Raw genomic sequence first — 72,089 nt, 5'->3', positions numbered from 1 at the left:
AAAATATTTATACTTTCTAGTAAACAGAATATCTAAGTAAAACAATACCATTTGACATACTAAACTACAAAAATTAGTAAGTAAATTGATACCCAAAGTGCTGGTAAAAATGTAGTGAATTCCCTATCCCATTTATCCCAGATGACATTATAAAGTAGTACAATTCTTTTAGGAAACAATTTGGCAAATAAATTGTTAAATTTGTTTCTAATATTTACTGTCCCAGGAATCTAGCCCAAGAAAGTCAGCCAAATAATGCAAAAAATTATATAGATGAAAAAACATTATTGTACTACTAAAACTTAGAAGCAACTCAAAATCGAATGTTTTAGGACATTATCACAGATGCACTGGATGATATGTCTGGCTGTTTTTAGAATAAAAATTCTGAAATTATTGAAGAATAAAGACAAATACTTAAGACAAATATTTTAAAGCAAATTTATATGCATTTCATTATTATTAGTATATTTTTAAGTGCTATCTAAAAAACTAAGGTGGAATACACTAATATCATTAATGTATTTTTTTTTACATTTGTCTTATTTTTCACATTTTCCCTAAGATGGGTTCTGTACATCCACAGTTTTATAAAGAGGTTATTTATCAAAATTATTACAAAAAGATATGCTCAAGAATTGGGATAAGGAATAGCAGAATCATAACAAACAATAAAAGTCAATATCAAATATTTTATATTACCTCTTATCAGCTCGATTCACATATACTTGTTGACTTTAGTAAGACATGTGTATGAAGAAATTATTTATGTTAGAAAACATAATTAAGTCTAAAATTTAAACCTCAGAAAATATTACTGTCAGGGCAAGTGACACTTAACAAAGCATAGTGATGCAATGAGTAACAGTCAAGTAATACAATGATTTATGTTACATTTGCCTATATCATACAATATCCCTTAAGGTAGTACACCCAAATACACAATAGGTACTTTTCAATCAAGAAACTATGTCCTAGTAAAGCCCAAGGTCTATGTCAATCAGGCATCCCCGATTTGACTTCCCCATGCAATGGGGACACTCCTGCTTAACAGCAGGGCTGGTGGCCTTTTAGATACTACTCATGAGGCAGCTATGAGGATTCTACTTATTAGTACTGAAACCAATCATCACCACAGGAAAGACATGACCAACACACAAGTTAGTTGCAAGAATCACAGATCCTACAGCATATCTGGGCACAGCTTAATGGGACCCTGTTGGCGTGTTCCTTTCAGTTGTCCTTGGTCAGAGCTGCGTGGAGAAGACCCATGATCTACGTTCAACATTGGAGTCTGGACAACTGACTGCAACTGGGACCCCCTCAGTTTAAGTACCCTTTCTGGCATATGCCTTCTAACAAGTGTTAATCTACAAGATTATGACATATAGCCATTTTTAGGGAGTTTCCTACAGGGAGCTCTTTTTATCTATATATAATTTCACACACATATTGACTGGGCCCTGCACAGAGGACATGGCCTTGTCTATCACATCTCTACAGACTATGTTAGCTCTTGCCCAGAGGGTGTAGCCTTATTCACTTGCCTTAATGGCTTTTAATATTATAACCTAACATTTCTATATATTTTCTATATTTTTCATATTTCTATATATTTAATTACAGTAACATTATATTACTGTAACAAACTGGGAAGTTAATTTAGCCTGACAGAGAAGAAAAAAGAAAAGATAAATATAAATAGAACAACAGACAGGTAGACAAGTAAATATCTCTTCTGTGCCTATTTTGGGTATAGTTCCACCCCTCAAGGAATTTATAACAATGCTTCTTGGCATTAAGTTGCTAAGAGCAGCTCTCATTCTACAATGAGCCTGCACATTGCCTGGGTCTCAACATGTACCCAAAATGTGGAAGTCAAACTGAATTGAACCTGTTCATATGGCTTGACAAATCTCATAAACAGAACAATGTAAAAATGACTGATCCTGGATTTTGGAATTTTTTATTTTTCTTTATGTACAAACCAAACATTTCCTGAGATTCAAATGGTTTCTTGGAAAAGTGGGCATGCTCCAGGTCAGTATAGAGTTGCTCTCACCACCCACTCACTCTGCCTGCTATTGCTGCCACCAGGAGAATACCAATAGCTAACATGTATTAAGCCATGTGCCTCCCATGCCAGGCACTTTACATCTGTTATCTCATTTATTCCCAAACACCACTTTGTGAGGCCCAGACAATGGCTCTCAAAGGGTTATACATAGCTTTTGAAACACACTAGCAACAATCCTCTGTCTATCTGCTTGTAAGACTAATTGGATCAGCTCCCAAAGATGCTTTATGAAAATAATTTTTCAGGATTTATGATCTATACAGTGATCTCACACATCCTCTTGCCAGTGATCTAAGAAAAGGTGCAAAATTATAATGAGAAGTAGATTGTTGCAGCAGAAAGAAAGAAAGCTTAAAAGTCATGACTAGCCTGACCAGGTGGTAGTGCAGTGGATAGAGCATCAGACTGGGATGCAGAGGACCCAGATTCGAGACCCTGAGGTCACCAGCTTGAGTGCAGGCTCATCTGGTTTGAGCAAAGCTCACCAGCTTGAACTCAAGGTTACTGACTTGAGCAAGGGGTTACTTGGTCTGCCGAAGGCCCACGGTCAAGGCACATATGAGAAAGCAATCAATGAACAACTAAGGTGTTGCAGCGAAAAACTAATGATTGATGTTTCTCATCTCTCTCCATTCCTGTCTGTCTGTCCCTATCTATCCCTCTCTCTGACTCTCTCTCTGTCTCTGTAAAAAAAAAAGTCATGACTACATTTGATTCCATTAGTGGAATGGAATTCTTTTGTTCACAAGTTGGGAGATCTTAGTTTAGGTCATTTTAATTCTCCAAATCTTCAAACCTCAGTAACCTCATATTCCCAACTTAGAATATCCACCTTTTTAATCAAAGCATTTTTTAATTGTAACAGAAATCATATTAGACATGCTCAGGCAAAAAAGTAAATTTACCATCATTAGGCAGGGAAAATGGTGTTAAGTGTAGCTAAATTTCCTCAGAATTTTTAACAAGAAACTACATTATTTGAATCCTGATTAACTCCTTTTGGGGCAAGGCACTCCAAAACCCACCCAAAGGTCTAAATTTAAACCTTAATTTCACCATTTAATTGTCTCATCACTTAAACTGATTTGCTAATAATGCTTAACACAGTATGTGGCCCAAAGTAGGCATTCAATAAATGAGAGCTATTTCATCATTATTTTGTCATCAGGAATAATTCAATAATAATCAGTGATATATTTTCCCTACTGAGTTATAAGAATGCATTTTGCAAATTATTAGGTATCAGAACAGTATAGAGAAATTACTGAATGTCAGGCTATGGAGTCAGTTTCCTTGAGTTACAATTGGACTCTACCACCTATAAGCTGTGTGACTTTACCAAAGTAATTATGGATTATGATCACATAAATATTTGCTTCATGATGATAATATATATTCAGCATTTAAATTAAGACCTGGTGGTTACTAAATGTTCAGTAAGTATTAGTTATAAAATTATTGTCTTAACATTTTTGTGTATTTAGGAATAAAAAAATCCCATATAAACTAAAGAAATAACAATCCTAAAGGAAATCATGAACCAGTATGACAACTAAAACAAAATGGGAAAACTCAACAAACTTCGCCCTAGTCTGTTCCTTTGTGTTTAATTTTCACATTTTTCTTTTCAAAGTAATCAGGAATAAAAAAAAATGACTTGAGTGGCATAATTTACATGGGTTACCATACATTCTAGGACAGCAACATCTTCACCCGGTAATTTGACAGAAATGCAAATCCTCAGGCACTTCCTCAGACTCAGTGGATCAGAAGCTCTTTGGTGCACACAGTGCAGGGAAGGTGTGGAAAGGGGAAATAGCATGCTGTGTTTCAATAAGCCCTCCACATAATGCACTAAAATCAGAGAACAACAAGTCAGAAAACTCTGACTGCAGGTTAGAATCACCTGTGGGACTTTTTATTTATTTATTTATTTATTTATTTATTTGTATTTTTCTGAAGCTGGAAACGGGTAGGCAGTCAGACAGACTCCCGCATGTGCCCAACCGAGATCCACCCGGCATGCCCACCAGGGGGCGATGCTCTGCCCATCTGGGACATTGCTCTGTTGCAACCAGAGCCATTCTAGCACCCGGGCCAACTTTGTTCCAATAGAACCTCGGCTGTGGGAGGAGAAGAGCGAGACAGAGAGGAAGGAGAGGGGAAGGGGTGGAGAAGCAGATGGGTGCTTCTCCTGTGTGCCCTTGCCGGGAATCAAACCCAGGACTCCTGCACACCAGGCCGACGCTCTACCACTGAGCCAATTGTCCAGGGCCGCACCTGTGGGACTTAAAAAATATCTGTATCCAATGAACAATGTGAACTGAGGAACGGAATAGAGACAGAGGTGGGATCAAAGGAACCAGAGGGAAAGTAGACAGAGGGAAAGGGGATGATAGGATGGGATAATCCTGGAGGGAAGGGGAGAAGGCATTGCAGGGAGGTGGGCAAGAGGGATGTTGAGTGCAAGGTGGGGAAGGGAGGGTGCATTCAGGGGGACACTAGAATTTATGTAAACACAATAAATTAAAATCAATAAAAAATAGAAAAAAATATCTATATTGATGCTAGGTAACTATCATAAAATAATTTAATAAAAATCACTAAGCATGGGCAAGGAAACTAATCTAGATATTTTAAATTCATAACCAAAAATGTTCGCCATTGCCAGAAAAAGAATACTGAAATTGTCCATTTCACACCATGGTGCAAGTGGATCAGCAGCCATAACCAAGGATACTTCTGAAGAGCATGGAGATGGAGGAGGAATTGGTTTGAAGCATCTCCAATCTTCACATTATATCAACTTTAAGATTCTAAGATCTCATCTCAAGGCAATACTCCTTCTTTATGTGCATTTTATCCTGTAAGGAAACCACACAATCAGATCTTTCCTTGTTACTAAAAAAAAAAATTTAATCAACAGGAAGAAAAAAAAATTAAGGGAAATTTTAAAAATTAGTCAAATGAATTTCCAGACTTTGGACAATTGTAGTATAAGAATTGGAGACAGAGAGTGAAAAACCCTTTCTAGTGGTTCACATTAGCTATCCAGCCTATATCCTCAGCTACAATGAATTATATAGGGCACTGGTCATTTATTAGATTGAGTAGCATACCTTAATAAATACTAACTCATTTTAATCCTTTTGGCAACCCCAGAATTAATTGAACTGTATTTCTGATGAGAACAACTATTCAGCAGCTGCAAAGTTGCTAATACATTCAATAGCAGTGCAAACACAACCTGTAAAGATATCTGGAGGCAGATAATATGGCCTACAATGATAAAATTACCATTACATAATGCAACAAAAATGAAGTCATTTTAATATAATTATGTCAAAGGACCCATGTCTCCTGCTTAAAAAACAAATGTGTTGGCTTCTAGTCAACATTTCCAGGGCTTAGCGGCAGGAGGTCATTACCCTTTGACAATGTTCAATTACACAGACATTATCTCCAATTAAAAAGTTTTAACTACAAGGTTTTCTCTTATTGAAAACGTTGTTGCTTTTTAAATAAATAAGTACAGAAATTATTCAGTAATATTGTTTCATTGACTAGGACTGGGATGATTATATGTATTCTTATATACACATACATACATCAGAGTCAATAGAGTACTTTTATAGTGTCTTTGAAATCTTTTTAAAGCATGATAGGCAAATATCTTTACGTAAATAATTCATGAAGGTCTGGCTGGTTGGCTCGATGGTAGAGCATCGGCCTGGCGTCCAGGAGTCCTGGGTTCGATTCCTGGCCAGGGCACACAGGAGAAGTGCCCATCTGCTTCTCCACCCCTCCCCCCTCTCCTTCCTCTCTGTCTCTCTCTTCCCCTCCTGCAGCCAAGGCTCCATTGGAGCAAAGTTGGCCCCGGTGCTGGGGATGGCTCTATGGCCTCTGCCTCAGGCGCTAGAATGGCTCTGGTTGCAGCAGAGCAACGCCCCAGATGGGCAGAGCATCGACGCCCCAGATGGATCCTGGTTGGGCACATGATGGCATCTGTCTGACTGCCTCCCCGTTTCCAACTTCAGAAAAATACAAAAAAAAAAATAAAAAAATAAAAATAAACAATTCATGAAGATATCTCTATCTTTAAAAAAAAAAACAAAAAAAAACTTCTCCATGTTGATGCCACCAAGACATTCTAACTGTTACAAATTTCCAAAATAAGTACAAATGAAATATTTATCAATTGTCATGCATTATGTTTTCTGACTCATTTTAGAAGGTATTATAAAATTCTGGATAAGGGCCAGAGGCACAAAGGAGAATTATCACCTTTCAATAGACACACTTGTAGCTTTTAAATATACAGAGTGCTGGTCTTATCAGTGCATAGCAGGAAAATAATTAAAATATTCCAAGCAAACTTAAACTTGGTTATCCTTAGGTTGAAATGAAGCATAGTTTTGGGATGAAACCTCCAATTATATAAGACAGAAAGTCACAGAAAGACATCAGATTCATACACTGTCAGTCTACACGGCAGATGGTAGTGTCTGGCAAGCCTTTTTTATAACAGAAAATATTATTATAAAAATATCCACAGAAGACATTTTTAGTTCCTTGACTTAATATGAGGAAAAACTAGAGATTTCTATAGAAATTAAATGTTTAATGCTCAATAGTATGAGACAGTAATTTTCTTTGAAATCTATGCATTATCTCTTCTGTCATCTCTTAAAGAACTTTTTATAATTAGAAGTCATCTGGTTTCTCTCTCTCTCTCTCAACCACCTATTTAAATTCAGCCTAAATCTGTGTTTGTATAAAATAGTTAAATCACTTAACTAGAGTATGTTGTGATATGCTGTAAATCACATTTTAGCCTTTTCCAATGTTACTACAAAGAATTGACTTTATTGCTAAGGAGATATTTCCTTACAGATGAAGTTTCTTGAAGGTAGAATTCTGCTGAGAGCCACATTTTTTAGTGGCACGCTCTGAAGCATATTTTATCATGTCAGTACAATTAACATGTTCCTCTGGATTGTAAAAAGTAACAATAGCTGACAGCTTGAATATGTAGGAAAATGGTCTGTAAAACTATCCAAGAACTAGGAAACCCAGTGCTTGTATGGAACAAGCACGAGTAGCACAGTTTTTATGATCCTGTTTTGAAAAATGAATGGAGGAGGTTTAGACTCCCAGTTGGTTAAACCATTCCCATCTCAAACTCAGACACCACATTCAGTGTTAAAGTTTGAAAAGCAAAGGGAGCCCCATGGGGTGGCTGAAAGAGAGGAAACAGAAATGGAAATATCCCTGCCTGATTTTGGCAAAGTACAAAAGATGTATCAGTATAGCAATGGGAATATCCCCAAAGATTTCCAGAGACTCTTACTGCCTGGAAAATGGTTTCTGTGTTCTCTCAAATTTAATGGGGCAGTATGTAGTCTCAGCTTCCAAAGAACTGAGTCTCACTCTACCTCATCAGAATGAGCCTGGAAAGATGGGTAGTCAGATACATCAAAAAATTAGGACACAGATTCAGAATATGCAATATGCACTGTTAGGTAGAAACATCAACAAAGGCAAAATAGCTACAACCAGATAACACTATTTTGGAGAATTTTATGAGACAGAGAATATCCTCTTAATTATGTACACCAGAAGGGCACTTTAAGCAGCTAAAGGAGTATTAGAGTGGCCTAGGGGCAGCATGTGGTCTACATTCTCTGGTACATACTTCTTATTTTTATATACTTGTTTAATTTCAAATTAAAGCAACAGGATCAAAAAATGCTTATGATAACTCCTCTAGTTTGTTTTTTCTTGTCCTAAACTTAATTTTTATGGATAAAGATTATTAAAAGTTTACAAATTCTCATTTACAACTGAAATTTGAGAATTAAAAACATTTATATTACACCCACGCCCAGAAATTGATGATGGTGCTCGATGCCAGAAATAGCAGAGTATCACCCAAAGGAGAATAAAAGTGAGATATAGATTAAAAAAATCTGTAGAAATAAAAATTTATCTCAAAGTTATTTCTGATAGGATGAATACATATTCCACTGAATTATTTCTAAAAATCATAAACTTCTTAGTTACCTTGGTATCACCCTTTTCCCAAAGGTATTCAAGGGAAGCACCAGAAGAACTTGGTTTTTCCAATACTTTGATTTAGTAAGGAAATCAAACCAGATGAGCCCGCGCTCACGCTGGCAACCTCATGGTTTGGATCCTTGGTCCTCTGCGTTCCAGTCTGATGCTCTATCCACGGTGCCACCACCTGGTCAGACTACCCACTATGGTTTTAACAACCATTTACTGTACAGGAACACTCTCACAGAAAGAATACTTGAACTAATTAATTTTTATGTTCTTGTGCCACAATCTGTTGCCTTTGGAGACAAATAAGCATAATATAAAACGTATCCTGATGTTCAGAACCTCAGATGGCCTTTATCTATATTGAAATCCCACTAATAGAAACACAAGAGAGTCTACAAAAGATTCTCTTTTATACTACAAAGCCTTCTAGGAAGTCTAACTTTTTAAGTCCATACATTTCAGAGAGAAAGTCATAAATAAACATTGTACAATGATAGAAGAGGTTCAAGAAATGTGTGACAGCATTATTGTCTTCCCTGAGGTAACTGGAGGTTATCCCCAGTGTCTGCCCTGGCAAATGTCAGTTATCTTTAGGATAGTTTAACTTTGAATTGATCCTACATTCCATTTCCTGATGCTATGAACCTCTCTTTCATAGTCCACTTGAACTCCCATTCATTTTCATACGTTGAGGATGGATCACTAGAATTTTCATGTTTTCTGTTCTAAGGCTTGTTTTACAAAGTATAGTACTTTAAAAAGATATTAGCTTGTAAGAACATGTAATGAATAACTTCAAAATGCAATGGGTATTTAATTTTAAAACGTGCCTTTAACATTTAAGTAAAATGTTTTTTGTACTCTTTTAATGGAAACTTGTCCGGCCACTGGATAGAGCTAACAGTAAAACTACTGGTCCGCAATGTGTTAAATTCATAACAATTACCTTACATGTTAAAAGTCAGATTTTGTGGTTGGTTCATCAAGGTAAGTGCTATTTATGCATCTTTATATACTTAGAATACAACATAATATGTTGAATCACAAGCATGACCAAAAACATGCTCATTTAAGAAATACTCATTTTGAATTACTGTTTCAGATTTCTTTGAATATATTCCCAGAAGTGGGATTGCTGGGTCATAGTCAGTTCTATTTTTAATTTCTTGAGGTAACTCCATACTGCTTTCCACAGTGACTGCACCAGTCTGCATTCCCACCAATATGAGGGTTCCCTTTCCTCCACACCCTTGCTTATAAAATATACTTGCTTGTTGATTTATTGATGATAGCCACTCTGACAGTTGATACCTCATTGTGGTTTTAATTTATATTTCTATGATGATTTAGCATCTTTGCATATGTCTATTTACCATTTGTATGTCTTCCTTGGAGAACTGTCTATTCAGGTCCTTTGCTCATTTTTTAATTGGCTTTTTTTTTTTTTTTGGTGTTGAGTTTTATATGTTTCTTGTAAATTTTGCATATTAAGCCCTTATCAGATGTATTGGTGAATATGTTCTCTCATTCAGTGGGTTGTCTTTTCATTTGCTTGATGGTTTTCTTTGGTGTGCAAAATTTTTTAGTTTGATATAGTCCAATTTATTTTTTCTCATTTCCCTTGCCTGAGGAGATTTATCTGAAAAAATATTGCTATGAGAAATGTCTAGGATTTTACTGCCTATGTTTTCTTCTAGAATTTTTATAGTTTTAAGCCTAATATTTAAATCCTTAATTGATTTTGAGTGTATTCCTGTGTATAGTGTAAGAAGGTGGTCTAGTTTTTTTTGCACATCTGTCCAATTTTTCCAACACCATGTATTGAATAGATTATCACTACCCCACTGTATGTTCTTGTCTCTTTTGTCAAATATTAATTGACTATAAAGGTATGGGTTTATTTATTTCTCCATCTTCTCTTTCATTGATCTATATATCTGTTTTTATGCCAGTACTATGTTGTTTTGATTACAATGGCCTTGTAGTAGAGTTTAATATTAGGTAGTGTAATTTTTCCAACTGTGTTTTCTTTTTCAAGATCACATTTGCTATTTGGGTTTTTTATGGTTCCATATAAATTTTTGGAATATTTGTTCTAGTTCTGTGAAATAAAACATTAGTATCTTTTTAAAAATTTTTATTTAGAAAATTTAATTTAATGGGGTGACACTGATCAATAAGAGTACATAGGTTCCAGGCATTAATTTCTTAGCATTTGAACTGTTGATTGTGTTGTGTGTTCATCATTCAAAGTCAAATCATTTTTTATCACTATATTTGTCTCTCTTTACTCCCTTCCTCATCCCCCTTCCCCCTACCCCCTCCTTCTGGTAACCACTTTACTTTTATCTATGACCATGAGTCTCAGATTTACATCCCACCTATGTGCTAAATAATAAAGTTCTTACCTTTGTACTGTTTAACTTTAGTACAGTATAATGTTTTCAAGGTCCATCTGTGTTGTCGTAAATGGCAATATGTCATCATTTCTTATGACTGAGTAGTATCACATTGTATATATGTACCACATCTTCTTTATCCAATCCTCTATCAAAGGACACTTTGATTGTTTCCCATTAGTTTCTTGATAGGAATTATAGAATTTCTTTGAGTAACATGAATATTTTAATGATGTTAATTCTTCCTATCCATGAACACAGTATATGCTTCCATATTTGTATCTTCTTCAATTTCATTCTTCAATGCCTTATAATTTATTTATTTATCTATTTATTGAGTGAGAGGAGGGAAAGTAGTGAGACAGATTTCTGCATTCATCCTGACTGGGATCCAGCTGGCAAATCCCATCTGGGACCAATGCTTGAATCAACCAAGCTATCCTCAGCACCTGAGGCCAACACACTCAGACCAACAAGCTACCCTCAGTAACTGGGGTCAATGCTAGAACCAGTCAGGCTACTGTCTGCAAGAAGAGAAGAGAAAGACAAGGGGGAGAAGGAGGGAAAGAGAAGCAGATGGTGGCTTTGTTATGTGTGCCTTGACTGGAAATTGAACCTAAGATGTTTGCACACTTGGCCAACACTCTATCCACTGGGAAAACTGGCCAGGGTCTATAATTCTTTGAGTATAGGTCTTTTACATCACTGGTTAAATTTATACCTAGATATTTTGCTCAAAGGAATATATGCACCCTATGTTTATCCCAGCATACTTAAAATAGCTATAATTTGAAAGCAGTCCAAGTACCCATCAGTAGATGAGTGGATAAAAAAGATGTGGTATATTTACACTATGAAATATTACTCAGCCATAAAAAAGAAGGAAATTTTAACCTTTTGTGACAGCATGGAAGGACCTAAAGATAATTATGCTAAGTGAAATAAGCCAGTCAGAGAAAGGAAAGTACCATGTGATTTCATTTATATCTGGAATATAATGAACAAAATAAATATAAAAACAAACCTGCCATTGCATATTCAATTTCATTTGTATGCATTTATCCTTTTTATAAGTATCAATGTTAAAGAATTTAATTGTTCATCATGCTTTAGCAATGTAATTGACAGAAAATAATAACAGATAATGTGTGTGTGTGTGTTGTGTGTAAGAAGAGACAGAGAATGAGAAACAGGGAGAGAAAGAGGTGAATATAAATTCATTATAATTTCAAATGGAAAAAGAAACGGGATATTCTTCGATGTAATATTCTCTTTCTACATTCAAACATTCAAAATGTGCCAAAATCTACCACTTTTTTTTTACATAATTTCTAAAATCCATCTGTTTCATGATGAAATATACATTTTTATCCCAGTTTTGATCATATCAACTTTTTTATTTCTTACATCATTGAATTCTTGAATGCAGATAAGTATAAAAAATGTGTTTGGAAGCCCTGGCCGGTTGGCTCAGTGGTAGAGCATCGGCCTGGCAGGCAGAACTCCCGGGTTCGATTCCCGGCCAGGGCACACAGGAGAAGCGCCCATCTGCTTCTCCACCCCTCCCCCTCTCTTTCCTCTCTGTCTCTTTCTTCCCCTCCCGCAGCCGAGGCTCCATTGGAGCAAAAGATGGCCCAGGCGCTGGGGTTGGCTCCTTGGCCTCTGTCCCAGGCGCTGGAGTGGCTCTGGTTGCGACAGAGCGATGCCCTGGATGGGCAGAGCATTGTCCCCTGGTGGGCATGCCAGATGGATCCCGGTCGGGCGCATGCAGGAGTCTATCTGACTGCTTCCCCGTTTCCAGCTTCAGAAAAATACAAAAAAAAATGTGTTTGGTAAAGATAAAATTAAAAAATGATTAAGACTGTCTTCAAATCATTAAAATTATGACATTATTAAAAAGTCCCTTCCTTTACATTTGTATGCCAGATTGTTTTGTCTCCGCTTACTCCCCTGACTGTTGATGTTTTCAGGCTTCCTATGGCTTCCTAGAAAGCCTAATTATTCCCCTTGCAGGTCTATGTCCTCTGGGTCCATGGTGATTACTGTATCTCTCTATATATCAGTGGTTTTCAACCTTTTTACACTTGAGGACTGGTGATCTATCTGGCAAAAAATGGGAACATGCAACAAATAAAGTTTTATCTCACCACTCATAGTGCAAAATGATAAAAGCTGATGCTTGATTCCCAAACTCTATACTTACAGTGCATTGAATACTATGTAAGTTTGTACAAATATTTTCTTTTATTTAGAAAATTAAATTTAACAGGGTGACATTGACCAATGAGAGTACATAGATTTCAGGTAAACATCTCCACATCATTTGAACAGTTGATTATGTTGTGTATCCATCACCCAAGGTCAAATCATCCTTCTTCACTTTATATTTGTCTCTCTTTATATGCTCCCTGCACCACTTTCCCCTCTCAAACAGTCCCCTCCCCCTGGTAATCACTGCTCTCTCATCTATGTCCATGAATCTTAATTTCCTATCCAACCTATGTGTGGAATAATACAGGTTTTAGCTTGTTCTGATTTACTTATTTCAGTTAGTATAATGTTCTCAGGGTCCATCCACGTTGTTGTAAATGGCGATATGTCATCACTTATTATGGCCAAGTAGTATTCCATTGTATATATGTACCACATCTTCTTTACTCAATTCTCTATCAAGGGGAAATTTGGTTATTTCCATGTCTTGGCCACTGTGAACAATATTGAGATAAACATGGGGCTGCATGTGTCTTTATGCACCAATGTTTTTGAGTTTTGGAGGTATATACCCAGTACAGGGATTATTAGGTCATATGGTAGTTCTATTCTCAAGTTTTGGGGAACCACCATGCTTTCTTCCATAATGGTTGTTCTAATTTACATTCCCACCAGCAGTGAATGAGGGTTCCTTTTTCTCCACAGCCTCTCCAACACTTGTTATTACCTGTCTTGTTGATAACAGCAAATCTAACAGGTGTGAGGTTGTATCTCATTGTAGTTTTGATTTGCATTTCTCAAATACTTAGTGAAGACGAACATCTTTTCATATATCTGTGGGCTATTTGTATTTATTCTTGGGAGAAGTGTCTGTTCATGTCCTCTCCTTATTTTTTAATTGGATTGTTAGCTTGTTTGTTGCTGAGCTTTGTGAGTTCTTTATATATTTTGGAAATTGATCCCTTATCAGAGCTGTTGTTTGCAAATACCATCTCCCATTAAGTTGTTTTTCTGTTTGTTTTGCTGTGCAGAAACTTTTTAGCTTGTTATAGTTCCATTCATTTATTTTTGCTTTTACTTCCTTTGCCTTTGGGGTCAAACTCATAAATTGCCCTCTAAAACCAAGGTCCATGAGTTTAGTACCCATGTTTTCTTCTATGTAAATTATTGTTTGAGGTCTTATGTTTAGGTCTTTGATCCATTTTTAATTAACTTTTGTTCGGGGCACAAACTGTAGTCAACTTCCATTCTTTTGCATTTGGCTTTCCAATTTTTCCAGCACCATTTATTGAAGAGGCTTTCTTTTCTCTATTGTGTATTTTTGGCTCCTTTGTCCATGATGATTTGTCCATATACATGTGGTTTTATTTCTGTGCTCTCTATTCTGTTCTATTGGTGTGTATGTCTGTTTTTCTGCCAATACCATGCTAGTTTAATTATCGTGGCTTTGCAGTATAATTTAAAGTCAGGTATTGTAATGCCTCTAGCTTTGTTCTTTTTTTCTTAGGATTGTTTTAGCTATACACGGTTTTTTATGGCTCCATACAAACCTGGTAAATTTTTGTTCCATTTCCTTAAACAATGACATTAGAATTTTGATGAGAATTGCATTAAGTTTGTATATTGCTTTGGGTAATATGGCTATTTTAACTATGTTGATTCTTCCAATCCAGAACATGGAATAGTTTTCCATTTCATTATGTCTTTTTCTATTTCCTTTAATAATGCTTTGTAGTTTTCAGAATATAGATTCTTTACATTCTTTGTTAAGTTTATTCTTAAGTATTTTCTTTCTTTTGTTATAACTGTAAAGGGGCATTTTTTTAGTTCATTTTAAGAATTTTCATTGTTGGTGTATATGAAAGCAATAGACTTCTGTATATTGATTTTTTTATCTTGTGACCTCACTGTATTGGTTTATTGTTTCTAATAGCCTGTCTGTGGAGTCTTTGGGGTTTTCTATGTACAGGATCATGCCATCTGCAAAAAGTGAAATGTATTATTTTTCTTTTCCAATATGAACACCTTTTATGTATTTCTCTTGTCTGATTGCGCTGGCTAAAACTTCCAATACTAAGTTGAATAGGAATGGAGAGATTAGGCACCCTAGTCTTGTTCCTGATATTAAAGGAAAGCTTTCAGTTTTTCACCATTTAGTATGATATTAGCTCATGATTTGTCATACACGGTTTTTATTATGTTGAGTTATTTTCCTTCAAAACTCATTTTATTGAGTGTTTTAAACACAAAGGGATGTATCTTATAGAATGCCTTCTCTCTGAATCTATTGACAGGATCATATAATTTTTGTTCTTTATTTTGCTGATATGTTGTATTATGTTAATCGATTTATGTGTGTAGAACCATCCTGTGCTCCCGGAATGAATCCCACTTGATTGTGATGTATTATTTTTTTCATGTATTGTTGTAGTCAATTTGCTAGTATTTTGTTTAGGAGTTTTGCATCGGCATTCATTAAAATATATTGTTTTTTAGTTTTTGTTTTTGTTTTTTTTTGTATTGTCCTTGCCAGGTTTTGGTATGAAAGTTATGTTAACCTTATAAAATATTAGAATGGGCCCTGGCCGGTTGGCTCAGAGGTAGAGCGTCGGCCTGGCGTGCGGGGGACCCTGGTTCGATTTCTGGCCAGGGCACATAAGAGAAGCACCCATTTGCTTATCCACCCCCCACCCTCTCCTTCCTCTCTGTCTCTCTCTTCCCCTCCCGCAGCCAAGGCTCCATTGGAGCAAAGATGGCCCGGGCGCTGGGGATGGCTCCTTGGCCTCTGCCCCAGGTGCTAGAGTGGCTCTGGTCATGGCAGAGCGATGCCCCAGAGGGGCAGAGCGTCGCCCCTGGTGGGCGTGCCGGGTGGATCCCGGTCGGGCGCATGCGGGAGTCTGTCTCTCCCCATTTCCAGCTTCAGAAAAATACAAAAAATATATATATATTAGAATGTACCGCTTCTTCAATTTTTTGGAAAACTTCGAGAAAGGTAACAACAAAGTCTTATATGAATGTTTGGTAGAATTTATTAGTGTAGCCACCTGGACCTGGAATATTATTTTTTGGGAGGGTTTTAATAGTTGTTTCTATTTCTTCCCTGTGTATGGGTATATTGAAACTTCCTGCTTCTTCGTGACTCAGTCTAGGGAGATTATATATTTCTAGGAATTTATCTATTTCTTCAAGATTGTTGAATTTGATGGAATATAGTTTTTCATAGTATTGTACAATGATCTTTGGTATATCTATGATATCTATGGCAATTTATCCTGTTTCATTTTGGATTTTGTTTGTATAGTCTTTTCTCTTTTTTCCTTAGAGTTTAGTCAGGGGTTTGTCCGTTTAATTGATCTTTTTGAAGAAACAGCTCTTCATTGTATTTTTTTTATAGTTTTTTCTGTTCTCTGTTTGATTTATTTCTGCTCTAATTCTTACTATTTTTTTTCTTCTTCTGGTATTGGATGGCCTTTGTTCTTCTTTTTCTAGTTTCTTAAGATGCAATGTTAGATTGTTTACTTGGGCTCTCTCTTGTTTTTTGATATAAGCCTGTAATGATCTAAAATTCCCTCTTCTTACTGCTTTTCCTGCATCCCAGAAATTATATGTTGTGTTGTCATTTTCATTTGTATATATCTTTTGATCTCTTATTTCTTCTTTGACCAAGTCATTTTTTAGAAGTATGTTGTTTAATTTCTACATTTTTGTAGGTTTCTTTACTTCTTTTCTGCAGTTGAATTCTAATTTCAAAACCTTGTGGTCAGATAATATGTTTGGTATAATTTTAATCTTCCAAAATTTGTTGATGTTAGTTTTGGGCCCAACATATTGTCTAGTCTTAAGAATGTTACATTTACAATGGAGAAAAACTGTATAGTCTGAAGTTCTGGGGTGAAATGTCTATTATGTTCATTTGGTCTTGTGTGTCATTTAAAGTCAATATTTCTTCACTGACTTTTTTGTTTGTATGATTGATCTAGAACCATCAGTGGTGTTTTGAAATTTCCAAATGTGATTGTGTTTTTGCCTGTTTCTATTTTTAGATCAGTTAATAGATGTCATATATTTCGGTGCTCCCTAGTTCAGTGCATATATATTAAGATGTGCTTTGTCTTCTTTTTCTTTTTTTTTTTTTTTTGTATTTTTCTGAAGTGAGAAGCAGGGAGGCAGAGAGACAGACTGCCACATGCACCCTACCAGGACCCACTTGGCCCACTAGGAAGCAATGCTTTGCTCATCAGGGGCATTGCTCCATTGCAACTGGAGCCATTCTAGTGCCTGAGACAGAGGCCATGGAGCTATCCTCAGCCTTTGGGCCAACTTTGCTTCATTGGAAGCTTGGCTGCAAGAGGAGAAGAGAGTTAGAGAGAAAGGAGAGGGAGGAGGGAGGAGAAGCAGATGGGCACTTCTGTGTGCCCTCACTGAAAATTGAACCTGGGACATCCACAAGCCAAGCTGATGCTCTACCACCGAGCAAACCAGCCAGGGCCAAGTGTTATGTTTTTTTGATACAATGTCCCCTTTGCCATTATGAAATGAACATCTTTTTCTCTGGTTAATTTATTGTCTTAAAGTCAGGATTGTCAGATATGAGTATGGCTACACATGTTTTTCTTTGGGTATTATTTGCTTGGAGAATCATTTTCCAACCTTTCACTTTGAGTTTACATTTGTCCTTGCAGTTTAAATGTGTCTCTTGAAGGAAGCATACAGTTGAATTTTGCTTTTTGATCTCATCTGGTACTCTATGTCTCCTTATAGATGACTTCAATCCATTTACATTTAGAGTAATTATTGACCCTTGAGGATTTCCAATGGCCATTTTATATATTGCTTTCTGATAGCTCTGTGTCTCATTTGGTTCTTCCTTTTATTTTTCTGTCAGCTGTTTTCATTTTGTAGTATTCCATACTTCTTTTCTGTATTATTTTTCTTTTCCCCTGCTATGTTTATGTAGTGGCATTTTTGTGGGTGGTTACCAATAGGTTACTAAAAGAGAAATTGTCATATTTACATGAGTCCATTATCTTGTGAGGTCTTCTGCATTCCATCCTCCTTTCTTACTGCTGATCTTTATCCTCTCCCCTTTTATGTTATTGTGGTCACACATACTTGTTTTTATTGTGATCTTGTTGGAGCTTTTACTTGTGGTTTTGTTTTGTTTTGTTCTTTGTGTCTGGTCATATAATGTTCTTTAGTACTTCTTGCAATGGGCGTTTTCTGGTGATAAATACCCTCAGCTTCTCTATGTCTGGAAAAGCTTTTATTTATCCTTCATATTTGAATGCTAGCCTTGATGGACATAGTACTCTTGGCTGGTAATCACTCTCTTTCAGTACTTTAAATGTTTAGATCCACTCTCTTCTGGTTTGTAGAGTTTCTGCTGAGAAATCTGATGATAACCTAATGGGCCCTCTTTTATATTTTATATTCTTTTTTTTCCTAACTGCCTTGAGGATTCTTTCTTTGTCATTGATTTTTGACAATTTCATTATGATGTGCATTGAGCTAGGTCTGTTTGGGTTGAGTTAACTCAGCATTCTTTTTGCTTCTTGGATTTGAGGCTCTAATTCTTTCCACAGGTTTTGGAAGTTTTCATCAATTATTTGATTAAATAGTCTCTCCATTCCCTTTTCCCTCTCTTCTTCTTCTGATATACCCATTATTCTTATATTGCTCTTTCTGATGAAGACAGAAGGTTCTTGTAGAGCTCTCTCATTTTTTTTTTAAATTGTGAGTGTCTTTCTTCTTCTTTCTGTAGTATCTCCAGTTGCCTGACTTTTTTTTTTTTTGACAAAGACTGAGCGAAAGTCAGAGAGAGGGACATATAGGGACAGGCAGACAGGAAGGACGAGAGATAAAAAGCATCATTCTTCATTGCAGCTCCTTAGTTTTTCAGTGATTGTTTTATCATATGTGCCTTGACTAGGAATGGGAGTGGCTACAACATAGTGAGTGACCCCTTGCTCAAGTCAATAACCTTGAACTCAAGCCAGCGACCCCTTACTCAAGTTGATGAGCCCATGCTCAAGTCAGAAGAGCCTGTACTCAAGCTGGTGACCTCAGGGTTTTGAACCTGGGTCCTCTGCATCCCAGTTTGATGCTCTATCCAGTGGACCACTGCCTGGTCAGGCACTACTTGCCTATTTTGATGTCACCAATTCTGTACTCTATTTGACTTGGTCTATTAGTTAAACTTGCTACCTAATTTTTTCAGTTCATGTATTGAGTTCTAAATCTCTGTTTGGTTCTTTTTCACAGTTCCAATCTCCTTGATGAAGTATTCTTTGTGTGCATTAATTTGCTTTTTTGAGCTCATTAAAGTGCCTATCAGTGTTTCCTTGCATTGCATTGAGTATTTTACAAATTCACTTTTGAATTCTCTGTCATTTAACTCCAAGGTTTTCATGTAATTGAGATATTTTTCTGGATATTTTTTATTATTTATCTGAACTACATCTCTGTTTTGTATATCCATGATATTTTATTTCTTTTTTCTTGATGGAATTTGAGAGTGGTATTGTTAAGAATGCTAACAAAAGACAACTGAAAAATTAAAAATAAAAATTGAAAAAATACAGTGTAAAAATTAAAATTCTAAAAATAATGAGAATTAGCAAAGAAAAACTACAGAAAACAAAGAGCAAGAACTGAGAAAAAATAAAAAATGAAGTCAGAAACAAAACACTGCAAAAAATGAGTTAAAATATAATAATTTGAAGAAAAAGAAATTCATATGAACAAAATAGAAAAAAAGGAAAAAGAAAAAAGGTTAAAAGAAAAGGTATCAAAATAAAACTCTCACAAAAAATAAGAATAAAACATACAAAAATTATGGATAATAAAATTCAAATGGGAAAAAGAGAAAGAAGAAAAAGGAAAGAAGAAAATATTAGAAAAAGAAAAAATATTTTCCATTTTGAGAAGTTACTTTTTTCTTTTCCCAGTGGGTGTCACTGTACTACAGATTTTGGCTTTGTGAAATTCTTGGACAGAATTCCACTGAGGTATTGTTGTCCTAATGATGTATACAGGGCTGCTGTCACATTGGTAGGAGAGGCATGTTGTGAGGACTTTACACTTTCAGGTTTAAGGCTTTTTGGTTTTATAGCTGTAGCAATGGCTGACCCAGGTCTCTGGGCACTCCTCTCTACCTCAGCAGACTAGAAGATTAGATGCAGAGCACCTCTGTCTCTCAGAAGAGAGAGTGGCCCTAGATAGTCAGCTGTAGGGGGTCCGCCATGGCCACTCTTAATTACATGAGGGGAGAGAGGTAGTATCTGGATGGCTGGGGGGGCTGCACTTTGGTCCTCTCCAACACTGTGGAGAGTATGAGCCATGAGTAGAACATGGGCTGTGGGGGCCAGACACACCTGAGTGCTGCACAGGCTGAATACATGCTGTTTGATCAAACTCTGCAAACTATGTGCACATGGGTACAACAGCTGATCACAAGTGGAGCCAAGTGATTTGGGCAGACCAAAAGAACCCGGATTCTGACCCTATGCTTGGTTGTGACCACCTTAATTCAGCTTCTTCCCTTCTACCCTTTAATCTCTCTACCTCTCCCAGCACAAAACCAGGCCAAACAAGCAGCCCTCCCTCAGTTGATCAAGAAAAGAGGAAATTTTGCTGGAGCAGCTTCTCTCCTTTCCAGAGTTCACAATAAAGGGCTTTATATTCTGCTCCCCCCTTTCAACCCATCCCAACTTCAGTCCCTTCTGTGCATGAATCTTCAGGCATGGCTGGGAGGCCATCTGGGGTTCTTTTGCTGTGTTATTATTGCTTAATTTGTTGAAATTTCAAAAGGAGGGACAAGGAATATCTCTCACACCGCCATTTCTCTGATGTCACTATCAAATGTTTTGTGTCTATTGTGCATGATCTGTAAATGCTCTGCATGGTGCAAAAGGTTGTTCAAATGAGCCTACAAGTTCCAAAGATATCTAAGACAACCTCAATAGTATTTTCATCAATGATACAGGCTGATAAATGGCCAAACCTTAAGCATAAGCAAATTCAACTAAAATCACTGGGTTTATAATCTTCATATATCAGGGTGGTTAACTGTTTCAGGAACTGGCACCAGTCCACAGACTATCAGTTCTATATAGTCTTCTCATTAAACTCACTAATCAGATCTCAATTTAGAATGTACTCATTTATTACATTAACTACATTGAAAAGTTAATAACTCAAACAGTGTTTGGTTATTAGTTACTATACAGCTCTTAGAAGCATTTGTATTTTAAATTTAATGATTTCCCAAAAGTATTAAATTAGCACTGACTTGGCACTGGCTATGTAGCAGTGGCTGAATGAGACATAAAGGATATATAACAGATTGTTCATGTTTTCAAAGAGTTTTAACACGGATTGAGTTGGAGCTGATATTGCTAATATGAAATACTTAGAACGAAGTTGCCATTCTATGATTCCAATATAATTGGGATTCTCAGTTGAAAGCATTCAGGGTGGGATGCAGTAGGTAGAAGAGTCATTAGGAAAGAACTGAGTCAAATCAAAACCTTGAGTAATTTCCTGAATTTGAAAAGGCAGAGCCAATGATTGAGGTCATTTTCAAAGCAGGAAAGAGCATAAGGAATAAAATGGAGACAGGAAACAAAATAGGCTGTGCAAGGAACACTTTGGAGGCTAGACTAATTGAATGGGACAACTATCTGCCAGCCAGTCAGATTGGCAGAGTCAGCCCTTGAGATAAAGGGAGTGATGGCAATATCGTTGGGGAAAGTGCACCATAGTGTACTGAAAAGTAAAGTCAGGTAGGTTGAGTGTAAGTTATGTTTTCTATGTGAAGACTTTCCTTTCCTTTTTGAAGATTATAGGAAAGAATCTTCTCCTTGTCTCTTCCAGCTTCTAGAGGCTGTCTAAATTCTTTGACACACCAACCATGTCCATTTCTAATCCCTAGAACTTTTAAATAGGTTCCCTTACTGGCAAAGGGGACTTGGAATATGTGATTCAGTTAAGGGTCTTGCTATGGAGCAATTATCCTGGTGTAGCTAGATGGTCCCAATCTAATCAAAAGGATCCTTCTAATCAGTGACATTTTCCCATTTGTGGTCAGAAGTAGCCACAAACATAGAAGAATTGTCTGATACATACCATATTGTTGGCTTTAAAGATGGAGGAAGAGGGCCATGAGTCAAGGGATGTGGGCAGAGTCCAGACCTGGAAAAGCAAGGAAATAGATTGTACTCTAGGCATCCTGAAAGAACATAGCCTAGTCTAACACTCTGATTACATCCCAGTGACACCTGTGTCAGAATTCTGATGTACATAACTGAATGATAATAAATTTGTGTTGTTATAATCTGTAGAAACTAGTGAGAGTACCTAAATGCTGAAGTAAGTGAATAGTATCCACAAATAAAAATCATCATTCTCTATTTCAATTCCTATTCTCATACTTAACATCTGCCTTCTTAGTGTTAGGAGCTAAGTAAGGGCCCAATAAATATTTGTATGTTTATTTCCAATGATTCTAAGTTATGATCCTTAGAGGTGTCATATATTTGTAATGAAAATGTCATAAATGGAGTATGTAACATTATCACAAATATAGCAACTTACCTGTAACAAAAAGTTTTTAGAACAAAGAAATCTCTTAACAAATCACTTTTTAAATAAATAATATTTGATACTTTTTTATTATTATTATGAGGAAAATAAGGCACAAAGAGATTAAGTTAGTTACTCAATATCTTAAGGATAATGAGAGGCAAAACCAGGATCTGAACTTAGGGCTTTCTACCTTATTATTACTGGACCAATAAAGAATTTGTTTTCTTAAGATTTGATAGTATTCTGCCACCTTACCTTTTAGTACAGAAAATATTTTCTTGACTGTCTTGTACATTTTACTTCCATGTCACGTATTTAAAAAAAAGAGGGTAGGAAAGGGAACAAAAGCCAACCAGAGTGTTTTTGCATATGAATACAAATTTATAAGAAAATCTGCATAGGCCAAGTCATATTTGCCCTTTGTTACAAATGAATGCATAAAAGCCATTCTTTCTTAGTAGTATACTTTAGTGCCATAGCTATAGGTTCAAGCCACAGAGCTGCCCATTCAGATCTGTTTTCAAGGGAGGACCTGCCATGAGAATACTGCTTGCCCAGAACCTCTAGGTGCAGCACCTTTGGAAACCACCCTGGTGTTTACTACGGGAACACATTTTCCACAGGCATCTCCAGCCAATGATGGCAGATACATTCTAGGATCTGTCCATTTTTACCTATTACAGGACTCCTTTTGGGGACTTTTGGAAGCTTTTTACTGGGCTGAGTGTAAATCAGTCAGAGCAGCACTGTCCCCTGAGGGTTTTTTCATCTACTTCTCCTTCCTTCCCTCTTTGTTTCACAGGACCATACCTGCATAATAGCCTGAAGCTTTTCCCTCTTTCTCTCTTCCTTATGTTCAATGCATATTATCTTTAATACTCTTCAGTGCTTGTAAATCAGTCTTAGCACCTGCTTCTACTGCCCTGTAAGTGAAACTCCAATGATTACATGGAAATCAGGAGTTCTTGTCCCTACTAGAATAAACCAAGAGTAACTTTCAAATAACGAGGCTCTTATGTCTCTATACAAATCAATTGCTAGTGACCAATGGTATTTCTGCTCAGCAGGTGGCCACCTGGAATACACAGTCAAGGTTGTTCTTACCATAGTATCAAAGGAGAGCAATGCTGGTAGCAACAAGGCTGAAAACCATCTACAAATGCTTCCAGTTTCCTTGCCAGAAAAGCTGCTATGTTCTCTCATTTCAACCATACCTGTAAAGAACAACCTGTTCCTTTATTTCCATCTGCTACTGGTGCGAAAATCAAACCCTTGTTTCTTCACTGAGCACATTTTCAGCCTTAGCTTATATTAATACAGCCGGCCCCCCTTTCAATTTATCAATATTAACTCACAAATGAATTACAAGCCATCAGAGGAAGTATTGTTTCTAATGCTACATTTGAGATTATCTCAAGATTACAGTTTCTTTTCCAAAATATTTCTAATGCTATTTACAAAAATAATCATGTAAATAAGTGTGCGATTGCATTTTACCTGAACTATTTTCTAATTCTATTATGAACCTTTGTTTTTCCTTTGCTTTTTGCCATGGCATATGTGCTTTTTTTAATACTCTGGTAAAGCAACTTGACAGTTGGTAGCTGTCTGGCTGTTTATTCAACATATGTACCACTTAATGCAGAGGTCTCGGTGATACCGTCCCCAAAGTCGATCCAACTGGGATAATCAACAAATAGAGCTTTGCAAGGAGTTCATTTACTTGGGGACAGTTAACTATTTGAAAGGTGTTTAGCAGTTAAGATTTAAGGCTAATGTCAGAAGAATTTACAGGGTCAGCATCTCCCCCAGCACTGCACATTCTCTTGCTTTCACATCAGAGCTCTATGTGTCACAAAATCATCTTTTTAATTAGATCTCTGTAGCCTTCTTCTAAGTTATCACTGTCACAAGTCTTGGATAAAATCTTATTCTTGAGAAACTTCTCAGTAACCAGTTACCTGCAGGGTCTAACAAAAAGATACTGAAACAGATTCTCCCAGATTACAAGAGATTTGAAATTAGCTGCCTTGGAAAGTGGTGGGCGTGGTGTTATTTCAACACCCTTGTATGTTACCTGTGTCTTTTTCCCAGGGAGCACAAAATGTGCTTAGTCGTTTGCATGTCTAAAATTGGAATTGGTTAGGGAGTTCTGTGGCCTATTCTGGCTTGTTCAAATAGCAGATAGTATAAAACATAAAAATTCCCAACCCATTTTGGCCATTAAGACCACTGAAGTGTGAATCTGTCAGACAAGTAAAGATTCCTGAAAATTTAGAAACACTCTTCAAGAAGGGGGAAGAAAGTGAATAGAAAAGTCATATATGAGGGGCTGTTATTTTGTACCAAGCCCACTAAACAGATTACCAGATACCATTATTACCAAAGCCCTAAAGGGAAATTAGTATTAATATTTTTTACTTTTTTAACTTAAAATATAATTAAATCTGAATGACAAAATGATTTTCCCAAGGTGACAAAGATAAACAACTACAAGGCTCAGATTTCAAGTCCCACTGTGGATGAAACCAAAATCTGTTCTTAACTAGTGTGGTGCACTGTCTGTAAGCAGTATAGTTTATAATGAGATGCTTAAAACTTTTGTAGAAATCACAGAGCAACTCAATCTGGCATGAGGCTCTTTTGACTTTGGATTTAGCCTAGGCTCCTGAGATAGTCTAATGTCACTGATTCTCAAATTTGGTATATCAGAAAAACTGATATCTTTTTGAATTTTCATGGTTCTCTGGTCTCCAAGACCATAGTTCCACCACACTGGTTGGAAGCCCAACCAATCATTTACTCTGTGAGGTTCTGATCTCCCCCCTTGGCAGCTGCCACAGACCTAGTCATACCAGTTACATGCCTGGAGTTTTTTTTTTTTCTTTATCCTTGTAAATTTGAATAGAATATCTCATCTCAGAACATGTGTTCTGCATCCAAAGGACCAAGATGAGACAACTTGAAAGTGATGGAGGCTTAACTTGCTCTGATTAAAACATTACTCAATAGGAAAGAGAAGACAAGAGGGAGCCAAGCAGATTTTTTTTTCATGTTTCTTGCACCATCTTCCATGGATCATTGCATGCAGCATGCCAAAGGATACAATGTGTGTTGAGCAGATCATCTGCCTAGCGACATCATGGCTCATTCTGAAGCAGTAGTTAGGCATATAAACACAGTATTTCATTCATTTTTCAAGTCTTTTCCTTGGTTCATTGCTCTTTTTCTTTACTCTCCCTGTCTTAGGTTTGCACATAAGAAATAAAACACTAGTACTTAATTCTCGCCTCAGCCTCCATATTCTACTGAAACTGGCAAGCAAAGCCATTTAATGATAAGAATTACTACATGGTCTTGTTAAAAAAAATGCAGATTCCCTAATGTTGACCCTCTCTTCCTTAAAGATAGAAACTTTTCTGGATCATTATTTAATTCCAGATGTTATCCTATTACACATTAGATATAAGTTTAGAAGGGATTCTATGGAATGATTTGATTTGCCCAAAGAGTAAGATTTTGCTTTTCTTTTCCATGTTAAGAAAACTACTACTGGCCCTGGCCGGTTGGCTCAGCGGTAGAGTGTCGGCCTAGCATGCGGAGGACCCGGGTTCGATTCCCGGCCAGGGCACACAGGAGAAGCGCCCATTTGCTTCTCCACCCCTCCGCCGCGCTTTCCTCTCTGTCTCTCTCTTCCCCTCCCGCAGCCAAGGCTCCATTGGAGCAGAGATGGCCCGGGCGCTGGGCATGGCTCTGTGGCCTTTGCCTCAGGCGCTAGAGTGGCTCTGGTCGCAATATGGCGACGCCCAGGATGGGCAGAGCATCGCCCCCTGGGGGGGCAGAGCACCGCCCCTGGTGGGCGTGCCGGGTGGATCCCGGTCGGGCGCATGCGGGAGTCTGTCTGACTGTCTCTCCCTGTTTCCAGCTTCAGAAAAATGAAAATAAATAAATAAATAAATAAATAAAATAAAAAAAAATAAAAAAAGAAAACTACTACTGTGTTATAGTCAGTGATATACTTAAAGCCAGGCAATGAGCTATGATTGGTCTAACTTAGTTCTGACAACACTGTTCCCAAATTTTCAAGCCTCCTTGAAGCAAAATACTACCTGTTCAAGCTCTGATAAGATGGTTTTGAAAAACTTAGTTTTAATAACAAAGAAGGAGCCTCTTCCCTAACACCACTCTAGACTATAAACATGATGCCTGGGAGTGCAATACAATTTACCCACCAGCTTCAACAGCCATTACCCACCATAAAGTGATAAATGAGAAGGAGTCAACATGCAATGGAGTAGAAAGACAGAAGTGTTGGTCAGGAATTCTTGCAACATGGAGAAAACAGACAGACATAAACTCTGACTGTTTGAGTCATTGTAGTAAGGTTTTCTAAGACTTGTGGCCAAATGCATTATTAATTGACACAGACTTTCAGTTTTCAATATCGCATTGACAACCTCTTGAAATTTATAATTTTCCATGTGGAATTTATTTAACAGTGACCATTGACTTTATCCTATCAAAATAAGGAAACTAAATCAACAGCTGAAATAGAGAAGTAGAATATACAGTAAACTGATATTGCATAAACTGTAACCCATATATTCCAAACTCAACCATAGGATAAATAGTATTTTCTCTCTTTTGTAAATAAAGATTAACATTTTTTAAAAAGCTAAATATTTTCCCCCTACTATCACAATTAAGTGATTGAGTCAATATTTAAACACAAGTGTTATGAGGTTTTAAAATGTGTATTTTTGCCAGTATAAAGTTTTCTTTTCAAAATGTATTTTTGCAGTGATGATGAAATTTTTAATATTTTAATTAATTTATTTTTAATTAATTATTTAAATTAATTTAACAATTAATTTCATTAATTGTTATAATGAAAGAAAATAGGTTGGGAAGCACTAACTTTATTTCTGTATTCTTTCTCAGAGTATTTTATTTTCCAATTTATATTTAAAATTCCCCAAAATAAAATATAAATTCACATTTATTTAAACCGGGATCCTTTTCCCCCCCAAAAAACACCTAATGTCCTATTAAACACTAGTTTTCTGAAGAACAAAGTATAGGAAAGATGTATCAGCCCGATTGCACGTATTTACTCAATATTTTATGACATACTTAAGTATATAACTTACAACAATCATTTATACAGACATACATATATACATAAATGTTTCTGTCTCTCTGGACATATTTTATATACATTCAAAAATATTTCAGTTTGATACTAAGACAGGATCAAATTCCTTTTTAAATGCCCAGTGTACCTCAATTTACCATTACTTATTAAACTCTAGCTCCTTATGATCCTTATTAGAAGTTTCCAAGATGAAAACAATTGTGAAAGGATTCTCTAACATATTTAGTTCACATGACATAATAGATCTACGGTTGAACTAAGTCTATTTTTAGAGTCACTGGAATATCTCTCTGTAGAATATTCAAGTTGCTTTCTGGAGTTTGGAAGGGAAGGAGCATCAAAAGGAAATATGTAATATTTAATTTCAAATTACAATTCCTTCTAATTTTCTCTTTCAATTAAGGGAGAATAAAAATATCAAAGTGTAAAACTGTCACTTGGAAGAAATCATCTCTACTTAAGACTAATTAAAAATTATAAACATTTCAGTTAACATAGATGTTGCTTATTTTATTTTCTAAAAGTTTATGACAATTGTCATAAACGTGATGGGAGTTCTTATTTTAATTGTGAGTTTTGCTTTTGAAAAAAAAAAGTAGACTTATCATTGTCTTATAGATAATGAGAGGAGAAGAGTTCAAACTCCAGATAGTACAATGACTTTTCCCAAACCAAATATTTTTGTTTTAGGCACCACACCAATAAAAGACCTTTCTGAAAGCAAATTAAAACTCCTCTATATTATGCTTGTAATTTTCATTTTTTTCCCCAAGAAAGGATGAAACTAGCTAAGTAGCAGACCACAAAAGCACTACATCACTTTCATCATAATAATGAGTTCGAAAACTAAATAAAATGTTTTGGAACTTATACTTAAGAACATCGCTATCACTCAGTAGTTTCACATGCCTCTGGGGTTAGAGGTTTATTCAAAGCACCAAGAACAGTATCTCATAGGGCTGCATGAAAAAGGTAAAGGATTAAGCAAAATAAATAAGTAAATAAACTCATAGACACAGAAAACAGTATGGTGATTATCAGAGAAAAAAGGGGTTTGAGGATAGATAGAAGAAATCTCATACCTGGTATTGGAATTAGATTTGATTTAGGATGGTGAACACGCAATACAATATACAGATGATGTATTATAGAATTGTACGCCTGAGACCTACATAATTTTATTAACCAATGTCACTACAATAAATTTAATAAAAATTTTAAAAGATTTTAAAGACCTTAAAATACAAAAAAAGAATCATTATTTCTGTTTAGATGTACAAGTGAGCTAAATAGCATTCACAAGGCTTTAAAAGCTTTTTTGAAATAAAAAGTAAAGCAAAATACAAAAAGTATCAATTCTAAGTTTTCCTACATCATTCCTACTTTGTAGAACATTTGGTCAGGACAGGGGCTTCCAGGACATCACATATTATTTCAGATACGGAAAAACTACACTGGTCCACATGGCCATGGCTCAGGAACAGACTAATGAGAAGCAAGTATACCTCTATACCTCTTCAATTAATTCTCTATTGATATTCACAGGAATCCATCAGTGAGAAAGCTTTGTGGGCTTTTGCCCTCACTGGCAGATCCTTATCTTCTTTTAATCTATTGAAACACAGACTAGTAAAAGGGAGGTAAGAAACAAGAAAGGTATATATGGGAAGAGACTGATGTACCTGATGGCAGCCAAATAGGATATTTTGGTAGCAACTAAATGGTTACGAGGCAAGGGGCGATTAAATTTCTGCAAGGTTGACATTTCTGTTTCTTTTAAAAGCTGATTTAGTGCATTTACTACATAATGGCATAAGGAGATTAAATTGTGAGTTTTTATAACATTAAGAGATAATACCCTTGAATATATTTTAAATATGAAGAGAAAGTACAAATCTTTCACTACCTTCATCCTCTAGCATATTGACAACACAAGGAAGCATCCATTCATGATTTATTTGTTCATACCTGTATTATAGAATTGGAAAAGCTGCTAGAATAGAGTCAAGTTTAAGTTCCACATTTTGATCACCTAGAATAAATTTCCTTTTGGCCCAAAGCAGATTCAGTACCTGTTCTGCGCTCACAATCAGAGTTAAAATCACCCACACAATTGAGTACTGAAATCTAGTTAGAAAGGAAAAAAGTGCTTAGACATTTATATGAAAAATGCACCCTGAGGAAAGAGGCACTATAATGTCAGAACAAAAAATGCAATTTTGCATTTGAGCATTTCTTACTGGAAATGTTAATTGCAGACTGTGCCAACTAAGATTTGCTCTGTCATTACCAGCACTAATATATCTCATTTGCTTCTTTGTCTTGCTTTACATCCATACTAAAGTGTGTGAGTGGTAGTCTTCTTCAATTACTGTGCTTTCCAAATTCTTTTCCTCCACTTTTTTTATTTCTCTACTTCTCAGATTTTAGTCTCTATGGTTCCCCTTGCCTGTTCTCCTTACGGAATTCTAACTTTGTAAAAGGCTATAGTGAAGGGTTGCAGAAATTTTTCCCTCCATGTTATACTGCCAAGGGACTTTTTTTGAAGACCTTATTTTCACCATCAAGAACTACAAAGGCAGACCTAGTAGCCTTAAGGGATTTAATTAGAGTTCACCAAGTTAGAATCTCCAAGCTCTCAAAGCCCTAATTTAAATACAAGTTCACTCACATTTTCAACTATTTCTTAGGCCCTTATTAAAATTTCAGGTTATTAAAGGAAACATCCTGCATTTTGCAACACATAGAAAATAAACCTGAGTTATGCATAATCTCAAATATCCTCCATGTACAAACAAAATTTTATCAATTGCTAGGGAAATAACAAATTAGCTTATAAATCATTGAAACAATCATTGTGGAATTTTGTTGATCATGATCAATTATATTTATATAGGTAGAATCAGTTTTATAGGCAATAGTTAAATATTGGTAGTATTGAAATATATTATCAAGAGAAAATATATAATTTACAATGTCTGTTGTCAGTTGTCCTATTATAGTCTTGTATGAAAATGACAATTATTATGATTACTCTTGACTTTTGTTAAACTGTCAGACAGAACCCTTGTTAAAAGCTAATGACAAAACAAAAACAAAAACAAAAACAAAACAAAAAGCTAATGACAAATTATATCAATTTATAAAAACTCCCTGGTCAATCAAACCTCTGTTCTACATGGATAATAGAAGAGCTACATATAAACTGATTTATAAGTGATGTTATTGCAATTTTATGAGAACAAAATGCTGTTTTTTTCTTGTCTAATCCTTTCTACATTAAGGATTGTGTCTCAATTAGACCTTCTAATTGCAGACTGACTTAAATCATGAACTAACTATATGATGATGTCAAAAATTAAACAACTAACTACATTAAAATTGCATAACTTTGGCATGAAAATAAAAAGACAGAGCTATGATAAAAGGTGCCCAAAGCCAGGTGTCACATAGGAGAAATGGGCAAAATGAAAAGCAACAGGTTGTTATGACAGCATTTAATTATTAAAGTCTCCTTATAATGATCAAACAAAATGAAGAAATACATAGGGGCAAAGATATGGCAGAAAATGAAAGCCTTGACAGAACGATTTGATTTGAAGTGCAATTTATAAAACACTTCAACATTATTTTGTTGCTTTTATAAATTATATGCACCACTAAGCTTTTTTAGTAAAATAATTGTAAGCACTCTGTCACAGCTATTGTTTTCAAGTAATTCTCAGCTCACATCCCTATAGTATTATTGTATAATTAGCATATTATCTTTCTCAAAGTTAACCTTCACTGTGGCTTTAATTAGTGTATTAAAGATATGGGTCTTTTCAGAGAGCTGATGAGATATACAAAAACTTAGGTTCTTTTATACATTTGGATTTTCTTTTAATTTATGTTTTCTGTAAGCATAAAATCTTAGATACAATTTTATTAATTGTTTTCTTACAAAACTATCTCTATAGCAGTAGAGATGCATATAAAAGATATTTTATGCCATTATATACTATAAATCAAGTCATATTTTAAACCTGATTATTTTTGTCAGAACTGTACAATGAGGAGTAGTTATCATCTTATAAAAGCATACTAACTCTCATTAAAAAACTAGTTTATTAGTATAAATTCACATGAACTTCCAAGGTGAGATATTTTTCATAATTTAAAATTTTTAAGTTACGGTTTATAATGATCACCCCGAGCAGGAAAGGAAAATCTGTTTCTTCAGTAGATGTGTCAAAATTTCTTACCATTTGCTTTCCACCAAAAGATCATGCTTAAGTATAATACTTCCATTAAATAGAAAATATTTTTCAAGTTTCCCTTGTTATTTAACAAAATTCAAAATTAGTTTGCAAAAGCAATCTCTCCAGTCCCCAACCCTCCAAAAACAGAAAACTGTCATTTTATGACAAATATAGATTTCCTGAGAGATGGAAAACATTCACTGTGAAAATTGCTATATTTATCTTTGAGACATATTTGGTAAAATTCACTAATTTGCCCAGTGCATAATTTCAGTATGTTCATGGAAAATGAAAAAAAAAACAACTCCTACCAATGACTTTAAAACAGAAACCCTCTGCTCTTAGAATTCAACGTAAGCAAGTGCTATGTGAATACTAATGACTGAATACTAGTGATCTTCACATGCAGAGGGAAGGAACATGCTCATTTCAGTCTCAAAGGAACACATGCACACATACACACAAACACATGCATGTGAGTGATTTAGGAAAGTCCTTTATAATATATTTATTAACAAAAATTAATACAACCTTCAAGTAAACAATTAAGTGAGAGAATAAGACAGAGACTGAGAAAGCAAAGTGTGGTGAATTTATCACATAGGTCAGATGCTATTTGGCTCCAAATGGTGTTTGAAGATTCTAGTAGTACGTACTTTAATTTGATATTGCAGAATCTTCTTAAATAATAATGTGTTAAATATCAAAAGAATTCTATCTTTGGTTTTAATTGATGTCATTTTTTCATTGTGAATAAAATAGTTTGTGAAAAGAAAATGAATCTCTCAAATTTGAAGATGATTAAAATTTCAGGTTAGAATGGTGTTACCAATTTCCTGTCTTGAAAGAGTTCAAACACCTCAAATTCATAAGAAGATTGCTTTTTGTTTATTATAAAGTAAAAGCCATTAGACATTTTATTTAATTTAAAATAGGCATACAATTGTATTTTCTTTTGATTATGACTACTAATTTGGAGTTGATATTATATATTTCTCTAAATATTACATAATAGATTTCACAAAAAATTATCAACAAAACATAAACTCAAAATATTTATGATTTAACTATCTTTCCTATTTATTATTTCAGCATCTAAAGAGGCAGGTAAGGTAGCCAAAATAAGTTATATCATGGCTATAATAGACCAAAATAGACTATATTATGTAATTTGACTCATTGCACACAAAACTAGCAGTGAGTAAACTAAGAGTAGCTGCTGCCCCCCAATTCATATATTAAAATTTTAAACCCCAATGTAATTGTATTAGGAGGTGGGTCTTTGGGAGTTATAGTTAGCTCATGAGAGTGGAACCATTATAAACAGAATTAGTGCCCTGATAATTGAGACCTAAGAGATCTCCTTTGCTCTTTCTGCAAAAGGATAGCCACCTTTGAACTAGAAGCAGCTATGATCAGACACCAAATCTGCCAGTCCTTTGATCTTGGTCTTTCCAGCTTCCAGATTATTAGAAAAAATTTTTTATTGTTTAAAAGCCAACCAGTCTCTGGTAATTTGTTATAGTAGCCAGAACAAACTAAGATGATAGTTGTAACTTAATTCATGTATACTTTTGGGAAATACTTCATTTTTTAAAGAAAATTTCATCCTACAATCTGCCTCTTTTTATCTAGGGTAGCTGTTTTCAACTGGTGTGCCGCAGCACACTGGTGTCCCACAGGAATTTTTAAAACATTCAATAGCTGACTATTTTGTCAGGGGCGCTGACCCCTTTTTCCTTAGATTGTCAAATTAAAAAAATGACAACAGTCAACACAACAACAGCTGTCCAGTGTGAATGAATCAAAACTATACCTATTTTTTATTAGATAAGCAAAAACAAAAATACATGTGTTTTTTTTTGTGTGTGTGTTGCAAAAGTTTAGTCATTAGTTTACATATGCCATGAGTTGAAAATGGTTAAAAATTGCTGGTCTAGGGTTTTTAAATATACACAATTTTTAAAAGTCTCATAAAAATGGAGGGCTGTTGGGTGGAGAAAGGACTAATGCTTTTCTGCCTGGTTTAAGAATCTGTCACAATGCTCTATTAAACTAAAAGAACCAGAAGAACCCAGGAAAAGTCCAGAGTCCAAAATTCAAATTGCAGAATGGTTTCAAATAGAGACTGATTAGAAGGTACATGTTTAAAATAACATATTCACAGCCCAAGAAACTGCTAGTTATGATATATGAAATATTTTAAACACAATTATGGAAGAGTGATACTTGAAAGATATCTCAGATCTACAACTTTTCCATGCCTATTCTAATTCTTTCTCTCTTCACTTATACAAGTGCATTTGATTTTAGAAAAAGAACTAGAAGCTATAAAAAGAGCTAGAAATAGCCACTCTGCTAGTCCTCAAGCCTTTTGCATCTAAACTTCCTAAAAAACATTCTGTTTTTCACTGACCACCAATATGTGAGACATATGACTAAATAAATACATTCATTTTTCAAAGTCTTGCCTTAACATTTAATGACAGATTTAAATTTATTATACCAAGATTTTCATTGTTTTTATCTAATAATATAACAGACAAAAAACCTGAACTAAATATAAAAGTATTACCAGCTCATCTTAGTTTGTTCTGGCTACTATAACAAATTACCAGAGACTGGTTGGCTTTTAAACAATAAAAATTTTTTTCTAATAGTCTGGAAGCTGGAAAGACCAAGATCAAAGGACTAGCAGATTTGGTGTCTGATCATAGCTGCTTCTAGTTCAAATGTGGCTATCTTTTTGCAGAAAGAGCAAAGGAGATCTCTTAGGTCTCAATTATCAGGGCACTAATTCTGTTTATAATGGTTCCACCCTCATGAGCTAACTATAACTCCCAAAGACCCACCTCCTAATACAATTACATTGGGGTTTAAAATTTTAATATATGAATTGGGGGGCAGCAGCTACTCTTAGTTTACTCACTGCATTTTTTTCTACAGGGACAGAGAGAGAGTCAGAGAGAGAGATAGACAGGGACAGACAGACAGGAACGGAGAGAGATGAGAAGCATCAATCATCAGTTTTTTGTTGCCACACCTTAGTTGTTCATTGATTGCTTTCTCATATGTGCCTTGACCGCGGGCCTTCAGCAGACCGAGTAACCCCTTGCTTGTGCCAGCGACCTTGGGTCCAAGCTGGTGAGCTTTTTGCTCAAGCAGATGAGCCTGCGCTCAAGCTGGCGCCCTCAGGGTCTCGAACCTGGGTTCTTGACATCCCAGTCTGACGCTTTATCCACTGTGCCACCGCCTGGTCAGGCTCAGCAATTTTCTTATAGTTTACTTGTGCTAGTACTTTTAGTATGGCCTGAAATGTGAACTTTATCTATAAGATTTTTTTAAATTCAGTAGTAACTCTCTTCTTTGGAGAGTTAAATTATATAAATTACATAAAATACATAAATCTTAATTGGATACCAATGAAATGCAATATGTAGCAAGTGTGGAAAGCTAATGAACAAATGAATGAAAAGCATAAGATAGTGTAGGGCACCCTAAATGCCTTAGAATACTTATTATACAGTATGTAATTTGTTTTGTCTAAAACTGGGTGCAAGTATTGACTTTTATATTAAATATTAATAAATTTGAGTTTTTATGCAAATTTCTTAATATAAAAGTTATATCATCTTCTACTATTCTACCATTTTGTTCTGAGTACTCCTCTGTGGTTAATGCATGTTCCCATACATGGGATAGAGTCAATAACTGTATAATATAATATCCATAAAACTACTAAAGATGCATCAGTCCTCTTAAGTCTTTACATCATGGTTAATTATGGGTTTACTGTAAAAATCCACTTTATTCTGCCCAACATTCAAAGTTTTAATATCAGCTGCCCTTGGTTTATCTTTCTCCCTCAGTCCTCATTATCTCTCAAAAGTGAGTCCTGTTTCTTTGCCCCCTTCTTTTCCACTACACAATGGAGTTTTTGTTTTCTAAAATTGTCTTCTTCATTTCCTGTATCTCTAAGTTAAGTTCTTAATGTTTTCTGCTATTATGTAATCCACACTGTCTATTGCTCTTTTACAATTGTATTGCTTCTTGTACATAAACATCATTCATTCATTTTAAAAACACAGATCTTAACCCTTTGAGAAGTGAGTTTTTGGTTAACCATTTGAGTGAGGACATATATGAACATGAGTACTACTCAAAGGGTTAATCTTCTGTCTCTTCAATCCATTTTCAGTTTTTAGTTTTTGTCTTTTATCCACATAAAACACTTTAATGTTTGCCTATAAGATAAAGTGAAAAATCTTTAATATGCTGTTTTAATAGCAAAATTGTGAGTAAAGATATTTGATGTAAGAGTGACAAACTAAATAGAACTAACTTCTTCCTAACATAATCATCTGAGGAAGGCAGTTTAGGGTTGTAATGGCAGCAATGTTTCCAGTATCATCAACAGACCCCCGATTCTTCTACATTGTTGCTTTGCTATTTATTAGGTTACATTTTGTTCTCATGTTTAAGGATGGTTCACCACCCCACACACATTCAAAAAAGCAGAATAGAGGAGGCGAGAGAATGGGAGAACATCTTCTCCCTTGAAGAACACACCTCATAAAAAGTGCACCTCATTCCTGCAAACCACATTGCCCTAAACTTAAACCAAAAACCACAACACCCCAAAAGAAGACAGAAAAATGTAGTATTTCTCCCAGTGCTTTATATGCCCAGCTACAAATTGAGTATTTTGTTACCAAAAGATAAGTGAATAGATACGAGTAGATCCAATCTCTATTATAAAAAAATTATAGGGCTCTCTACTATTGCCTTCTTGCCTAGTATTTTCATTCTTTTTACCCCCTCTACTTTAGCAATAATAAGATTCTCTCAATTTGTCAATCTCCTTATTTTATCTGAATCACACCGTCTCTCCATCTTCAGGTGGTTAATGTCCATTCTCTTTGCCCTGCACCTTAAGATTACTTTCTCAGGGAGTCTTATATTCTAGTGAGTCTTATTATAAAGTCCAGTAGTACTCTGACTCTTTTGATACATTCAGTAAACTTCTGTTTACATGTTTAATGACTAATTTTTTATTGAGAAATCCAATAAAGACAGGTCAGTGTGACAGAAGTTCAAAGTAACTTGAGAAAAGATTTATCAGAGAAAATCAGAAACAACTTCAATTTGAAAGTCCATTTTGGAAGCTGAATTTTGACTTCTGCAAGCACAGATAATAGGAAAAGGACAAGAAATGCAACTCATTTATTAGACATCATTGAAAAAAGCAGGTTTATTTTTATTTTCTCACTGTAAGTTTTTAAAACTCATATTACATGAATCCATTTTTTACTGTCCCTGGAATAAAAATCTCACACAGTTCCCATAAATTGTCTAGTCACTTATAGATAATTAAGATGCCCATTTCATTAAAATTACCTTATACTTCAGGCCAATCCAATATATGTTAATAACTTCAAACTACTATCCAATTTTTTAATTTTTTATGTGAGAGGAGGGGAGATAGTGAGACTGACTCCTGCATGACCCCAACCAGGATCCACCTTGGCAAGCCCTGTTTGGGGCCAAGCTCACTTACTGAGCTACTTTTATAGTGGCTGAGGCTGACTCTGCTCAAATCAGCCAAAATGAGCTATCCTCAGTGACTAGGGCCACACTGGATGGCTGTTGAATTATTGCTATTTTCTTTCTCACATCTCATGCTGTAGCTCTCATAGTGCTAGAACTGGCTGGCTACCTTGTTGCCCTGTTCCTCCGTTGCCATTGTTGTACATTTATATGAAGTACTCTTGAGTTTAATTATTTCTTAATTTTTCCATTGAGAAAGAGAGAGAGAGAGGAAACTGGGAAGAGGAAGAGAAAGAGAGATGCATAACTCATTGCTCCACTTAGTTGTACACTCATTGATTTCTTCTCATACTGCCCTGACATGGGATGGAACCCATGATCTCAGTGTACCAGGATGATGCTTTATCCACTGAGTAACCCTTCCAGGGCCAAGCAGAATTTCTTATATGGCAATATAACTAGATACTTTCTGTGGGTTCCACACATACCTTATCCCTTCAAACTCTTGACCTGAAGCTCATGCAAATACAATTTTTTTGTGTGAAGTGAATAGGAAGAGGCATCTTTAACCAGATCCTCTGTTCTTTTTAAGTATGAGTGAGAAATTAGTCATGAGTTCTGAAACACCTCACTTTGGGATGAAGAATATCTGATTCCTCATGTTCTTATACCCCTTCAAATAAAATTTAAAAAGGAGTTACTCATTTAATATCACAACCTAAAAGGGAAAAGGAAGGATAATGTATAACTCAAAATCAAGAAACCTTTAGCTCTCCTCTATTCGCCTAATATTTCTTTTTTTTTTTTTTTTTTTTTTTTTTTCCATTTTTCTGAAGCTGAAAACAGGGAGAGACAGTCAGACAGACTCCCGCATGCGCCCGACCGGGATCCACCCGGCACGCCCACCAGGGGCGACGCTCTGCCCACCAGGGGGCGATGCTCTGCCCATCCTGGACGTTGCCATATTGCGACCAGAGCCACTCTAGCGCCTGAGGCAGAGGCCACAGAGCCATCCCCAGCGCCCGGGCCATCTTTGCTCCAATGGAGCCTTGGCTGCGGGAGGGGAAGAGAGAGACAGAGAGGAAAGCGCGGCGGAGGGGTGGAGAAGCAAATGGGCGCTTCTCCTGTGTGCCCTGGCCGGGAATCAAACCCGGGTCCTCCGCACGCTAGGCCGACGCTCTACCGCTGAGCCAACCGGCCAGGGCCTATGCCTAATATTTCTGTACTGACTCCTGCATGACCCCAACCACTGAGGATAGCTCATTTTGACTGACTTGAGCAGAGTCAGCCTCAGCCACTATAAAAGTAGCTCAGTAAGTGAGCTTGGCCCCAAACAGGGCTTGCCAAGGTGGATTTCAATAATAAAGTACTGGACCTGAAATCCAGTACTCTAGCTAAAAGATCGCCTCAAGATCGCCTAATAACCATCTTGATATATGCATAAGATTTACGCACCCATATAAATAAACAAACAAACAAAAAGAGATATATCTGAAAAGAGAGGTTGGAGATTGAAGATCATTCTTAAGACATAATTTGATCCTATAGACTGAATCAAACCACCACAGAATTTTACTGTGAGATTATTTTTAAAAACACATTACATTCCCTATCACATTTTTGTAATCACTTCAAACCTTGAGAATGATAAAAATTTGCTGTAGGGACATTTCTATTAGTGACTCTATTATAATGTGATAGAATTGGATAGTCCCACTGGATTTACATAACTGCATTTGGTTCAAAAATCACAGAATTTCAGAGTAAAAAAATCATAATGTATAAATTCCATTAACAATACAATGAAAATATCCTTTGTGAAATTCCAATGCCACATAAAAATAAGAATACCACCAATAAGGGCAGCAGAATATCCTCTAATACAGTTTTTCAATTGAAATCCAGTACTCTAGCTAAAGGAAAAAAACGATGAAATAATTCAGATAGGTCAATATGAATACATCCTAATGAGCATTCTTCTGTAGAATGTTCTAATCATTCTTTTGTAGGATGTCTTAATCATTCAATTCCAAGTCATAAAAAAGCAGAAAGATAGTTGAGAAGTCATATGACTTGATTCTACAAGAACCAGTTAGTAAATCTGAATAATACTGGCACAGATGTGATAGTCAAATCCAGATCTATTAAGAATACTGCCATGAAAAGCATATAAATATAAAAATAAAAGGACAAGAACAGAGCCCTGAGGGACCACACATTTTACAGTAACTTGCTGATGAGCAGCTTCTCAATATAGTATGCTGTGTCTGCTGACAAAGATAATTACAATTTCAAACCAATTTAATGCTGTCTCAAAATTCCAACTCATAATTCTGGAATATTAACAATATATCACTCTCTACTGTGTCAAAGGTGAGTGATAGATCTAACTTTGAGAGTAGGTATCCACTCTTTCCCAGAAACTCTCCCATATTACTGAAGATAAACAGGTAGTCCTGGGTATCTTAATAGGCACCCCAAAACCCATGTTGTAATTTTATCAAACATTAAGTATAGATAATTGTGTCTTCAGGCAAAAGAGAAAATATATTTCTATTCTTTTATTTCTAAAAGAGATGAAAACTAGAAAATCTGTGTCAGAATCTAGCAGGCACATAGTTCATATTTTTTAAATGTTTGTTGAATATATATATATATGTTTGTTTGTTTTGGTATTTTTCTGAAGCTGGAAACGGGAAGAGACAGTCAGACTCCCGCATGCGCCCGACCGGGATCCACCCGGCACGCCCACCAGGGGCGACACTCTGCCCCTCTGGGCATTGCTCTGTTGCGACCAGAGCCACTCCAGTGCCTAGGGCAGAGGCCAAGGAGCCATCCTCAGCACCCGGGCCATCTTTGCTCCAATGGAGCCTCGGCTGCGGAGGGGAAAAGAGAGATAGAGAGGAAGGAGAGGGGAGGGGTGGAGAAGCAAATGGGCGTTTCTCCTGTGTGCCCTGGCCGGGAATCGAACCCGGGACCTCTGCATGCCAGGCCGATGCTCTACCACTGAGCCAACTGGCCAGGACCTGAATAAATATTTTTAAACATTTTTATTAACAGGCAATGTACTACAGAAGCAAAAAGCATTCAAAATAGCATTCTAATGGGTTATAATAATCTCATTTCTATTAAAAATTATATTTTGCATATAATTCCTTAATTATATGTGTGAGAAGACCCAAGTAAGTCTTTCAAAATAAAACAGATAAAAAGAAAAATAATAAAACTAAATATAACAAAGTTTCCAAAAACATGCAGAAAATTTCTTATATATTTCTCTAAGACTTGTTTTGAATTAACATTTTTAAGAACAAACACACACACATACACAGAGAGAAAGCAAATATGACAAAATTAGTGAGGTAGCTGATCAGTATATAAAATGCACTTTAGTATATAAAGTACTATTTTGGCAACTTTCTTATAGATTTCAATTTTTCCAATATAAAATAGCTTTAAAAAAATCAAAGAGGTGAGGGATCAAGAAGAGGATGAGGAAGGGTTTGAAGCCACTTGTGGCCCATCTACAAACCAATGTGGGGATGTTGCAGCCTCTACCAGCTGTCCTCAGAGAATTTATCCTGGTTTTAATGACCTTATTAGGCATTTGTTATGTTCACATCACCTGTACTTTCCTTCAGGTTTTTCAAAAAATAATAAAAAATAAAAACAAAAAAATAGGAAGGTTTTATATCTATAATGGGTATAAGTCTAAGGCCATAAGTTCGGGTATATAAATAAAAATTACTTTTTTCTTTCAATCAATAAGTGATATTCTCCCATCCCACTGAAATGTGGGTAAGTCAGCTCTAACTATTCTATCATGCTTATCTCCAAGATGATGGGAATGCCCATGGCCATCAGACAACACCTACTACCACAACAACATTTTCTATCTCAGTCCTCAAAGTCTCTTTAGATTTGACACTCCCACTGTTTCAATTCTTAGCACCTAGTTCCACTTTGCAGGGAGCTGCCACAAATGTCTGTTAATTTTACAACTTACATATCAATTCTTTCTCTTCCAAGTCTCTGGGAATATTTAGCCTGAGAGACATCTCACTCTTTTTCTCTTCTCAAAATGTTCAGGACACCAATCATGCTTTCAATGGAATTAGGTTTTAGTCTAAGCTTCAATTTCCAGCCCCTCTATGCAGCAAAGTCACCAGACTCTGGGTTTTCCCTGACATGTCCACAGTCTGAAAACTTCCATCAAGCAGAAATCCTGCATGATATTGTTTTCTTTTTCTTAGTGTCTTTTTCTGTCATTGTCCAATGTCTGAAAACAGATGCTTCATATATTTTTCTTATTTCCTAGTTGTTTACCTTGGAAGATTAAAGCTATTGCTTATTACTTGATCATGGTCAGAAACAGAAGTCCACTTTTTTTTGAAAGAGAGAGAGAGACGGACTGGGACAGACAGGTAGGAAGGGAGAGAGGTGAGAAGCACGAGCTCATAGTTGCAGAACCTTAGTTGTTCATTGCATTCTCACATGTGCCTTGACTAAGGGATCTAGCCAAGCCAGTGACCTCTTAGAAAATCCAGAGACCTTGAGCTCAAGCTAGCAACCTTGGCTTCAAGCCAGGAACCATGGAGTCATGTCTATGATCTCATGCTCAAGCCAGTGACCCCATGCTCTAGCTGGTGAGCCTATGCTCAAACTGGTTGAGCCCATGCTCAAGTCAGAGACCTCAGGGTTTCAAACCAGGCTCTTCAGCATCCCAGGACAATGCTCTATTTACTGCACTACCGACTTATCAGGCCATTTTTTATTTTCAACCTTTTTGAATAATGTTAGATGAGGTGTGTGTGTATTTGTGTGGATAACAAATAGATTTGTTATAAATATTTACATAACATCTTTGTGAACATAAGTTTTCACCACAAGATTGCTAAGTGGTGGTAAAATAATGATAACTCACTAAGATACACTTTTGTAAAGTATTTTTATTTTACGACCAGTGTTCATTCTTACCACCAATAGATGAGATTTCCACTTGCTCCATATCCTAGTTATGATTTGTATTTCTCTAATAGCAGTGAATTAAGCATTTTTTTACTTATTTGGCCATTTGTATGTATTCTTGGGAAAAGTGTCTGTTCAGGTCCTCTGTCTATTTTTAATAGAATTGTTTCTTTGTTATTGAGTTGTATGAATTCTTTATATATTTTGGATAGTAACCTCTTGACAGAACTGTTGTTTGCATGAATATTTTTTCTCATTAGGTTTGTTGCCTTTTTATTTTCTTGGTGGTTTCTTTTGCCATACAGAAGCTTATTAGTTTGATATAGTCTCATTCATCTATTTTTGCCTTTACTTCCCTTGCTTTTGGGGTCTAACTCATAAAATGTTCTCTATAACCAGGCCATAGTTTGGTACTATGTTTTCTTCTATGTTGATTTAATGTTTCATATCTTATATTTTGAATTGATTTTTTTTAGGTGGAAACAAACTGTAGTCTAATTTCATTTTTTTACATGTGGCTTTCCAATTTTTCCAGCACCATTTATTGAAAAGGTTTTCTTTTCTCCATTCTGTGTTTTTGGGTCATTTGACAAAAATTATTTGTCCATAGCACGTGAACACAGCCCCTCTGGTGGAGAAGAGGCAGAAACTGCAATGATAGCTGCAGTGACAGCCTCAGCAGGCTGGCGCTGGCAATGCCCATACCGGAATGCCCTAGACAGTGGCAGAGGGGGTAGCAGGACTGCAGACAGACCACACCTAGGGAACACAGAAGCAACACCCACTGTACTCCAGTGGCCAAACCCTTCTTATACACAGATAAAATGAGCAGGCAAAAAAATGCAACCCAAATGAATCAAGAGAAATCCCCAGAGAAAGACCAGAATGAGTCGAATGAGTCAGATATAACCAAATTACCAGATGCAGAGTTTAAAATAATGATTGTTAGCATGTTCAAAGAGCTTAGAACAACAATAGGTGGTCATTATGAACATTTAAATAAAGAAATATCAAATATAAAAAAGGAAATTGAAATAATAAAAAAGAATCAGAAATGACAAATACAATATCAGAATTGAAGGCCACAATGCAAGGAATTAAAAGGAGGATGGATGAAGCTGAGGATCAGATTAGCGAGTTAGAGGACAAGATAAATGAAGGCATAGAAGCAGAGCAGAAAAAAGAAAAAATACTCAAAAAGTCTGAGGAAACTCTAAGAGAGCTCTGTGAAAACATGAAGAGAAATAACATCCACATCATAAGGGTTCCTGAAGAAGAAGAGAAAGAATAAGGGATAAAATCTTTGTTCAATCAAATCATAGCTGAAAACTTCCCTAAATTAAGGCAGGAAAAAGTGTCACATGTTCAAGAGCACAGAGAACTCCATTAAAGAGAAACCCAAAGAAACCTACACCAAGACACATCATAATTAAAATACCAAAGCTAAATGATAAAGAGAAAATATTAAAAGCTGCTAGAGAAAAAAAGGCTATCACCTACAAAGGTGCCCCCATGAGGATGACATCGACTTCTCAACAGAAACACTCGCAGAAAGGAATGGCAAGATATATTCAAAGTAATGCAGAACAAAAGCCTACAACCAAGACAACTTTATCCAGCGAAGGCTATCATTTAAAATTTAAGGAGAAATAAAAAGCTTCCCTTACAAAAAAAAACTCAAGGAATTCACTACAACCAAACCAATGCTACAAGTAATGTTAAGGGGCTTGCTGTAAACAGATCAAAGGGGGAAAAATATAGAAAAAGAGGAATACAGCTTTAAAGAATAAAATGGCAATAAACAACTACATATCAATAATAACCTTAAATGTAAATGGATTAAATGATTTGATCAAAAGACATAGGGTAGCTGCATGGATAAGAAAACAGGACCCTTACATATACTGTCTAAAAGAGATACACCTTAAAACAAAAGATGCACATAGACTAAAGGTAAAAAGATGAAAAAAAATATTTCATGCAAATGGAAATGAAAAAAAGGCTGGGTAACAATACTTATATCAGACAAAATAGACTTTAAAACAAAGGTTATAGAGTGATGTCAGAGAAAGGGTGCTGTGAGGAGCAATACTGATAAATCTCCCCAAAATTTCAACAGGTTCCTCAACCAGAGACAGATAAATCTATCCGTGGAGCATCTAGAAGTCCCACACTGAACATGAAGGTATGATTGAGTGAAAAATTGACTAAATATATAATCAACCCCAAAGGAAATAAGATGGAGAAAGGAACACTCTGCCTTCCTCACTAACCTGAGCAAGGGCTGCTTTCACTTGGAACTGAGAGAATAGGAGCTAAAGCAGGCAAAGGGGGTGAATAGAGCCAGGCTGCGGCACAGATGTCTGAGCCAGGCTGTGGCACAGACGTTCAAGCTGAGGAATGACTGAGCCTGTGGGGACCCAGCTAACGCAAGCTAATGCCCGCACCAAACCCAGACAGAAATGGGTAAGTGGCGGCAGCCATTAGACAAGATATCCTGGTCGGCAAGTACGGATAGTGTGCTAGAGGTTCCTCCTAGTGCCCCGGGAGCGGGCGCCCATGTTACCAGACAGAGGGGCAGAGTCACAGGCCTTTGTGTGGGCTGTGGCCAGAGTCTCGGTGTGAACCCTGCTCCCTGAAGAGTGGCGCGTGGGGAGTGCGTGAAAGCAAACTTCCCTATGCTTGAACTTCTCTGGGCGGGCAGGGCGCCTCACCCTAGGTGAGTGGCTGCCACCCTGATATTCTGGTAGGTGAGCGCGGATAGTATGCAAGAGGTTCCTTCTAGTGCCCTGGAAATGGACACCCGTGTTCCCAGACAGAGAGGCAGAGTCAGAGGCCTTTACATGGGCTGTGGTCAGAGTCTTGGTGTGGTTCCTGCACACTGAACAGTGGCATGTGGGGAGTGCACGAAAGCAAACTTCCCTATGCCTGAACTTCACCGGGTGGGTGGGGTGCTTCACCCAGCCATACAAGCTAATAGACACAGGAAGGATTAGCTTAACCAACAGTCTGCTCACCTCCCAATAGACCTATGCGACCCTAACTGACAAGATCTCTCTCAATTCAGCAATATAAGAAAACAGGCGTGATATATTTTTGTGCCTTTTGTTATGCACATAGGGGTGGGGGCATCTTCTGATTGGCAGAGCTTCCATACTCAAGGCTAACATAAAAAAGAGGGATTTGGCAGCTTGTAAGACCTCCTGTTTTGGAAACAACAACTAGGGCATCTTCTACCCAGCCAAAACAGGTTACAAAGTGCAAAAAGCCTGGGGAAAGTGGTCCCACAGAGTGGTGAGGCATACTGGACATGACTCGAGGTGCATAGAAAGGCACCTTGAAAGCAATTGGCTCACAGCCCCGCCTGATTGTGCTAGCAGCTCTGCTGACAGAGCCTTACTCAGAGCCCTGCACTGAGTAGGGATAGAATGGGGATTTGCCAGCTCTTTGAGCCTCTTACTCTCCAGGCAGAGGCAGCAGCAACCCCATAGCTGGACCATCAGGCTGCTAATTCAGGAAGAAGAGACTAGGAGAGAGGCTCCAGGAAAAACGGACTCTCTCATTTTCAGAGCCTACAAATGCTAACGAGCCTCAACTGCCACAGAGACTGAAGCCTAATATATGACATTACCAAAGAGAGACTTATCAACTGCAAACCTCTCCCTAAGCGTGCCACAGGGACAGAGCCTGGGGTACAGAGTCACCGACCAGGACAAGGGAGAGAAAAGAAAAAGCAAGAAGATAACCTCTCAAAATCAAGAAAAATCCACAGACTTTATAACCTTTTCAAATTTCTTTTGTTTGTTTCTTTCTTTCTTTCATCTTTTTGTCTTGATTATTTTCTTCTTCTTCCACTTTGGTCGTTTAATTCTCTGCCTGTTTTATTCTTTTCTCTCTTGAACTACACTACCATAAGTGTTACATTTCTCATTTTCTTTCCATTCTTCTTCCTTTCTTTTTTTGAGGGTTGCACTCTAAAACCCTTAACTCTCTCTCTTTCTTATTTTGTTCTTTTTTCTCTTTTTTGTTTTTTCCTCTTTCTTTTTTTCTCCCTCTATATTAGTTTCTTCCTTTCTCCTTTATGTTTCCTCTCATTCAATCCTCAATCACGAACAAATTATTTTATTTGGGACTCCAATTTTTTTTTATTTTATTTGGGACTCCAATTTTTTTTTGGCACTTTGGGTGCTTTTTACTTCTCTTTTTAAGTCGTTGAGAACCTGTTAAACCCTGGCTGTCCATTTTATCTAGTTTTTGCTCTATTGTATTAAAATAGTAATTTTTAATTTTTATCCCTTTTTCCTGTTTCCCTTTTATCCCTTTCATTATATCTCTTAGTTGACCATCACTTAAAGCAAATTATTTTATTCTTGACCCAAATTTTTTCCTTTTTTGCATTTTGTGGGTCCATACCTCCTTTTTTACCCCTTTATCACTTCTCCCCAACTCAGGCCCTCCATTATAGGTAATTTTTTGTTCTATTTAGCACAATATAATTCACAGTTTATCACAATTTTTTATAAAGAAAAAGGGGAGAGGGGAGGAGAGAAAAAAATAATAAATTTTTAACTATTTATTCTTTATTAATTCTCATTAGTACTATATACAAAACCACCCTCAGAGGCTATTAAGGAAAAGGATTGAATATAATAGACACAAAAGACAAAGATGTAGCACAGGTAGATGGGGAAAAAATCTATGAAGAAAAAATTTAATATGTTAAAAACCTTAGAGCTAAATGACAGAGTATTTAAAATAGAAATCCTAAAAATACTCAGAGATATACAAGAAAACACAGAAAGGCAATTTAGAGAGCTCAGAAAACTCAACAAACACAAAGAATATATTACCAAGGAAATTAAAACTATAAAAACAAATCAAACAGAGATGAAAAACTCAATTGACAAACTGAAAAAAGAGGTAAGAAGCTTAGCTAATAGAACAGGACAAATAAAAGGTAAGATTAGTGAAATAGAAGACAAGCAACTTGAGGCACAACAGAGAGAAGAAAGAGACTAAAGAATTAAAAAAAAACTGAGAAAGCCCTACAGGAATTGTCCAACTCCATCAAAAAGAATAACATAAAAATAATAGGTATATGAGAGGGATAAAAGAGAGAAAATGGAATGGAGAACATATTCAAACAAATAATAGATGACTACTTCCCAAACCTGTGGAAAGAACTAAAGTCTCAAATTGAGGAAACACACAGCTTAACCTCAACAAACCTACTCCAAGGCACATCATAATGAAATTGGCACAAAAAACAACAAAGAAAAAATTCTCAAGGCAGCCAGGAAAAAGAAGAATACAACATATAAATGAAGGCCCATTAGATTATCATCGGATTTCTCAGCAGAAACTCTAAAAGCTAGAAGAGAGTGGACCCCAATATTTAAAGTCCTGAAAAAGAGAAACTTTCAGCCAAGAATACTATACCCATCAAAGCTATCCTTCAAATACAAAAGAGAAATAAAAACATTCACAGATACAAAAAAAGATGAGGAAATTAATCAGAAGAAAATAAATCAGAAGAAAACCCCCACTCCAGGAAATACTGAAGGGGGTTGTCCAACCAGATACAAAAAACAAAACAAAACCACAAGTAAAAGCTCCATCAAGAACACAATAAAACCAAATTTAAACTGTGATAACAAAAACAATAAAAGTGGGGAGAGGATGGAGATTAATAGTATCTAAGGATGATGAAGTGCAGAAACACTCATAAGACAGGGTACTACAATGAATATGGTAGGTACTCTGTTCATTACTTAATGATAACCACCATTGAAAAAACCACCACAGAATCACATGACTTAAAAAAGGTAGCAACAAGCCTTGGCCAGTTGGCTCAGTGGTAGAGCTTTGGCCTGGTGTGCAGGAGTCCCGGGTTCAAATCCCAGCCAGGGCACACAGGAGAAGCACCCATCTGCTCTCCACCCCTTCCCCTCTCCTTCCTCTCTGTCTCTCTCTTCCCCTCCTGCAGCCAAGGCTCCATTGGAGCAAGGTTGGCCTGGGCATTGAGGATGGCACTGTGGTCTCTGCCTCAGGCACTAGAATGGCTCTGGTTGCAACAGAGCAATGCCCCAGATGGGTAGAGCATTACCCCCTAGTGGGCATGCCGGGTGGATCCTGGTCGGGTGCATGCAGGAGTCTGTCTGACTGCCTCCCCATTTCCAACTTCAGAAAAATACCAAAAAAAAAATTAAAAAATTAAAAAAAAGTAACAACAGGGGAAAGAAATATGGAATACAAATAAACAAAAACAAATGATAGAAAAACAAAAGAGAAGAATCAAACAAGATACAAAACTAACAGAAAGCAATTTATAAAATGGCAATAGGGAACCCACAAGTATCAATAATTACACTAAATGTAAATGGATTAAACTCACCAATAAAAAGACACAGAGTAGCAGAATGGATTTAAAAAGAAAATCCAACTGTATGCTGCCTACAAGAAACAAATCTAAGCAACAAGGATAAAAGAAAATTCAAAGTGAAAGGCTAGAAAACAATACTCCAAGCAAATAACAACCAAAAAAAGCTGGTGTAGCTATACTCATATCTAATAACACTGACTACAAGACAGCGAAAGTACTCAGAGACAAAAATGGTCATTTCATAATGATTAAAGGGACACTAAATCAAGAAGACATAATAATTCTTAATATATATGCACCAAACCAAGAAACACCAAAATATATAAGATAGCTACTTATTGACCTAAAAACAGAAACTGACAAAAATACAATTATACTTGGAGACCTCAATACACTACTGATGGCTCTAGATTGTTCGTCCAAACAGAAAATCAATAAAGATATCTTGGCCTAAAAGGAAACACTAGAGCACCTGGATATGATAGACATCTACAGGATACTTCATCCCAAAGCTACAGAGTATACATTTTTCTCTAGAGTACATGGAACATTCTTAAGAATTGACCATATGTTGGGCCACAAAAATAACATCAGCAAATTCAGAAAAATTGAAATTGTACCAAGCATATTTTCTGTTTATAAAGCCTTAAAACTAGAATTCAACTGCAAAAAAAGGGGAAAAAAACACAAAAATATGGAAAATAAACAACATAGTTTAAAAAAAATGAATGGTTCAAAGAAGAAGTAAGCACAGAGATCAAAAGATATATACAGACAAATGAAAATGACAATATGACATATCAGAATATCTGGGATGCAGCAAAAGCAGTGATAAGAGGGAAGTTCATATCACTTCAGGCCTATATGAACAAATAAGAGAGAGCTCAAGTAAACCACTTAACTTCACACCTTAAGGACTAAAAAAAGAAGAGCAAAGACAACCCAAAACCAGCCGAAGAAAGGAAATAATAAAAATCAGAGCAGAAATAAATGAAATAGAGAACAGAAAAACTATAGAAAAAATTACTAAAACAAGGAGCTGGTTCTTTTAAAAGATCAACAAAATTGACAAACACTTGGCAAGACTCATCAAAGAAAAAAGAGAAAGGACTCATATAAACAAAATCCAAAATGAAAGAGGAGAAATCACCACAGACATCATAGATATACAAAAAATTATTGTAGAATACTACAAAAACTAAATGCCACCAAATTCAACAATCTAGAAGAAATGGATAAATTCCTAGAACAATACAACCTTCCTAGACTGAGTCATGAAGAAGCAGAAAGCTTAAACAGACCAATTAGCAGGGAGGAAATAAAAAAAAAAACTATTAAAAACCTCCCCAAAAATAAAAGTCCAGGCCCAGACAGTTGTACTAGTAAATTCTATCAAACATTCAAAGAAGACTTGGTTCCTATTCTACTCAAAGTCTTCCAAAAAATTGAAGAAGAAGCAATACTTCCAAACACATTTTATGAGGCCAACATAACCCTCATACCGAAACCTAGCAAGGACAGCACAAAAAAAGAAAACTACAGACCAATATTTCTAATGAATACAGATGCTAAAATACTAAACAAAATACTAGCAAATCAAATACAACAACATATTAAGAAAATAATACATCATGATCAAGTGGGATTCATCCCAGAATCTCAAGGATGGGTCAACATACGTAAAATGGTTAACATAATACACCATATTAACAAAACAAAGAACAAAAACCACATGATCTTATCAATAGATGCAGAAAAGGCATTTGATAAAATACAACACAATTTTATGTTTAAGACACTCATCAAAATGGGTATAAAAGGAAAATATCTCAACATGATAAAGGTCATATATGATAAACCATCAGCCAACATCATATTAAATGACATAAAACTGAGGACTTTCCTCCTTAAATCAGGAACAAGACAGTGTTGTCCACTCTCCCAATCTTATTTACTATGGTGCTAGAAGTTCTGGCCAAAAGCAATCAGACAAGAGAAAGAAATAAAAGGCATCTATATTGGAAAGAAGAAGTAAAGATATCACTTTTTGCAGAAGATATGATCCTATACATTGAAAACCCGAAGGACTCCACAAAAAGATTACTAGAAACAATAAACCAATACAGTAAAGTCGCAGGATACAAAATTAATATACAAGAGTCCAAAGCCTTTCATATACCAACAATGAAATATTAGAAAACAAACTCAAAAAGTAATCCCCTTCACGATTGTAACAAAAAATGGAAAATACCTAGGAATAAACATATCAAAGAATGTAAAGGACCTATATAACAAAAACTACAAAGCATTGTTAAGGGAATTGAAAAAGATACAAAGAGAATAAAAAATATTCCTTGTTCGTGGATAGGAAGAATAAATATAATCAAAATAGCTATATTACCCAAAGCAATTTATAAATTTAATGCAATTCCTATCAAAATTCTGATGACATTTTTTAAAGAAATGGAACAAAAAATTATCAGATTTATATGGAACTATTAAAAACCCCAAATAGCCAAAGCAATCCTAAGGAAAAAGAGTGAAGCTGGGGGTATTACAATACCTGACTTCAAACTCTATTATAGGGCCACGACAATCAAAACAGCATGGTATTGGCAGAAAAATAGATACTCAGACCAATGGAACAAAATAGAAAGTCTAGAAATAAAACCACATATATATGGTCAAATAATTTTTGATAAAGGGGCCAACAACACACAATGGAGAAAAGAAAGCCTCTTCAACAAATGGTGCTGGGAAAACTGAAAAGCTACATGCAAAAGAATGAAACTCGACTATAGCTTGTCCCCTTGTACTAAAATTAATTCAAAATGGATCAAAGACCTAAATATAAGACCTGAAACAATAAAGTACATAGAAGAAGACATATAGGTACTAAACTCATGGACCTTGGTTTTAAAGAGCATTTTATGAATTTGACTCCAAAGGCAAGAGAAGTGGAGGCAAAGATAAATGAATGGGACTACATCAGACTAAGAAGTTTTTGCTCAGCAAGAGAAACTGAGAACAAAATAAACAGTCAACTAAATGGGAGATGATATTTTCAAACAGCTCAGATAAGGGCCTACTATCTAAAATATACAAAGAACTCATAAAACTCAACAACAAACAAACAAACAATTCAATAAAAAATGGGAAGAGGACATGAACAGACACTTCTCCCAGGAAGAAGTACAGATGACCAACAGATATATGAAAAGATGCTCATCTTCATTAGTTATTAGAGAAAAGCAAATCAAAACTGCAATGAGATACCACCTTACACCTGTTAGATTAGCTATTATCAACAAGACAGGTAATAACAAATGTTGGAGAGGCTGTGGAGAAAAAGAAACCCTCATTCACTGTTGGCAGGAATGTAAAGTAGTACAACCATTATGGAAGAAATTGTGGTTGTTTCTCAAAAAATTAAGAATAGAACTACCTTATGACCCAGCAATCCCTCTACTGGGTATATACCCCCCAAACTCTGAAACATTGATACATAAAGACACATGTAGCCCTGTGTTCATTGCAGTATTGTTCACCTTGGCCAAGACATGGAAACAACCAAAAAGCCCTTCAATAGAAGACTGGATAAAGAAGATGTGGCATATATACACTATGGAATACTACTCAGCCATAGGAAATGATGACATCGGATCATTTACAACAAAATGGTGGGACCTTGATAACATTATACGGAGTGAAATAAGCAAATCTGAAGAAACCAAGAACTACATGATTCCATACATTGGTGGGACATAAAAATGAGACTAAGAGACATGGACAAGAATGTGGTGGTTAGTGGGGCTGGGGAGAAGGGGGAGGGGCAAAAGAAAACTAGATAGAAAGTGACCGAGGACAATGTGACTTTGAGTGATGAGTATGCAACATAATTGAATGACAAGATAACCTGGACATGTTTTCTTTGAATATATGTACCCTGATTTATTGATGTCACCCATTAACATTAATAGAAATTTATTTATAAAAAAATTATAACAAGAAGATCATAATTTTGTCAACAATGTCTTTATGGCTTATGTGGATAAAGAAATTTTCAATCATACAAATTAAATGTATACACACTTAGTGTGTATTTGTTCATGTGTCTATCATGAGCTTCTAAAAAGTTCCCAAATACTTAATAAATTATAAACCACTTATATTCAGGGGTTGGAAAAAGTAGGTTTAATTGTTTAATTTTCCACTTTCATTGGTCATTGGTTAAATTATCAGCCATCATTACCTAAAAGATAGATCATAATTATGGATACAAAATATTGTATGAATACAATAATATAAATAATATATTTAACCAATAAATTATAATACAAGAATAATCTCATGTACTTTCAACTATAAACCTACTTTTTTCCATTTCTGTAAATATGTATAATTGGCTCAGTTAATTTGATATAGGCCTGTAGATTAGTACTTTCATTTTGGTGTTATTTTTTAATTCTTTCTTTCCTGTTCATATCCAACACTTTCCCCCAAATATACATTCAAATATTTAATAGACTTTCCAACTTACTAATTCCAATGTTGAGCTCTTGAATTGCTCCCACTGAAAATGCTTTGTCAAGTTATCCCATCTTATTTAATGGCCACCCTTCCCTTTCAGTTGCTTAGGAGAAAAGCCTCATAGTCATCCTTGACTCCTTTCCCTCAGATGCTCCATATCCAATCTACTAGAAAATTGTTAGTTGCTTTACATTTATTGTTTCATTTAGTGTTAATCATCCATAAAGTATATATTATTATTTCTATTTTCAGATAGACTAGGAGATATTAATAATCATAGGAAACCCTTACACAGCAGTTACTATATACCAGCCACTCTGAGATACTTTGCTTATATTAACCCAAATAATCCTTCTAATAACCCTATGTGATAGATACAATTGTTGTATCTATTTTACATGTGGGAAAATATAGCACAACGATTAATTGTCTTGCCTATCTCATAATAAACACATTTAGGAGCCAAGTTTCAGACTCAGACATGGCACACTGAAATACAGTAAGCTCCTTAGTTTTCAGATAAACTAAAATGAATTGTTAAATAATTAATAAATACTAAACATATGAATTTTTATTGTTCCTTTCTTAGAAAATCCAAAAGATATTTCCCTAGTAGCCAACATTTTCCATGCATTAATGCACAAAGATGAGTACTGTGGATTTCTTGCCTATGGGAAGATTATAATCAAGTTGGAGAGTTAAAAGTAAGTGAAAGATGAATGAATAAAATATTGTCACCATTAAATTTATGAAATATATGGTGATGAAAATTTGTATTTGTATTGATATATCGAGAGATATAATAACTACTTGTGGTATACAAACCACTGTTTATAAAACAAAAGTAATCAAGGTATTCTTATATTCACATAAGGAAGAGTATATTCTATTTTTTTGTGTTCACACTCTTCCCTGGCAGACTTCTGAATCTAAATTGATAAAAATAGAGGTTCTTCAGGGTGCTTCATTATTCAAAATGTTCAGCTGTTAAAAGTCTTTTTTCTTTTTTCACTATGAAACACAAATATCATAACTATGTTTTATGGTAGAAATGAAATGTAACAAAATGTCTGAAATATGGGTTTGGAACTAAAAATATAATCTTAGATTTATTTTTTAGGGGGGAAGTATATGAGTATATAGCATTTTTCTTACCAAGCATTTGTCCGATAAAAATCCAAATTGTAAATTATATAACTGTGACAGTATTATTTGAGATGTTAAACAGATTAAATGCAGCAGAGTATTTAACCAGAGTCCTTTCTCTTACTTTCTCTCCAACAAGTCACATGCAGAGAAAAAATAACAATTGATAAGAAGTTTCAAAGCCTGGGTCTTAAATACTTACAGACTTTTAAAGGAGCATTATTTTAAATTCTCAACCACATTATGTTTATGGATTTTAAGATTACTAATTTATTGATTTTTATTTTTCTCTTGCTATCAAACATGCAGTAGAAAAAAATATGAAAAATTGTTCAAGAACTATATTTTTTGGAAGCAAGTAAATTTTAACAGTAAGTAAACCTGGCTACTTGAATAATTACTTTTAAATGGACAACATCCTTGTAGAGTTATAAAAGTATAGAAGAATAAAGTACATATATTTGTATGTAAATTGCAATAATATAAAACGTTTTACCTCATGGCATTAATGTCACAGATAAAAGTCCAAAGTTTATTGCCAATTCAGAGGAAATTCTCTTTTCAATGACATATGGCATGACCTTCAACTTGTATTAGTTGTGGAATTGTTAAGGTTGACTATTCCAACATTTAGAAAATCCAAATGATCTACATGACAAATGGCAGAGTCTATTGTAACTGATTTCTGTGGCAAACACAGTAAAATATTGCACTGTGGGATGAAAGGTTACTGACCTTGTGATGTTATGCTTGACACTAATCATTATTTTGCAATTGAGCTATTTGAAAGGATAGTCAATATTTTGTTTGTTAGACTTCTTCTTCTAGTTTATATGAATTGGAAAGCCACTACCTCTATCCCTGTATCCCATCAAATAGAATATAGTGTTGGAATTTTATCAACCTAGGTCAAGTTTTAATGAAGACCAAGATATTTTTCTTTTCTTTCTGTGAAGTTTTTCTTTCTTTTTACTTCTGATTTAGTCATTTAATAAAAAATATATATATAAACCTTCACGAAGAATTACAATTTTAACACTAGTCAACACCATCTAGACATAAAGATAAATATTGAGCATCTATCCTTTGTATACTACACACTATACTGATTTTTCCTTCTTTTAAAAAGCTTAATAGATACTGATTTACAAACACTTGATTTATTTTCTCTCTAAAATGTCCTCTGTTTTCATAGCTCTGCCAACAGATATTTTTTCTTCTCCTAAATTGAAATGATCTCAACTATTGTCTCTTGTTATGGCTGTTCTCCAGTAGTCCAACTATTAATTAATACTGCTACCCAGAAATTCTTCTCAAAGCACACTGGATTAACTTTATTGTCCTGTTTCATTATATGGCCATTCATTATAGCACTTTCTATTCTGTGTTTCGAAAGCTTAATGCATCTAACCACCAGATATGCATTCATCTGCCACTCTTTCTGTGTAAACCATGGTCTAAACTTCTTTGTAGTAGAAATGTGTCAGAGATCACCATTAGATTTTATTTTAGGCAATCAGAGATATGAAGAGAAAGAAGTATCTACCTATTACAGAGATTAATTTGTTTGATTTCCTAATTCTTTGAACAACAGAGGCTGTGAAAGAGTCATTCTAGGACCCATTGCCTTACTTTTCTTCTTAATCTATCCCATCCATGATTCTCATAGTTTATACAACATGAGCTACAGCAGTAAAATTTGGCTAGTCAAGAATTTCTGTAAACTGCGAGAAAATGGACTTGCTGTGGTCCACTAATCTTATGGCCACACTTATAAAGAATCTTAGGAGCTGTAGTAGCAAAACAAACAAGCAAAGAAAAAGAACCCCAAAACCTTCTGCTTTATCTTCTATTATGTAAGTTTTGCCTTTAGCCATTTTTATGTTATTTTTCTTGTTATTATGTCTTATTTTCATGTTTGGTACTACTATTTTGCCTATTACTATAATAATCTATTAATATTTCTATTATGTTGAAATTAATATTATTATCCCCTATCTTTAAAGTGACAACAAACAGATTTTTCTATTTGAAAACCAGTGCTAAAATGGCTCTATAATGGACTGTAAAGAATCCAGAATGTAGGAATACATAACATGAGGATGTTTTCAGCTAACTTGGGCCTGACAGCTATAGGAAGATGAACATATTTACTAGCTAGATATAGTGATGTTGTAGCATATATATAAGGATATAATATAAGCCAAGCTGAATTAAAAGTACTATTTTTAAGGAAAGTGCACAAGAAAGAAACTCAAAATACCTGACTTATGTCTTAAGAGTGAGCCAAGAATAGAAATATCACAAGCAAGGGCAACAACTACTCATCAACACTTTTAAAAATACATCTTAATGCCTTCTCTCTATTACAGTATCATTCACCCTTGTAGGATGTTTTAAGAAGTACCCCCCACACAAAAGCCTTTTTATTATAATTGCTTAATTAAGCCATTAGAATTATCTTAAGTGATAAACAAGGACATTAATAATACTTGAGGCAGTTAACATATAGACAGCCATGACTGGGTTTGCATTGTTTGGGGAAAATAAAAGTGATGACCTTCTTGAGGGCAGAGGATTTAGTAAATAAAAAAGAGTTTGTATTAAAAACATATAGAGGCCTGACCTGTGGTGGCGCAGTGGATAAAGCATCAACCTGGAAATGCTGAGGTCGCTGGTTCGAAACCCTGGGCTTGCCTGGTCAAGGCACATATGGGAGTTGATGCTTCCAGCTCCTCCCCCTGTCTCTCTCTCCTCTCTCTCTCTCTCTCTCTCTCTCTCTCTCTCTCTCTCTAAAATGAATAAAAAAATTAAAAAAAAAAAAGAGGAAAGGCCATTGAGAGGCCTTGTTTAAAAAAAACAAAACAAAAACAAAAACAAAACAAAACATATAGAGCATTGCTTCTTGGCCTTTTGGCTAAAATCGTGTAAAAACGTATAGAGCATTCAAAAGGTATGATTTTCAAAATTTGCCCTATGACTAGCCTTGTCTACTCCATCATTACATCAAAGAAAAAAGATTTCCCCTCTCCTCATATAAAAAACATCACTATACGAAGAGTGCAGCTTCCACTCTGCATATTTCTGCACTCACCTTTATTCTCAGGGTACCTGAGTTTCAATTGGGTACCTTAACACAAAGATTCCCCCATCTATGTGACATCATCTGCACTTTTTGAATGCTTTAGAAAGAATTAGTTCTTTTCCTTCTTTTGGAACCAGGCATCTAAGTGATAGAAGAGTTGCTGTAAGTTCCACATGCAAAGTTGTAGAAGTTTCTTGACCCACTTCTTGTGTGAAAGAAGTAACCTATCTGATTGATGACTGTACCAATGACTACTGTGCTTTTAATCCAGAAGTTATCTTATTTAAAGCTCAGAAAATGAGATTCCAAAACTTTGTTATTGCTCTCAGGTAATAAAGCAATTGTTTGACAAAGCTAGAAATTACACCTGAAAGATTCAATTCTTAGATTGGTACTCTAGCCTTCAGTGTATCACACTGTGTTTTCAATTTCAGACCAAACTGTCTCTAACTTAAGCCCTCTTACACATACCTATTTTTTCATATATCAAAATGAGGAAATAATTCTTGAGTGTTGCTTTGTATCTGAGGAGTACTATAATTACTTTATCTTCACTTCAAATATAGATAATCTGAACCTTAAAGGAATTTTCCAAGTTACATCATACATCAAATATTAGCCTATGAATTTCACTAGGATCTATAGACTGTTCTTCTTTTAATTTAAATTTTTTATTTATTGATTTTTAAAGAGAGAAGAAAGATGAGAGAGAAAGACAGAAATATTGATTTGTTGTTCCACTTATTTATACATTCATTTGTTATTCTTGTATGTGCCTTGATAAGGATAGCACCTGCAACCTTTGTGTATCAGGAGAATGCTCTAACCTAGCCAGAGCTAGACTGTTCTTAATTTCTAGTCTCATAATATACTTATAATACAAGCAATGAAGCTAGCCAAAGAGCTAAATAATTTATGCAAGTTAATAAGGATGAGTAGTATCAGAATCTGGGTAGACCCCTTATGTCCTATTTGCCAGTTTCATGGACTCTATTTCTGATTTGCTCTAATCCCAGAAGGAAAGTGTGAAAGTCTTGGTCAAATTCAATGCATATGAGCTCTACTCACACAGCAGTTAGTCAGAAAGAAGAAGTAGAATCCAAGGATGATGCAATATAGTACCTTTCTACTTGAATTAATCATTTTTAGAAAATAAGACTAAAAGTACCATTAAGAAGCAACAAGGGCAAAAGAGAGATTTACTGCTGATCAAAATGGACTAGTAATTCTTTGTTCATCCCCATAAAATCATGCAGTGAAGCAGGAGGAAGAAATTAAAGGAGCATTTAGAAGGCCAGTGGCAATGGTATATCATTGTAAAAAAAGAAAGAATGAGAGTGTATTAGGTGAGCCATAGCACAAAGGGAAAAGAAGTATCTGCTGTCTGATCTTGTATTATTCATCAGAGGGAACATGTCCATATAACATAGAAAGTTTCTCCTTGTAGGGAAAGAAACATATTTTGAAAGAGACACATATAATTTTTTGTGTGCTATTTTTTGTGTACATGCAAAAATATATTTCTGATGTCAGAATCCTAAGGGAACCATATAAGTGGTATTTTGGTATTTGCTAAAATGTTTAAATTTGGTTGACAGCAGAGTTGACAATAGATATAGCTTATTTAGGTGGAAAGTCTACTTCTGTTGTAACTCCCAAAAAATAAATATTTGTATAGATTTTTTAAATATTTAAAAGATTTTACTTATAGATTTTTAGATAGAGGACAGAGAAAAAGAGAGAGAGAGAGAGAGAGAGAGAGAGAGAGAGAGAGAAGGGGAGGAGCAGGAAGCATCAAGTCATAGTAGTTGCTTCTCGTATGTGCCTTGACCAGGCAAGCCGAGGGTTTCATACCAGTAACTTCAGCATCAACACTTTATCCACTGCATCACAATAGGTTAGGCATAGATATTTTCATTTCTGTAGATATTTTAACTTTTACAAAGTGCTTTCATATCTTTTATCTCATTTGTCTGTTTGTTTACAGACATTTGTTAAGTGTCTGATGTGTGCTGGGCTCTGTTCTAGGTGCTGATGATGCATTGGTTAATAAGATAGACTTCATCCCAGCCCCCGGAAACTTATTTTTTTATGGTGGAAAATTAATAACCTGTTCATTGTTTGTCTTTCCACCATAGGAAATTAAGTTTTTGGAGCTTGATAAATGAAGTAAACTCATATTGAAAAGAGCGTGAGTTTGTAGCAGTGGCCAATTAAGATAATAGGGTATTTTCCTAGAGGGCAATGTGATGAGGGGATTCTAGAATTAAAAGGAGACAGATGGAGGGAATATTATTAGTTATTTAAAAAACTCTGAGAGATATTTTGACCCTGTGTCAATGTACATATTTAAAAAAAATAAGAAAATGAGACACAGAATAAATTACTTAATCCAAGGGAGCATAATACATTAGTGCAGAGTGAAGATGAAACCTAAGCCCAGGGCAAGTAGCTAAATTGGTAGAGTGTCATCTAAATACACTAAGGTTGTTGATCCAATCCCAGTTAGAGCACATACAAGAATCAACCTATGAATGCATAAATAAGTGGAACAACAAATCGATGTCTCTTTCACTTGCTCTCTACCTTCCTTTCTCTCAATTGAAAGATTTAAAAGATTAAACCTAGGCCTCCTCATTCTCAGGTCAACATTATTTTTATTATATGAGAAATAAAGGGAAAATTAAGATTTATAATATATATAGGTTGGTAAAACAAATGCAAAATAGTGATGCTAGCTATTCTAGAGTAATGTGATTTTCTCATTGACTATTACTTGACTTGTTTTTGGTTATTTGTTTTATTTATTTATTGATTTGAGAGCTAGAGCAAAAAGCACTAATTTGTTGTTTAACTTGGTTGTGCGTTCATTGGTTGCTTCTTGCATGTGTCCTGACAGGAGGATGGAACCTGTAACCTTGGGAGTTCTGGGATGATTCTCTAACCAACTGAGCCACCCGGCCATGGCTTTGCTTATTGTTTTAATGTAGCTTATATCTGTTTGTATTAAAAACCAGTGTTTTAGAGTATTCACCTCTAAAATAAAATAAAAAACTACTAATAAAATTAAATGAAAAATTATGTATCTTTAAAAGTACATATTTTACCAATAAGGAGAGAGATTTCAAAGCTGTTTTATATTAGCAGAAAATCAAAGTCATATACACAGTCTTTTTAAATTCATAGCTTGAAGTCTACTCATTATCAAAAGTTATATATTTTGAGCCTCTCACCCCCCAAAAGATAAAAGTGCCAGATACTCAACTTCCCAGCATTCCTGCTGATTTGTCTGGATCAATTAGATATATTCCCCAAGATTCTGATTTAAGGACTATTAAACCAAAGAGCAAGGGTCAGAATCTGTTTTTGTAGTAGGTGGCATAGGGCCAACAGCATTCATTCTCCAGGTGCAACAAAGGAAGCAGGGCTGTGCTCATGCTGAGTACCCACAGCCAAACACAGCAGAGTACAAGGAGCAGCATCTGATATTCAGTGACAAGCAGTGTCCTGTTAGTTTGGGATTTGGAGTATGATTTTGATTATTGCACTGGCTTTTGCTTAGCTTTTTTTTTTTTTTTTTTTTTTTTTTTTGGTTTGCCCAATTCTGAATCTGCTAACCAGACTGTCCAGTAATTCTTTCTGTGAGTAGCTCAATATGGTGTGTCCATAAAGTCATGGTGCACTTTTGACTGGTCACAGAAAAGCAACAAAAGATGACAGAAATGTGAAATCTGCATCAAATAAAAGGAAAATCCTCCCAGTTTCTGTAGGATGATGTGGCAGCATGTGCGCATACACAGATGATGACGTAACACTGTGTATACAGCGGAGCAGCCCACAGCCATGCCAGCTGAGATGTGGACAGTACAGAGGAAAGTTCAGTGTGTTCTGTGGCTTGCTAAATTCGAATCCATGACCAAAGTGCAACATGAATATCGGTGCATTTATAACAAAGCGCCACCACATAAGAATAACATTACTCGATGGGATAAGTGGTTGAAGGAAACCGGAAGTTTGGTGAAGAAACCCCATTCTGGTAGGCCATCAGTCAGTGATGAGTCTGTAGAGGCTATATGGGATAGCTACCTAAGGAGCCCTAAAAAATCTGTGTGTGAGCTCACATCCAACTGCACTGAATAGGTATGAAACTGGGAGAGTTTTCCTTTTATTTGGTGCAGCTTTCACATTTCTATCATCTTTTGTTGCTTTCCTGTGACCAAAGTGCACCATGACTTTACAGACACACTGTATGATGTCAATAAATATATTTTCTGGTTAAATAATTCAAAGGCAATTTTTGTGGCTGGCAACATTTAAAAAAATCATGTCTATATAGTATTTCTCTGAAGAAAATTAATAGTTTTGATAGCTATTAATTTTATTAACAATTTCAGGTTGGGGAAGTTAAACAAATCTCCCCAGGTAATTCTGTTGAGACTTTCTGAATGAAGACATTTTTCCATTGTTTCTTTTTCCTTTCTTTTTTTTTTTATTCAGTGAGAAGAAGGGAGGCAGAGAGACAGACTTCTGCATGTGCCCGGAACAGGATCTACCCTGCAAACCCACTAAAAGGCAATGCTCTGCCCATCTGGGGCATTGCTCACTTGCTCAGCAATCAAGCTCTTCCTAGCACCTGAGGCAGAGGCCATGGAGCCATCCTCAGTGCCTGGGGTCAACTCACTCCAATCGAGCCATGGCTGCAAGATAGGAAGAGAGAGAGAGAAAGAGAAGGAGAGAAAGAGAAGAGAGATGGAGAGTAGTGGAGAAGCAGATGGACACTTCTCCTATGTTCTCTGACCAGGAACAAACCCAGGACATTCACACACTAGGTTGATGCTCTACTACTGAGCCAACCAGCCAGGACCTCCATTGTTTCAAATGCCACACAAATGATTTTTAATTCATTGAGTCCTGAGGCAGAAACTGGGGGGGGGGTAGTTAATAGAACATTTGGTTGAATCTTAGCTCTTGTGGGTACAGTTTTAGAGCATTACAAAAATGCATTTTGAGAACACAATTGAGGGAATTGGAGTCTCATGAGAACTGCCACATATATAAACAAAAGCTATCTTGGTTACACATTAATTTCAAGTATATAAAAAAGATAAGTATAAACATTTTTCAAAAGTTTAGAAACATGTTTATAGCATATGGTTTGTGAAAAACATATTGAGCATAAGAGATGATTTTCTTAACAATTCTCTCTAAATTAAAACATCAGTTTTCCTACTGGTTTTGATTTCTATAATTAACTGAGTCCCATGTTTGGGGGAAATAATAAAATCTTTCAATAAACAAAGTTAACAAAAACAGAATAATGAAAGTAAACAAACAAAAAAGAAACAATTTACCACCACCACTTCCCCACCAAAAAAGGAAGAGGAAAAAAAATTTGCTAGGCATATGCTGTAGAGCAAAAAGCCAAAACTTCCAAATATATGGAAAAAAATGAGGAGAGATATCTCAGTTGTGGAGATTTCTGCTAAAGAACAGGGAGTCCCAACCCCACACCAGAGATCTCAGCCCAGGGTCTCAGTGCCAGAAAGAGAAGTCCCCTGACTGGCTGGCTGTAAAAACCAGCATGAATGGTGGCTTAGTGAGCCAAAGGGGTGCGGGAGTCCCAGGCAGCTCCTAAAAGGGCCCTCATATGGTATGAACTTACCTGATCTTACACCCTTCTAGTTCCAGTGCTGGGGAAGCAGCTTGAATGGAATCAGAGACACACAGGGAGGAATTGCATCATCTGGCATCAGCACAAGAGCTGGGAGCAGTGTTCTGTCAGAAAAAGTGCAGAAGCCATTGTTCCTTTTCTGAGACTTCCCACCCCACACACACAGAGCTGGCAGGAGGATGCAATATCTGAGTCTCCTGAAACTTTGTTCACCCTTGTGATTTCCTCAGACCTCATTCCACCAACTAGCTGGCCTACCCAGCGGCTTTATCATACAAATGGCCTCTCTTGCCTTATACTTTGGACTTTTCTAAAATTTCTCAAACAAGCAATATCTGCCCTCTGTGTATCTTATACCTCTTAAAACATCTTCCAAATGAAAGAAAAGGAGTAATGTCCAGAAAAAGAACTAAATTAAATGGAAGCAAGTAAACTAACAGATGCAGAGTTCCAAACAATGGTTATAAGGATGCTCAGGGAGCTAAGTGAGAACATCAAGGAACTTAGTGAAAATTTGAACAGCATAAAAAAGGATGTAAAATAAAACATAAAAAAGAACCTGTCAGAAATGAAGGATACAATATCAAATGAAGAATAACTTACAGGGAAGCAATAGTAGAGTAGATGAAGCAAAGAATCAAATCAGTGGTTTAGAATATAAGGAAGCAGAAAACACCCAATCAAAAGCAAAAAAGGGGACCTGAAGATGGCAGCAGAGTAGGCAGATGCACAGACTCCCAGTTCTTACCACCAAACTGGAATACAAACCAATTTAGGAATAATCAGCAAGAAAAACCAACTCTAGACAACAAGAACAGCTCTCAAATACCAAGGAGCAAAGAAGAAGCCACAACAAACCTGGTAGGGAGTGTCTGAATCTCCTCTGCTTACAGGAATGGAGGGGGGGGGGTGAGGCTGAAGGCCCAGAGGGGCTCTCATTCCAGGGAAAAGAGCAGAAAATATTTCTCACAGCCACTTGCCTGGCAACCAGGGAGTGAGGTGTGTTGAAAGGACCAGCTTATCTTCCAAGTGGAAAGGGGAGAGATAGAGACAGATGGTGAGGGGCAGAAGAATGCAGGGGACCACCTAAAAAGCTGACTCATCCAGTGCTGGAGGCAGCCATAGCTGGGAGAAGGACTGATCCTTCCACAAAACAAAAGACTAAATTACTTCCAGATCACAGATCTCCAGACATCTCTCCAGTTCCAATCAGTGCAACAAGACACAGCTGAAAACAAGAAGTGGGGAGGAGAGGCAGTAACTCAGGTCTCCATTGAGCTCTGAGACACACTTCCCCCTAATGAAGCTGAGAAAACACCCTGCCCCCAGAGAGATAAACTGGTAGAAGAGGCCTTCAGAGTCTCAGGTTACACCCACCGCATTCCTGGATACAGTTTCAAGGAAGCCTCCTGCTGAGATCAGTAAATAAGACTATCACCTGTTAAGAAAACAAACAAATCAAGATTTCAAAGTGGCCAAAATCCTAAAGTGGATTACAAATAATAGCTGATGCCAACCCAAGAAGACCTAGAAATAACACAATTGAAAACTAGAGGCAAAAAACACCAAGCTGGGACTCAACCAGCTCTACAAACAAAACACTCAAACACAGACATACTGAGAAGTCAAAAAAGTGCAATCCAAATGAAACCAGAAGAGAAACCTTCAGGAATGAACTGAGTGATATGGAAATAACCAAACTTCCGGATGCGGAGTTCAAAATAATGATTGTAAGGATGCTTAGGGATCTTAGAACAACAATGGATGGTCATTACAAACACCTAAAAAAACAAATAGCAAGTATAAAAAAGGATATTGAAATATTAAAAAAAATCAGTCAGAGATGACAAATACAATATCAGAAATAAAGACCACAATGGAAGGAATTAAAAACAAGATGGATAGAGCTGAGGACCAAATCAGTGAGTTGGAGCACAACTTGAATGAAGGCAAGAAAGCAGAGAAGAAAAAAGAAAAGAGACTCGAAAAGTCTGAGAAAACTCTTAGAGAGCTCTGTGAAGAGAAATAACATCCACATCATAAGGGTTCCTGAAGAAGAAGAGAAAAAACAAGGGATAGAGACTTTGTTCAATCATATCATAGCTGAAAACTTCCCTAAATTAATGCAGGAGAAACTCTCACAACTTCAAGAAGCACAGAGAACTCCATTAAAGAGAAACCCAAATAAACCTACACCAAGACACATCATAATTAAAATACCAAAGCTAAGTGATAAAGAGAAAATATTAAAAGCTGCAAAAGAAAAAAAAGTTATCAACTACAAAGGAGCCCCCATAAGGATGACATCTGACTTCTCAACCGAAACACTTGAGGCCAGAAGGGAATGGCAAGAAATAGTCAAAGTAATGCAGAACAAGAACCTACAACCAAGACTACTTTATCCAGCAAGGCTATCATTTAAAACCTCAAAAAATTCATTACAACCAAACCAATGCTGCAGGAAATGTTAAGGGGCTGTTGTAAACAGATCAAAGTGGGAAAAGAATATCGTACTGCTGGTGGGAATGCAGACTGGTGCAGCTTCTGTGGAAAACAGTATGGAGATTCCTCAAAAAATTGAAAATCAGACTGCCTTTTGACCCAGCCATCCCACTTTTAGGAATGTACCCCAAGAACACCCTAGACCTGCTCCAAAAAGAGAAATGCACCCCGTTTGTGGCAGCATTGTTCACAATAGCAAAGATCTGAAAACAGCCCAAGTGTCCATCAGAGGATGAGTGGATTAAAAAGCTTTGGTGCATATATACTATGGAATACTACTCCGCCATAAGATATGATGACATGGATCATTTACAATAACATGGATGGACCTTGATAACATTATACGGAGTGAAATAATTAAATCAGAAAAAACTAAGAACTATATGAATCCATACATAGATGGGACATAAAAATGAGACTCATAGACATGGACAAGAATGTGATGGTAACGGGTGTGTGTGTGTGTGTGGGTGGGATGGGGTGAGAAAGGAGAGAGAGAGGGGTGAGAGGGGGAGGGGCACAAAGAAAACCAGATAGAAGGTGATGGAAGACAATTTGACTTTGGGTGAGTGGTATAGAGCATAATCAAATGTCAAAATAATCTGGAGATGTTTTCTCTCAACATATGTACCCTGATTTATCAATGTCACTGCATTAAATTTAATAATAAAAACAGAAAAAAGAACTAAAAAAATAAAGATAATGTAAAGATCATTTGGGACTTTAAGTGTACCAACATTTGCATCTTGGTTGTTGCTGGGAGGAGAAAGAGAGAGCAAGGAATTGAAAACATATGTGAAAAAATGATGATAGAAAATTCTTAACCTGGTGAAGGAATTAGACATAGAAGTCCAGGAAGTATGGAGTCCCAAACAAGAGGAGCTCAAAGAGGCTCACACCAAGACATATCATAATTAAAATGCAAAAGTTTTAAGACAGATAGGCAATCTTAAAAGCAGCAAGAGAAAAGCAGTTAGTTACCCATAAATAAGCTCTCATAAAACTGTCAGCTGACTTCTTAACAGAAACATTTCAGGCCAGAATGGATTGGCAAGAAATATTCAAAGAGGTGAAAAGCAGGGACCTACAACCAAGATTACTCTACCCAGCAAAGCTATTGTTTAGAATTGAAAGACATAAAGAGTTTCCCAAGACAAGAAAAAGCTAAAGGCATTCATCACCACTAAACCAGTATTACATGAAATGTTAAAGCAGGGGTCCCCAAAATTTTTACACAGGGGGCCAGTTTACTGTCCCTCAGACCGTTGGAGGGCCGGACTATAAAAAAAGCTATGAACAAATCCCTATGCACACTGCACATATCTTATTTTAAAGTAAAAAAACAAAATGGGAACAAATACAATATTTAAAATAAAAAACAAGTAAATTTAAATCAAGAAACTGACCAGTATTTCAATGGGAACTATGAGCCTGCTTTTGGCTAATGAAATGGTCAATGTGCTCCTTTCATTGGCCACCAATGAAAGAGGTGCCCCTTCCGGAAGTGCAGCGGGGGCCAGATAAATGGCCTCAGGGGGCCACATGTGGCCCGTGGGCCGTAGTTTGGGGACCCCTGTGTTAAAGTATCATTTAAGAAGAAAAAGAATGATGGAAAATATGACCAATAAAATGGCAATCAATACATATCTATCAACAATTGAATCTAAAAAACAAAATAAATGGACAAGCAGAACAGAAAGCAACTCATAGACACAGATGGTAAAGGGGTGTGGGATTGTGTGAAAAAGATGAAGGGATTAAGAAGTACAAATTGGTAGTTACAGAATAGTCATAGGGATGTAAACTACAGCATAGGGAATAGAGTCAATAATATGTATATTGTCAGATGGGTATGAGATTTATTTGAATGATCATTTAGTAAATTATATAATGTCTAATCACTGAGGTATACAGCTGAAACTAATATATATCAACTACAATTGAAAAATAAAAAAATTATTTAAAAAAATGAATTTGCTATTTGTATAGCATGGCATCAAATACAAATTTAACACCACTTGGCATAGGATTTTACTTTAAAAAGCTAACAGATAATTAACCATCTGAACACCTCTGTTGGACCAAGATAATAGCTTTGCCTTTAATAGGTGGTTTTGTTAGTTACATTGTAAACATTACATATTCAGAAGACATTGCAGCATTGTCACTTCTACACCATCACTATTTATTGTTTGTTTCTGTACAAACAAACATTTCTTGTCCTGGATGATAACAATTTTCCATTCAGTATATTAACCATCACACTTTAAAATCCAGCCTAAAGCACAGGTATAAATGCAGCCTTATTTAAAAATATATTACATGCAATCACTTCGCTACTAAGGGATTTAGTGAACTTGTACTCATAGTAAATTATAAATTAAGCATTCCATTATTTCAGTAGATTTGAGGGTCAAATAAAAAGAGAAAGCACTCGACAGATATCAATGTTTAACCATAATTAATATCCTCTTCTGACCTACAGGTCAAGAACTAGGCTTGCATGACTTTCGCTAATTTATGTTAACAAAGGTTTATCAGGTAAGCAGCAGGAAATCCATCAGAATAATATAAAGAACTGAATAGTGTTATATGGATGGAATCAAGGATATATTGGTTAAGTTGCACGTGCTTGGTCCTGGGAACACCCCGATGCCTCCTGACTGTTCTCAATACTGCTCTGTGACAGGATATTTCTGCACTTGTTCTTACATAGAGTTCTTCCCCATGAGTGCTATGGTTAAGTCAGTGAAACCAGAGGAACAGGAAGGGAGGGAAGGCCAAGGAAACCCATCTATTATCCACATGTATGTATGCTCTTCTAATGATCCCATCTCTCAGTGACTTAAATTTCTTTTTTTTTTTTTATTTGAGAGAAGGGGAAGCAGAGACAGATGCCCACATGCCCCCTGACTGGGTTCCACCTGGAAAGCCCACTAGGAGGCGATGCTCTGCCCATCTGGGACCCTTGCTTTGTTGCAACTGGAGCCATTTATTTTTTAGTGCCTGAGGCAGAGGCCATGGATCCATCCTCTGTGCCTGGGGCCAACATTTTCCAATAGAGCCACGTCTGCAGGAGGAGAGCAGAAGAGAAAGAGAGAGACAGACAGAAGTGAGAAGGGGAAAGGTGGAAAAGCAGATGGTTGCTTCTCCTGTGTGCCCTGACAAAATCAAACCCGGGACATCCACACACCAGGCTGATGCTCTACCACTGTGCCAACAGCCAGGAAAAAATTTAAATTCTTTTTACTGATATTGTTCCATTTATCTAAATGTAGGAATTCCATCAATATACACTTACCCTTATTACTAAATCCCAGGTTTAAATTTAAATTGTTCCATAATTTTGCAAGGCATCACATTAAGAGGAACAAAGTACAAGTGACCAGAAGTAATAAAAAATAAAATTCTAACCTTTAACTTGCATTTTTCAAAAAACCCAATTCAGGCCCTGGCCAGTTGGCTCAGTGGTAGAGCGTAGGCCTGGCGTGCAGAAGTCCAGGGCTCGACTTCCGGCCAGGGCACACAGGAAAAGTGCCCATCTGCTTCTCCACCCCTCCCCCTCTCCTTCCTCTCTGTCTGTCTTTTCCCCTCCCCCAGCCGAGGCTCCATTGGGGCAAAGATGGCTCGGGCGCTGGAGTGGCTCTGGTCGCAACAGAGCGACGCCTCGGAGGGGCAGAGCATCGCCCCCTGGTGAGCAGAGCTCGCCCCTGGTGGGCGTGCGGGGTAGATCCCCGTAGGGCGCATGTGGGAGTCTGTCTGACTGTCTCTCCCCGTTTCCAGCTTCAGAAAAATACAAAAAACAAAACAAAACAAAAAAAACAAAACAAAAAACCCCCCTCCAATTCAATACATTCTACAATGGGCCTTACTACTTGTCTCCCCTGATTGAAACCACCCCCTCCCCCATTTTCCAAGTTCCACCCAAATCATCTCTAAACCCAGCCTTGAAACACTGTTTTCTTCTCTCTCCTGTACCCTCTTTCTTTCCCATGCTTTTGTTATTATAGCAACTTCATCTTGTATAGGTCTTATTTCCTCCTCTCCAGACCTGTGTTTCATTGTTTCTTCCAGTTTTTCATTTCCACCTTTTAAAACTTCAGCAACTCATTCATTTAGCTGGGATAATTCCTCCCCAGAAGGTGAGGAAAACTACCAAACCGACCAATACCGCTGTGGGACGGCAGTAGAAGCTGGGACATAGAGGTTGAAATAAACTATGGATAAAAATAAATTTTTTGTCCTATTACCCCCAAAATGCATGTGGTTATGCTTTACAGTGTAAAGATGGTATTTATTTTCTTTGATTCTTTAAATATATTTTAATATTCATTTTATAGGCAATTTTATGTTTCTATTATCTGTATTTTTTAAAATAAATTCCAACTTTTATTTTTCATTTCATGAGAAAACATGAAATTTGAACAGTAAAATGAAGTTACGTGGAGGCAAAGTATTTGTAGGATTTTTATAATGCTAAAATATGTGTCATCTAAGAAATGGTATAATTAGTGCAACCTGGGTAATTGTACAACCTGTACACCTACATGTCTTAAGAGACCCAGACTCTAGAGTACTACTCTCTTTATTTAAAAGTCTGTTTTCTATTATTACTTTCTTTCAAGTTTATACAAATACTCTGAGAAAATCTAAGTGATAGCCTTACTATCCATTTTAATTTTTTCTCAGTGAACTTTTCTAAAGTATATATAATATATATGTTTATTCATGTATATATATTATATAAAGTATATACAGGTATATAGAATACATATATTGAAATATATAGCTTATTAGGTACTGTGAAACCTCAGTTTTCAGCATTTGACACTACATTTGGATATATGCTTGAGTTTTAACTAGTGCAAGGAACAGTATTAATTTTGTGTGTTTGTTTGTTTGTTTTTTTAGTTGGGGATGTATCTGCCACTGAATTGAGGACTTTGGCAATGTTTGGTTGTTACTATTAGATGGTTGATACTGGCATCTAGGGGGTAAAGAACAAGAATGCTACTAAATACACTACAATGTGCAGGACATCTCCCCAAATAATTATCCAGTCCAATATGTTATAATGATGAAGTAGAGAAATCCTTGATTAAAGATTTGTGAGGTAGGCTTATCAAATTTTTTCTCTATGACTTTGACAGCAGCCAATATGTGAGACTTCAAGTTCAAGCTTTTGCTGTACAGCACACCTTGTGGAGCAATTTACTCAAATATAAGTTCTTAAAAATGTGTCTTTGGCCTGACCTGTGGTGGCGCAGTGGATAAAGCGTCGACCTGGAAATGCTGAGGTCACCGGTTCGAAACCCTGGGCTTGCCTGGTTAAGGCACATATGGGAGTTGATGCTTCCAGCTCCTCCCCCCTTCTCTCTCTCTGTCTCTCTTCTCTCTCTCTCTCTGTCTCTCCCTCTCCTCTCTAAAATTAATAAATAAAAAAATGTGTCTTTTAGGCATCACATCGTAATGTAACCCAAAAGAAGTTTATTTAAAAATATTTTAATCCAACTATTATGGTTAGTGAATAACAATTTCATATTATTCTTTTTTACTTTGATAAAAATATTTCTTATGTGAACATTATTTGATATTTCTAGGTTTTTTTAAAAAAATTGCATATGATTCTAATATACTTTAGTGATGAATACCATGCAATATCTGAATATCAGATGATCTTTGAATATGCATATGCTGACAAAAGATTCTAAAATGTTACAGTTAATTATTTGTATTATATGACTAGGTTTTATTTGTATTATATTTGTATTATTTATTTATTTATTGTGAGATAAAGAGAGATACAGAAAGAAAGACAGGGTCAGACAGGAAGGAGAGAGATGAGAAGCATCAATTCTTTGTTGCAGGACCTTAACTGTTCATTAATTACTTTTTCATATGTGCCTTGACTGGGGGGTGGAGGCTACAGCAGACTGAGTGATCCCTTGCTCAAGCCAGCAAACTTGGGCTCAAGCCAGCAACCATGAGGTCATGTCTATGATCCCACACTCAAGCCAGTGACCCCGCGCTCAAGCTGGTGAGCGTGTGCTCAAACCAAATGAGCCCGTGCTTATGCAGAGACCTTGGGGTTTCAAACCTGGGTCCTCTGTGTCCCAGTCCGATGCTCTATCCACTGTGCCACTGCCTGGTCAGGCTTTATTATCTTTTTAAATAAAAGCATTAGATGCTGGGAAGTTAACTATTACGTAGTTGCTTATAATTTTTTATTGCTTTTTGAGAAAGCATTTTTCTTTCAAATACTGTAAAGATTTTGTTCTTTTTCAAGTACTGTAATCAAACAAAATGCTAATAATAAATGTGTCTTGCTTTAACTAAAATCTTATTTAGATATTACATCTGGTATATATGTGTATATGCAATAAGCTTTTATTATGTAAGGTTCCTATGGATCGTTTAATTTGGTTTAATTGATTGAATTATAGTGGTTTTTTTTGAGATTATAATTGTTCAACTTCTCAATTTAAGTACCATCCACAATTGAGTTAATTTGAAGTATTTACCAA

Source organism: Saccopteryx bilineata, chromosome 4 (assembly GCF_036850765.1).
Source record: "Saccopteryx bilineata isolate mSacBil1 chromosome 4, mSacBil1_pri_phased_curated, whole genome shotgun sequence".
Lineage (NCBI taxonomy): Eukaryota > Metazoa > Chordata > Mammalia > Chiroptera > Emballonuridae > Saccopteryx > Saccopteryx bilineata.
Note: the sequence above shows the minus strand (reverse complement) of the source record.